Raw genomic sequence first — 72089 nt, 5'->3', positions numbered from 1 at the left:
TTCAATTAATATTGACTAACTTTGTATATTAATCTAAAATTATTTAGTTATAGGAAGTAACATTACCTTGAAGTAGGGATAAAACATTGAATTGGTTAAAATCTTCGAGTGTGTGCGTTCTGAAGGCCGTTTGACGTAATCAGAATGAAGTTTGAGGATTGCATCCAACACCTTGTTGAAATACTTACTTATGGTTCAGTTTGATCTATCAAACATCTCTGTTGTGACACTATACGCTTGTCCTTGACCAACAGTTAGGAGAAAATATGCAAGTTGTTCTTCAATTGATAAGGTCTTTGTGGCTGATAAAAACCCTTTACTAGTAAGTATATCTTCCAATTTGTGAAATACCAGTTGGTTCATCCTGTAAACTTTTCGAAATTTAACTGGTGATTTGTCTAGTGCCTTTTGCAAATACAATGGACCATTCATCCCACAAGAACGTGGTACACGTCTGTTGCAATGGTACAAATAGTATCTTCCCATGGAGATAAACAAAGTTGCGAATGCAACCATAGTTGCAACTTTTTCATCGTCTATCATAGTATCCATGGAAATCCACAAATTCAATCGCCTAAAAGTCATAAACACAAGTAAACATTAATCTTCAATCATAACCTATTTGCAATCACACCTATAAACAACCATATTCATCCACATTCTCACATCGTACATTCAATCACATCCCTTTGCAACTATATTCATTTAATTGTCCACATCCATACTCATCTACCATATTCATCCATGCAATATATAAACACAACAACATATCAAATTTAAATAAAAACCATACTAATAAGTCTTGCAACATCATAATTCAAATATCATACCTAATACATAACAATATTCCAAAAGAATAGTGTATTTATAAAGCATTAAAATTAGTTTTCAAAATAAAATTTAAGCCATTCGACCCGCTCTTCCACTATCATCTCCGTAACCATGACTTTCTTACTTGGCGTATCCAACCATGAAGGAGCGCGAATCTTCAATTCTGCAGGCAAGTCCGGGATTTGCCTGAGGACTTTGACCCAATCTCTTTCAATAGCGTCTTTCATCATGAAATTCTCAAATGTCTTAGCAATTCGATCCATTGTATCAAAGAATCTTCTAGTGTCATCATCGGGCATTTCGGTTCTCTTTCTACAACGACTTGAAGATGATTGCTTACTTCTTTCAGATTGATTACTTAGAGACCCATCCATGCTTAATAATGGCGATGGAGTATCCCTAAATATATCAACATCCTCTGGCTCATCCATCGAGACATGTTCCGATTCACGGATCACCTCATCGCCCTGATCTACAAAGGTTGTACCTCCTGACCCTACCGTTAGTGTTTTCCACAACCGCAGCTAATTTGTCGTACAAGGGGCAGCCTTCATGTCTGTACTTCTCAGCATCTTTATGCTCCTACAAGAATAAAACATCATTTAAACGTCTTGGAATAGAGTTATACTAACGCGAAAAACATAAAAAATATTTTATAGTACATCATGATTTATTGACCTTTATGTAGTCAAGTCATATAGAATTACATGCAGTAACTCGTTGTGTAGTTGCATCCCAACCAAACCCACTAGTGTTGTATCAGAGCCTATAAACACTAACACCTAACCAATACAACCCAAAAGACCGGTCGCATAGGTGCGGAAAGCCAAATACTTAAAACAACTTACAAACACTAACACCCACCCCACCAAATGCAAAGTCACTGCACCAAACAGGATGCGAACGCTCGGGGATTCGAACACGGGTCGTTGTGTGGTCAGCTCTGATACTATGTAAGCACCTAACCAATTTAACCCAAAAGACCGATCATGTTGGTGTGGAAAACCAAATTCTTAACATAACCTACAAACACTAACTTGGTCGAGGAATAAGCTCAGAAGCTCTACAAATGCTATGGACAATGCAAGGGAATACTCGCGGGAATTTATAGTTGAAAAAGTGAGGTTTTCTCTCTTATCTTTTATCATGCAGCCACAATACTCTGAGTCGTGCTTCCCTTGAGAAACAAAGAAGATGCAATGTTCAGACAGACACTCGAGCTACTAAGCTACGCAAACAACCGGATCTCACGTAGAAGTTCTCCGGACAAAGAAAGTGAAACTGATTTGGATAAAATGAAAAAAATTACCATCATTTAAGTGAGATGTCACGTGCTCTTGATATCACATCCATAAATATTTTTGGTTATCTTTTCCTCGGAGTTCTGTTAATCAATTATGTTGTGGGACCTTCCTTTTAACTTTCTCTTTAAAGGACAACATCATATTCTGGCATGATGTTTGCATTTAATTGTCATCGGTATTAGTCAATTTGTTGATTTTTAGTGTTGACCATTCTACTACATGTTACATGGCAAGCTAACCTTCTGTTGAGGAATATTTGAGGCACTCTGAAAGGTCCAATATCGATCTTTTAGTGGCAATCAAATGAATTCAAATTGAAGATGACAAAAAAGTACAGCTTGAAAATGGGAATTCTGGTCATGAGGTATGTTGTGCTAAAGCTATCATCGCTTTTTCATGAATGAATTTAGGGGTTCATCAGTGTATTTGCAATTCATGATAGCAAGGAACAAATAAGATTGTTTTTCCATGTGTGTGCGTTGATTTGAATTGAGTCCAGTTTGGTCTGGGTTGAAGCCAAACCGAGTCTGGGCTGAGTTATCTGAGTCAAGTCTAGTCTGATCCAACTAATGTCTCGACAGAATCTGGTCCAGGTTGAGTTTTGTCTGGTTCAGTTGAGTGATGGTCTTCCAAATTAAATACGCCAAAAGGGTGCGGGATTTAATTTCGAACCTTCATCATCCCGACGACGGTTCCACTGACCGCGCGGGTAGAGTGATATGTTCAACGTCTCCACCCACCATGCTCGGTAACAAGATCTGGGAGCAGTTTGCAGGCGAGATTCGGCTGACGAGGTAGAGGCAATGGAGAAATGCGTAAGTTTTCAGTAACGTAATGATTGGCCGACCTCATACGATCCAATGATCAAACTCGACAGAGGATACGCTTTTCTCCCTCGCTCTTAGGGTTTGTAGATTGTGTTAAGTATTTGGCTTTCCACACCTAAATGACCGATCTTTTGGGTTGTATTGGTTAAGTACTTACATGGTATCAGAGCTGGCCACTCCATGACCCGTGTTCAAATCCCTGCGCGTTCGCATCCTATTTGGCGGGGTGGGTGTTAGTGTTTGTATATTGTGTTAAGTATTTGGCTTTCCACACCTAAATGATCGATCTTTTGGGTTGTATTGGTTAGGTGCTTACAAAGTATCAGACCTGGCCACACCATGACCCGTGTTTGAATCCCCACGCGTTTGCATCCTGTTTGGTGCGGTGACTTTGTATTTGGCGAGGGGGGTGTTAGTGTTTGTAGGTTGTGTTTAGTATTTGGCTTTCCGTACCTAAACGACCGATCTTTTGGGTTGTATTGCTTAGGTGCTTGCATGGTATGACAAAAGGTTGGTCCCGAGTTCGAATCCCGCTCCCTCCGAATTTGTCTCGGGTTTTTTCGGTGAGTTTGTCGAGGGTTTTTCGGTGAGTTTGTCTCGAGTTTTTTTTTGTGAATTTGTCCCGGGTTTTCCCTGTGCAGGGGAGTGTTGAGATATTGAACTTGGGTCAATCCTTGTATAAGATCCGTGCGGTTGCTTTCCTACAAGGTTCGAGCCTTTTAGCGCAACTGGTTTCGACATGGTACCAGAGCTTTCAAACACTAACACCTAACCAATACAACCCTAAAGGCCGGTCTCATAGGTGCAGAAAGCAAAATACTTAACACAACCTACAAACACTAACACCCACCCTGCCAAATGCAAAGTCACCGCACCAAACAGGATGCGAATGTGCTGGGATTCGAACACGGGTCTTGGCGTGGCCAGCTCTTATACCATGTATGCACCTAACCAATATAACCCAAAAGACCGGTCATGTAGGTGCGGAAAGCCAAATATTTAACACAACCTACAAACTCTAACATGGTCGAGGAATAAGCCCAAAAGCTCTACAATTGCTAAGGACAAAGCAACGAAAAACTCGCGGGAATTTACAGTTGAAAAAGTGAGGTTTTCTCTCTTATCTTTCGTCATGCAGCCACAACACTCTGAGACACGCTTCCCTTGAGAAACAAAGAAGATGCAATGTTCAGTCAGACACTCAAGCTACTAATCTATGCAAACAACTGGATCTCACGCAGAAGGTCTCCGGACAAAGAAAGTGAAACTGATTTGGATAAAATGGAAAAAAATACCATCATTGAAGTGAGATGTCACGTGCTCTTGATATCGCATCCAAAAATATTTTTGGTTATCTTTTCCTCGGAGTTCTCTTATTCAGTTATGTTGTGGGACCTTCCTTTTAACTTTCTCTTTGAAGGTCAACATCAGACTCTGGCATGATGTTTGCATTTGACTGTCATCGATATTTGTCAATTTGTTGATTTTTAGTGTTAATCATTCTACTACATGTTACAGGGCAAACTAACCTTTTGTTGAGGAATATTTGAGGCACGCTGAAAGGTCCAGCATCGATCTTTTAGAGGCATTCAAAAGAATTCAAATTGAAGATGAGAAAAAATTACCACTTGAAAATGGCGATTCTGGTCATCAGGTATGCTATGCTAAAGCTATCCTCACTTTTGCATGAATGAATTGAGAGATTCATCAGTGTATTTTCAATTCATGATAGCAAAGAACAAATAAAATTGTTTTTGCATGTGTGTGCGTCGGTTTGAATCGAGTCCGTGTGGTTGTTTTCTTACAAGGTTCGAGCCTTTTAGTGGAACTGGTTTCAACATGGTATCAGAGCCTACAAACACTAACACCTTACCTTAACAACGAAAAAGACCGATCTCATAGGTGCGGAAAGCCAAATACTTAACACAACATACTAAAACTAACACCCACCTCGGCAAATGCTAAGTCACCGCGCCAAATAGGATGCAAACGCGCGGGGATTCAAACGTTGATTGTGATGTGGCTAGCTCTGATACCATATAAGCTCCTAACCAATACAACCCAAAAGACCAGTCAATAAGTGCAGAAGCCAAATACTTAACACAACCTACAAACACTAACACCCACCCGCTAAAATGCAAAGTCACCGTGCCAAACATTATGTGAACGCGCGAGGATTCGAACGTTGGTCGTGGCGTGGCCAACTCAGATACCCTATAAGCCCCTAACAAATACCACCCAAAAGTCCGGTCATTTAGGTGCAAAAAACCAAATACTTAACACAGCATACAAACACTAACATGGTCGAGGAATAAACCCAGAAGCTCTACAAATGCTATGGACAAAGCGAGAAATACTCGCGGGAATTAATAGTTAAAAAAGTGAGGTTTTCTCTCTTATCTTTCGTCATGCAGCCACAATACTCTCATATGCGCTTCCCCTGAGAAACAAAGAAGTTGCAATGTTCAGACAAACACTTGAGCAATTAAGCTATGCAAACAACTGGATCTCATGTAGAAGGTCACTGGACAAAGAAAGTGAAACTGATTTGGAAAAAATAGAAAAAAATACCATCATTTAAGTGAGATGTCACATGTTCTTGAAAGAGTCAGGTCTGATCCAACTCAAGTCTGGACCGAATCTGGTCCAAGTTGAGTCTTGTCTGGTCCGATTGAGTGATGGTCTTCCAAATTAAATCCACCAATAGGGAGCGGGATTTAATTTTGAACCTTCATCATCCCGACGACGGCTCCTCTTACCCGTGCGTGATGAGAGATTTGTTCAAAGTCTCCGCCCACCGCGCTCGGTAACAAGATCCTCGGAAGCGGTTTGCAGATGAGAATCACTCGATGAGGCAAAGGCAATGAAGAAATGCGTGATCTATCAGTAACGTAATGATTGGCCGACCTCATACAATCCAATGATCAAACTCGACAAAGGCTTTGCTTTTCTCCCTCACTGTTAGTGTTTGGAGGTTGTGTTAAGTATTCGGCTTTTCGCACCTAAATTATCGATCTTTTGGGTGGTATTGGTTAGGTGCTTACATGGTATAAGAGCTGACCACGCTACAACCTGCATTTTAATCCCTGCGCGTTTGCATCCTGTTTGGTGCAGTGACTTTGCATTTTGCGGGGTTGGTGTTAGTGTTTGTAGGTTGTGTTAAGTATTTTCTTTTTCACACCTAAATGACCGATCTTTTGGGTTGTATTGGTTAGGTCCTTACATGGTATCAAAGTATTGTTTGAATCCCTAAACCCTAAACCCGTGTTTGAATTCCCGCATGTAACTTCGCATTTGGCGGGGTGGGTGTTAGTGTTTGTAGGTTGTGTTCAGTATTTGGCTTTCCGCACCTAAATGATCGGTCATTTGGGTTGTATTGGTTAGGTGCGTTCATGGTATGAGAGCAGGTTGGTCCCGAGTTCAAATCCCGTTCCCATTGCTTTTATCCAAGCTTTTTTCGGTGAGTTTGTGTCGGATTTTTTCGGTGAGTTTGTCCCGAGTTTTTTCGGTGAATTTGTCTCGGGTTTTTCGGTTACTTTGTCCTCGGGTTTTCCCCGTGCAGGGGAGTATTCAAATATTGAACATCGACTAGTCGTTGTATAAGATCCGTGCGGATGCCTTCTAACAAGGTTCGACCTTTTTAGCACAACTGGTTTCATAGTATCAAAGGCTATAAACAATAACACCTAACCAATACAACCAAAAAGACCGGTTTCATAGGTGAGGAAAACCAAATACTTAAACACAACCTAAAAACACTAACACCCACCCCACCAAATGCAAAGTCACTGCACCAAACAGGACGCAAACGCTCGGGGATTCGAACGTGGGTCGTGGCATGGTCAATTCTGATACCATGTAAGCACCTAACCAATACAACCCAAAAGACCGGTCATGTAGGTGCGAAAAGCCAAATTCTTAACACAACTTACAAACACTAACATGGTCGAGGAATAAGCCCAGAAGCTCTACAAATACTATGCATAAAGCGAAGGAATACTCGTGGGAATTTATAGTTGAAAAAGTGAGGTTTTCTCTCTTATCTTTCATCATGTAGCCACAATACTCTGAGTAGCGCTTCCCTTGAGAAACAAAGAAGATGCAAAGTTTAGACAGACACTCGAGCTACTAAGCAACGCAAAAAACCGGATCTCATGTAGAAGTTCTCCGGACAAAGAAAGTGAAACTGATTTGGATAAAATGGAAAAAAAATGTCATCATTTAAGTGAGATGTCACGTGCTCTTGATATCACATCCAAAAATCTTTTTGGATATCTTTTCCTCAGAGTTATGTTATTCAGTTATGTTGTGGGACCTTCCTTTTAACTTTCTCTTTGAAGGACAACATCAGATTCTCGCATGATGTTTGCATTTGATTGTCATCGGTATTTGTCAATTTGTTAATTTTGAGTGTTGATCATTCTACTACATCTTATAGGGCAAACTAACCTTTTGCTGAGGAATATTTGAGGCATTCTGAAAGGTCCAGTATCAATCTTTTAGAGGTATTCAAATTAATTCAAATTGAATATGAGAAAAAAATACCACTTGAAAATGGGGATTGTGGTCATCAAGTATGATGTGCTAAAGCTCGCATTTGCATGAATGAATTTACGGGTTCATCAGTGTATTTGTAATTCATGATAGCAAAGAATAAATAACATTGCTTTTGCATGTGTGTGCGTCGGCTTGAATCGAGTCCGGTTTGGTCAAGGTTGAAGCCAGACCGAGTCTGGTTCGAGTTATCTGAGTTTTGTCTGGTCTGATCCAACTAAAGTTTGGACCGAATCTGGTCTAGGTTGAGTCTTGTCTGGTCCGGTTGAGTGATGGTCTTCCAAATTAAATCCGCCAAAAGGGAGCGGGATTTAATTTCGAACCTTCATCATCTCGACGACTGTTCCTCTGACCCACCCGGCACGAGATATATGTTCAATGTCTCCGCCCACCGCGCTTGGTATCAAGATCCGGGAGTGATTTGCAAGCAAGATTCGGCCAACGAGGTAGAGGCGATGGAGAAATGCGTAATATGTCAGTAACGTAATGATTGGGCGACCTCATACGATCCAATGATCAAACTCGACAGAGGCTACGCTTTTGTCCCTCTCTATTAGGGTTTGTAGGTTGCGTTAAGTATTTGGCTTTTCGCACCTAAATGACCGATCTTTTGGGTTGAATTGGTTAGGTGCTTACATAGTATCAGAGCTGGCCACACCACGACCTGCGTTCGAATCCATGTGCGTCCGCATCATGTTTGACGCGGTGACTTTGCATTTGGCAGTGTCGGTGTTAGTGTTTGTATATTGTGTTAAGTATTTGGCTTTTCGCACCTAAATGACCGATCTTTTCAGTTGTATTTGTTAGGTGCTTACACGGTATTAGACCTGGCTACACCACGACTCGAGTTCGAATCCCTGTGCATTTACATCCTGTTTGGTGAGTTGACTTTGCACTTAGCGGGGTGGGTGTTAGTGTTTGTAAGTTGTGTTTAGTATTTGGCTTTCCGCACCTAAACGACCGGTCTTTTGGGTTGTATTGCTTAGGTGCTTACATTGTATGACAGCAGATTGGTCCCGAGTTCGAATCTCGCTCCCTCCGAATTTGTCCCGGGTTTTTTCGGTGAGTTTGTCCAAGGTTTTTTCGATGAATTTGTCCCGAGTTTTTCGTTGACTTTATCCACGGGTTTTCCCCGTGCAGAGGAGTGTTAAGATTTTGAACTTGTGTCAGTCCTTGTATAAGATCCGTGCGGTTGCTTTCCTACAAGGTTCGAGCCTTTTAGCGCAACTGGTTTCAATATGGTGTCAGAGCCTACAAACACTAACACCTAACCATTACAACCCAAAAGGCTAGTCTCATAGGTGCGGAAAGCCAAATACTTAACACAACCTACAAACACTAACACCCACCCCGCCAAATTCAAAGTTATCACGCCAAATAGGATGCGAATGCTTGGGGATTCGAACACAGGTCTTGGCGTGGCCAGCTTTGATACCATGTATGCACCTAACCAAACACAACCTACAAACACTAACATGGTCGAGGAAAAAGCCCAGAAACTCTACAAATGCTATGGACAAAGTGAGGGAATATTCACAGGAATTTATAGTTGAAAAAGTGAGGTTTTCTCTCTTATCTTTCGTAATGTAGCCACAATACTCTCAGACGTGCTTCCCCTGATAAACAAAGAGGATGCAATGTTCAGACAGACACTCGAGCTACTAAACTATTCAAACAATCGGATCTCACATAGAAGGTCTCCGAACAAATAAAGTGAAACTGATTTGGATAAAATGGAAAAAAATACCATCATTTAAGTGAAATGTCACCTGTTCTTGATAGAGTCTAGTCTGATCCAACTCATGTCTAGATCGAATCTGGTCCAAGTTAAGTCTTGTCTGGTTCGTTTGAGTGATGGTCTTCCAAATTAAATCTACCAAAAGGGAGCGGGATTTAATTTCGAACCTTCATAATCCCAACGACGATTCCTCTGACCAGCGCGGGACAAGATATATGTTCAACATCTCTGCCCACCGCGCTTGGTAACAAGATCCAGGAGCGGTTTACAGGCGAGATTCGGCCGAAGAGGCAGAGGCAATGGAGAAATGCGTAATTTGTTATTAACGTAATGATTGGCCGACCTCATACAATCTGATTATCAAACTCGACAAAGGCTAAGTATTTGCCTTTCTGCCCCTAAATTATCGGTCTTTTGGGTTGTTTTGGTTAGGTGCTTACATGGTATTAGAGCTGGCCACGCCACGACCTGCGCTCGAATCCTTGCGAGTTCGCATCCTGTTTGGTGCAATGACTTTGCATTTTGCGGGGTGGGTGTTAGTGTTTGTAGGCTGTGTTAAGTATTTTGTTTTTCGCACCTAAATGACCGGTCTTTTGGGTGTTATTGGTTAGGTGCTTACATGGTATCAGAGCTGGCAACACCACGACCCGCGTTGGAATACCTATGCGTTCGCATCCTGTTTGGTGCGGTGCCTTTGCATTTGGCGGGGCGGGTGTTAGTTGATGTGAAATTTAATTACATCGACTTTTATACCTCACAAGCGTACGAACCGTTCATGTAATCTAGCGGGAAGCGAGGGTCATATCCACAGGGAGGACTGAATTTTGTGTAGTCTTCAATCAACTAGCCTAACCAAATATGATGAATTAATCTCAACTAAACACTAATTATATCCTAAATTATCAAGCAATAATCTAATTAACTACTTGCACAACAGGAAACGTCAAATCTGGATTTTACTGTGATTCGTGCCTCTCTCGAGCGCCACGTAACCATGAATCCAAATTCTCAATCCTTACGTCTAGCCCCTCTCGGGCGCCTAGAGTTAATGACAGAGATCGGATTACAATAGAATGCAGAGCATCAATTTCCTATTGTGATGATGCTAAAATTATCAACTCTGGATTTTATCGTGATTCGTGCCTCTCTCAAACGCCAAGTAATCATGAATCCGATTTCTCAATCCTTGCGTCTAGCCCCTCTTGGGCGCATAGAGTGAAAGACAGAAATTGGATTAAAATACCAAAATCCAACCTAAATTATAATCCTACCCTAACTATCTAATTTAATCAAATATCCGAAAAACAAATATTCGATAAACATTAATTCTCAAATCAAATTTAATAAACATTCAAAACCTAAGTTCAAACTATAGGAAAATTAAATTACAAAATACCGGATTACTCCCTTTCTCCTTCCTCTCTCTCGGGCAGCAAATGGCTCGTTTTCTCGGGTGCTGCAATTTTTAGAAATTAATGGTTTCAGGTTGCAAGAGCGAGTGGTCGGAGATAGAAACGATGCCGGCGAAGAAGGATAGAAACCCACGGATGGAGGTGGTGCGGAGGACAATGGAATGGAGCCGAAATCCTCTAACCGGCTCTCTCGAGTCTCAGTCGGAGTCAGAATAGCTTCGGAAATGGTCAAAAATGGGTAATCGACGCCGGAGGAGCCCTTTTGGGTCACCTCTCAGCCTAGGAGCAGAAAATGGCAGCGTCAAACTCGCCGTGATGGGGACTCTCTCGAGCTCTCCTCGGTCTGTTCTCGGTTGCCGGATGGTGGTGGACGACGGTGACGAACGGTGTTCGAAGGGAGCCCTCTCGGGTCTTCCCTCTGAGCTGTCAGCGGCTGGAGGGAGACTCTCTCGAGCTCTCCTCTCCTTTCGCCAGCGACTCCTCTGTTTCTCCCCTGTTTTTGGTCCACGGCCCCCCTCCTTTCAATACGATTTTTGCCCTAAAAAATCACCTCCCCCACTAATGGCATTTCTGTAAAAATCTTCCTCTCCACACAAAATTCTCCTGAAATTCCATAATTAAATTCATAAAATCATTTCAGGAAGAAATAAACCCTAAAAGCAATGAAATATCATTCAGGAGAGAAAAATATGCAATATAAGCAGTGATTAATGCCAAATTCAATAAATGCACGTTTCAAGTGAAAACCGATAAATAACCACCTATAACACACTTATAAGGGTTATTCAATTATAATTAACCTAGTTCTCATATCAGAATTTGACATCTATCACACCCCCAAACCTAAGTCTTTGCTAGTCCCTAGCAAAACAACAATAGAACCAAAATTAAGCCTAGGAAAACAAAATGCCACTTTCGTATGGAACACGATTGCATTTAGCGCATGCAACAAGCCGTTAAACCCCTACTTTCCAGTAGTGGACGAGTTATGTCTCGTGAGGGTTTGTCTGATATTTACCCACAAAATTAATCTAAATAAACAATATAAAAAGAAAACTGAAGAAAATTTACTCCTCATTAGTATATGACTAACACTTAGTATCGTAAAATATCTGAAAATCATTTGAAACCCTGCTCAATTTGAAAATCTGTGTAAAATATAGCACATTATCAATCCAAATACACTCATTGTTACTCCACCTGAACCAATGTGACCCATAAGCAATTACTTCAATAGAACAAAGAGGCAACAAATAACAATAAAATCCTGGTTACATCACAATTAAGAGAAAATAGTAGAGTAAGCTTGTTGTCTGACAATCTCACAAAAGAAGTATACCAATTTCAATCTTAACTTGCAACTTCTTTCAACTTACAATTCATCATCAAAGTTAAGGAAACTCATTGCTTCCAGATTTAAACCATTTTACGCTATTACTAGTGCATTTTTGTTATTACCAGCGTAATTTATTTTTCACTTAATACTTTTGGTACTACCACCATTTTGTATTCGTCTTCACTGCACATGCATTTATTTTTAAGCAACCAACTGATCCAGTGCATGTCCCTAGGTTTGCCCAGGCTGTTTCTGAGGTTATCTATCTTTTGCAAGCAAGAGCATTTCCATTTGCATTTATACATTACAACAAGGAATTTCACTGAGATATAAAGAGGAATGAGTTCAAACAGGCATACAAGACTATTCAGACTAACATAGATTAACACTAGATTTACATGTTCTTTTTTGCAACTAAGTTCCAAGTCTAATGCAATAGTAAGTTATCCCACTGAATTCTCATGGATCACAACAAATGATATCTGATTTCTAATAGGCATATTCTACACAGTTTTACGAAAAATTTTGAAACACATTTGAGCAACTTATTTTAACTCTACTAAAGTTAACCACATACTAAGAGGAGTAATTTGAAAACCACGAACAAAAATCAAAAGAAAATCATTGCTAAGACATAAAAGAGTCGTTTCCCCCCCAAACCTAAACCTGACATTGTCCTCAATGGGGAAAAATTAAAACACCATAACGACTACAAAAAGGAATAATAGCTAAAGAATAGTAAAACTCATGGAAACCACATGCTACATTGGCACACAAGAAGTAAAGCGAAGCCAAAACAATGCAAGGAAAAGAGATATCAGCAAACATCCCCAAACCTAGAGCATGACACATCCTCAAACAAACCAACTAACAATCACTAAAATATTTGATTTATTAGATGATTTATTGCTGGCCTTAACGTCGGTTCTGGTGCCAGTCTTCTTGTCTAGTAGCTACTACTCCAGTCGACTCACAACTTAGCTAGTTATACTCCAGCAGAGTAAGGGTTAAGCTCCCTCAGGGCTTCTAAATCCATTGGTGGGACCATATGTGTTTGGTCATCAACAATAATACCAAAGAGTCAATAAAGACCCCCAGGAATGATACATAGTTTCCTCGAAGACGGTTTACTCGTATCAGCCATACCCGTACCGCTATCCCACATCATACTTTGAAGAAATCTCTATGTGACTGGCCACTGAAGGCAGCAGGAATCACGCGTTGAACACAAGTCCTTGAGTTACTCACCATAAGGTTTTCATTCAATACTTCAAGATTGAGCTGGTCAATCCCAGAACGGTTGTTTGAGTACAGACCTCTCAAACTAGGGACCAAAAGTCTGGTCATCGACTACTGGAACCATTTACGCTCTCAGCCGGCAAGAGAGTAGTCTGAGTCCATGATGGGGCCGGGGGACCTCCAATCAATCAAGACCAGAGTACACTAAAGGTTATCCCAATAAGATTGAATTAACCAAAAATAAAAATTGTAATGTACAAAGGGATAGAAACGTGGGGATTGCCTACAATGTGCTATATTTATAGTCGTAAGCAAGACTCTGACCCGGTCAAGATGAAAAGATAGGTTCCTCCAAGAAAATCACCATCACCTCCTCATGTGTGGGGACATTCTCACGATACGGTTTGAGTCACTAACAATTAACATTGAAGACTGACCCGTTGACCACCTAGATCTCAGCGTCACTGGAAACAAATGCAATCGTGAGTTATAAAGTAAAACATTCTGCCCAATAGTACAAGATTTGCAAAAAATAAATTTATCATGTAAAAGTTTTGTTCGCTTCTTATACAATTTGGCATTCTCATAAGTATTATGACGTATCTCCTCCAACTCATTCAATTGCAATTTCCTCTCCTCACCCACTTGAGCTAAATCAAAATTCAAAGCCTTAATGGCCCAATAAGCTCTATGCTCAAGCTCAACAGGTAGATGACATGCTTTGTCGAACACTAGGCGAAATGAAGACATCCCAATAGGAGTCAAAAGCAAGCTTTTTTTTTCCTAACCTAAGACCATGGAGAACAAAGAAATACACTTAATACGTGCCTCCCCGACAACGGCAACAAAAACTTGATGTGAAATTTAATTACATATTCTTTTATACCTTGCAAGCATACGAATCGTTCATGTAATCTAGCAGGAAGCGAGGGTCATATCCACAGGGAGGACTGAATTTTGTGTATTCTTCAAACAATTAGCCTAACCAAATATGATGAATTAATCTGAACTAAACACTAATTATATCCTAAATTATCAAGCAATAATCTAATTAACTACTTGCACACCTGGAACCGTCAACTCTGGATTTTACTGTGATTCGTGCCTCTCTCGAGCACCACGTAACCACGAATCCGGATTCTCAATCCTTGCGTCTAGCCTCTCTCAGGCGCCTAGAGTTAATGACACAAATCGGATTACAATAAAATGCATATAATCAATTTCCTATTGTGATGATGCTAAAATTATCAACTCTGAATTTTACCGTGATTTGTGCCTCTCTTGAGCGCCAAGTAATCACGAATCCGCTTTCTTAATCCTTGCGTCTAACCCCTCTCGGGCGCATAGAGTGAAAGACAGAAATCGGATTAAAATACCAAAATCCAACCTAAATTACAATCCTACCCTAACTAGATAATTTAATCAAATATCCGGAAAACAAATATTCGATAAATATTAATTCTCAAATCAAATTTAATAAACATTAAAAACCTAAGTTCAAACTATAGGAAAATTAAATTACAAAATGCCGGATTACTCCCTTTCTCCTTCCTCTCGCTCGAGCAGCAAATAGCTTATTCTCACGGGTGTTGCAATTTCTAGAAATTGAAGAAGACTAAAAAGAAAAGGAAGCTAAACTAAACTAATAAAGATGATAAATAAAAAAAAGAGCACATTGTCTCTAAACTAATAAAGATGACAAATAAGAAAAAGAGCACATTGTCTTTATGGGTAGACCAAGTCAACTCGCGAAACCTAGCTCTACTATCATCTTGAATTTATGGAAAATAACACAAGTATAATTATAATCATGTACATTGCAGTTAAATTTAACTATCCATATCTTAGTTACCCCAAATTACAACTATTAAAAGATAAATCCTACAATAATTAAATGACTTTAACAAAGTAGAACTCTAATAATAAAAAAATTTCCCCTTAGTTGAACCTTCATATGATGAGACGTCTTTCTATGAGAGTCATGTAAGACTCTTCAAAAATTATCCTTCAATAGGTAATTTGATGTAAGCACCACTTGGTAACCCCAACTTAGTGGAACTACAATGTGCAAAATACCTTGATAGTAGAGTAGGAATCGAAATAGGAATATGAACCATTATAAAATCTCAATATGTTCTTTATGGACTTGAATACTTATGTATGCATACTTGATTATTTGAACGACTTTGCATATTAAATTACAATTAAGATTGTAAGCACACTAAAAAAAGTAAAACAAAAAAGAAAATAAAAACTAGCAGCAAAGTTAACAAACCTATTCATTTCCCCTAGATTTATTCCTTACCAGATTTAACAAAGAGGAGATGCCATTTCTAAACAATCAAGATCTAACCAAGTTCTATTATTATCAAGGAGACTACGCTTCCACTTTTTAGAACTTCTTTTGAAATCAACCTATTTGATGCCATATAACTAGTAACGAATAATTTGTTTAGAAAATTCAAATTTAAACCTAATTTTTTCATAAAGTATTAAAATACACCCAAGAATAACAAAAGGGATGATATAAAGCCCAATGCTTTTGAGGTATATTAACAATATTATTTTCAACCAAAAACATATAAATGATCGTTTGAGATTCTGACAAGCACATGACATGCCATCAAACTCCTAGATCTTGTGGGCAATGACTGCGGTCATACCAAACCTAAACTATTTTGAGTTTTCACAACCACAATGCAACTTCTGTAACTACAGAAGAAATTTCTGAAATCCTGAACCTATATTTTCAGTTATACATTGTCATAAATTGTCACACTGTATTTTTTGTTTAATGGGAAAAAATATTTCCTATCATAAAATATAGCTTGCAAGGTGCAAGCTAATGATGTGGAGATTTTCAATCTCAACTCTCACGTTGGAGATTAATATCAGTTTATTTTTTTAATCTGAAAGGTTTCATACCTGTATTAATCGCGATACCAGACATTATTTTTCTGAAGTTTAATCTCATTGAGAATTTCCGACCAGCGACTCCGAACCAAGCTTGGCTTGCGTGCGTAAGTCAACGGAATAACCTCATCAATCATTCGCACGCGTCTCGGCAGCCCGCACGTGCCGTGACCGTGGTTGCTTGCGAAAACACAAAAAAATCATGGGTATTCTCCTTGACACAGAGACCTTCGTGCCATTTTCGTAAATTTGAAGCATATTTGCAAAACGAAGTCACCAGCCTAATTCCTCACATAGCAAAAACGTCTTATCAAACTTCCTCCGACCCCTCTTTGACTTCGTTGCGGACATTCCCAACGGAGGTTCCTCAAATATTATTTTGCTTCTCGAATTCTCTGTGGCAGATCTTTAGATACAAACATTCGTAGGTTCATTCTCTGCCGATCTTCGTTCTCTTCTCTTCAAGTCGCGCAGGGTTCCCTTCGGGGTTTCGGCCAGCAAAATGGTAGGGTTTTATGTTGTTTTTGTTTCTCTAAATTTGTTCTGTTGCTTGTCTTCAGCTTAGTTCTGGTTTAAGTCTGGTGTCATATGGGCATAAGGTTCAGTACATGCTTCGTTGGACCAAATTTGCTTCTTGTGGTCCTCAAAATCGATTCTCTTTCAGTTGCTGCGTATGATTGTCTCATTAGAATTGGATACGTACTTAAATTGTTGCAAGATCTGGTATTTCAAGCTATCACTGATTGATGTCTTCTGTTGTGTAATTTATTGCTTGTGTGCATTGGTGATGCAGCCGCTTCGACTTGAAATCAAGGTAATGTTCTGCTTCTGCTCTTAAAGCTGGTCCTACTGTAGTATTAATTGTCATTTTCTTTTACTCGTTCTAACATCGTTCGCGTGAAATATGACAATACGAACTGGGATCAGAGAAAGTTTGCGCAAAGATCAGAAAGAGTGAAATCTGTAGATTTACATCCTACGGAGCCATGGTAATTTAGTTGCTTCTCAAGTATTAATCAAATTGCACATTTGGACTTCTTCACTAATAATCTCGAGAATTATCAGTAGCAATCTGTTCGTTTTCCTATAACGGTAGTGGATCTCAAATTTTATCATTTTGAATTGAAGTCTTCCTGAAGGCAAAATATTCATACAAGTGCAGTTCATGCGCAGAAAGTGACAGTGACTGCAGTTGATCCTCTGATGCTTTAGATTTGTTTCTTCATGCATTTAACTTTTGATCAGGAAATTTTGTTGATGACAGTAACAAATGCACTCAATTTATTTCTTCAGGATCCTTGCAAGTCTTTATTCTGGGACTGTCTGCATATGGAACTATCAGTCACAGGTCAGGACTAAATTTTTTATCTTCAAGTCAGAACTAGTTATAGGATCTGTTAGTCTTGTTTCATCTGCTTTGCTAGAACTACCTTACTTCACATGCCAAATTCTTGGAAGTTTTTCTTTGTTGAACTGACTGAAATATTGATTGTATTTCAGACTATGGCGAAGTCTTTCGAGGTCACCGAATTACCAGGTATTATTTTGGTTGATGCTTATTTTTGTCCTGCTGCAGGCTCTGCTGATGAATTTGCACATAGGTTTGAATGTCTTTCCATTTGGGGTTTGTGGCTGTGTTGACGAAATCACAGTTGGTTGCTAAATGTTGGTTCTTTTTGTCTTAATTCTTAATTCTGCAGTTCGTTCTGCGAAGTTCATAGCTCGCAAGCAGTGGATTGTGGCTGGAGCTGATGATATGTATATTCGTGTTTATAATTATAATACGATGGATAAGGTGAAAGTGTTTGAAGCACACACCGATTACATTAGGTGTGTGGCAGTGCACCCTACCCTTCCATACGTGTTGTCATCATCTGATGACATGACTATAAAGCTTTGGGATTGGGAAAAGGGTTGGATAAACACTCAAGTGTTTGAAGGCCACTCACATTATGTGATGCAAGTGACCTTTAATCCAAAAGACACCAACACTTTTGCAAGTGCCTCCCTTGATCGTACTATAAAGGTGGTTCGTTTTTGCATGTTCTCTATTTGTTTGGCATGCTTGATCTTCATAGTTTTGTATACCTGAAAAATTTTAAAATGCAGATTTGGAATCTTGGGTCTGTAGAACCAAATTTTACTCTAGATGCCCATTTGAAAGGAGTGAATTGTGTTGATTACTTCACAGGCGGTGATAGACCATATCTAATCACTGGTTCTGATGACCATACAGCTAAGGTGCTCCTCATTCTAAATCCTAAATGCTTATTTCAGTATGTTTATTATCCATCATTTTGCTCATTCATTTTTTTTTTTTTTGGGTAACAGGTGTGGGATTACCAAACCAGAAGCTGTGTCCAGACACTAGAAGGTCATACACACAATGTTTCTGCAGTCTGTTTCCACCCTGAATTACCTATTATAATTACAGGTTCAGAAGATGGAACGGCTCGCATTTGGCATGCTACAACTTATAGGTTAGATATTTTCTGTTTTAGTTAAATGTGATTTTTTCATTCTGTTGAGTGTTGACACAGTTTCTTGCTGACACAAAAGCATTCTGAGCTATTTAGTTTACTTTCCTCTTCTGCAAGAGCTGGTTTGCATCTCTAACATGCAAGCTGTGGCTTCTGAAGGGAATAAAAGTTCATTATTGACTTTTTACATTTTAACAGTTTTTTCTGGTCACATTTTTTTCTGCTAATTACATTTTTTTATGTTTGATACTTTTTTTGAGATTGAATTATTACATGTTTCATTTTAAGAAAAGGGTATTACATGTTTCCTATTTTGTATGTCAAGCCCTCTCTCTCTCTCCCCCTGTTTTATTTTAGTTTCACCGACAAAGCTTCTTTGCAAAATGAAGCTGAAAGTCAGTTTTCAAAATGTTTTGTTGTTTCATATGACCCTGGTAACTTCTGTAGAGTCTGCAGAAAATAAAATCAATAGATGCATATTTTAAAATTTTCCACTTCCTTATATTCTGTGCTTGCAATACCTGTTCATTTTTTGTGACTGCTAGGCATGACTCTTGTAGTCTGGCTGCTTGCTTTTTGATCAGGCAAAACTAACTGTATAGATACAGTTTCAAAAATCATCATCTCTAGTGTTTTTGGAGTATCATGACCTGTTTAGAAAGTGAGATGCATTACTTGTTGAATAGTAATATGGAAATATTACTATTTATGATCTGTTTAGAAAGTGAGATGCATCATGATATGCATGACCCTAAGTTTTAAAACGTAAATATTTATATCTGTGCACACATTATTTATTCATAAAAGGCTTTATTTAATTCATTTATATTTTTTTATCCCATCCATTCTTCCTCCTCTCTATGAGTTTGTTAATGTTATGTTATTTATCTTTTTGACATTAAGCCCATGATATAATCACGTTTAATTTTTGTCAGAGCATGTGTGATATTGTAAAAAAAGTAAACTGGTTGGACCTGGCTTCCTTACTGAATCATTAATCTACAGGCTTGAGAATACATTGAATTATGGTCTTGAGCGAGTTTGGGCTCTTGCATATATGAAAGGTTCACGCAGGTAACTCCTTGGAACTTTTGTTTTTTCAAGGTTGTAACAAATATTTTGCAAAAGCTATCTTGAGAAGTCTGTTGGTGAAGATGCATTAACCTTTTTGACGAGCCAATCTGTGCTGTTTGTGTTCATATACAGGATCTGTATTGGATACGATGAAGGGACCATTATGATAAAGATCGGCCGAGAAGAACCAGTAGCTAGTATGGACAGCAGTGGCAAAGTTATCTGGGCGAGGCATAATGAAATTCAAACTGTTAATATTAGGACTGTGGGGGCTGATGTTGAGGTTTGGTCCTTTTGTTCTGCTTGTAGCGTTTTGTTGTTATTGCTGCATTTTGCTTGTAGCGGACATGCGTTTTATGCTGTTATTCATTTCCCAGGTAGCTGATGGGGAAAGGTTGCCTTTGGCAGTGAGGGAGCTTGGGAACTGTGACCTTTATCCTCAAGTAAGTTCTTTCATGTTAAGGGCTGTGAATTTCTCTGACGTTTTCAATGGTTATCTGAAGTTCATTGACTTCTGTGCATCACAGACTTTCCTCTTATTATTCTTAGAACATTTTATTTCATCGAATTTGAGTGGATCATCTTGTGATGTGAACAAAATGTTACTGGGAGTCTGTCCTTGTGCAGTTGGGTCTCTCTCTCTCTACCATTCTCACAAATTCTTGATGTTTTCTCCTTGCCTCAGTTTTTGTCCATTTATATTCTTATATTTTTCTTAGAATTTGCATATTTTTGTCCTTGTCATTCCTTGGATTTTTCATTGAGGATTATTGAAAGATTTTTTAGCATACATTTGCAGTATCTGGTCTTGTTCAAGTCTTCTAATGTCTTAAAATACAGCAAATGTTCCAGTTCAAAAAATAAAATAAAAAGTACAGCAGGTGTTGCTACTGGAACTAGTTTTACCCAGGTCTGGTTCGATGATTGGGTACACAGCTGCATAACCCAATTTGAAACAGAAAAACCTGGTGGGCCATTCTATTTGAAGATGAACGGATTGACCCAGCTAAGTGAAATGTCTCGGTTTTAACTTTGATAAATAGAATTCCTGGGTTATATGATCCTTTTTCTCTTCAATAACATTGAAAAATAGGTGGTTTGGGGAGAAAATAGAAGAGAAAATGAATTTCTAGAAGAGGGATAGCTTTGCTGCCTTGGAATCCGAGCCAGAAAGGCCCTTCCTACTTCTTTATAATCAGGGTTTAAGTGAAAATTTACAAAAGGACAAAAATGCCCCTCAATACTCAAAATTACATATCTCCTAAAATACATGTCTAAATTGAATGAAAATTTAACTAGAGATAAATAAGACATTCTCTATCTAATAGCCATACTATAAGAGAAAAATGTAATATAGAAAATATAAGAATTGACCAAAATACCCCTGAACTTGTATTTTAACACTCCCCCTCAAGCTACGAGCGACTTCAATGCCAAGGAAGTACTTGAGAGAGCCGAAATCCTTTGTCTGAAAATATGTGGCCAAATATTGTTTAACTTATGTAATACCATCAAGATGATCACTAGATAACACAATGTCATCTAAATAGACAACCAAAACTACCATACCAATCTTCCTTTTAAATAAGAACATAGAATGATCACAATGACTCCTATAGAGCTTAATTGTAGTACCACATCACTAAACTTTTCAAACCAGGCCTGTGGACTCTGTTTAAGTCCATAAATAGCCTTTTGCAGCTTACACACCTTTCTGTCTCCCCCTGAGCAACTTACTCATGTAGATCACCATATAAAAAGGCATTCTTAACGTCGAGTTGAAAGAGAGGCCAACCCTTATTAACAGCCACAAATATTAAGATACGTATCGAAGTAAGTCGGGTCACAGGAGAGAATGTCTCAAAGACATCAACTCCAAAGTCTGCGTATACCCTTTCGCTACCAGCTGAGCTTTGTACCGTTCAATAGAACCATCAACATTATATTTGATAGTATAAACCCAACGACACCCTACAATAACTGCTCCTACAGGTGGATCACATAGATGCCATGTTCCCTGAGACACCAAAGCACTCCTCTGATCATCCATAACTTGTTTCCATTCTGGAGAGCACAAGGCTTCCTGCACCGAATGAGGTATATTGGAAGTAAACAATGACATAGGAAAGGACTTGAAGGATGGGGACAAAAAGTCAAGTGACACATTTGGATATCGGATGAGAAGTAAAAAATTGTTTACCTTTTCGTAGACTAATAGGTAGGTCTAAATCAGAGACAACAAGATCTACAGGCAATGAGGAAGCTGGTGGATCATGAGAACATAGCTTTGTAGAGGTAACTGCTAGAGGTAGTGCAGGAGTACGAGAACAACAACTGTAAGCACGAAGAGTCAATGAAGAACTCGATGATGTTGGTACATCCAAAACTGCAACAGGAACAAGATTGTCTGAAGGAGATTCAGGTGATACAGGAAGCTCAGTAGATGATGAAAAATTTGGAGTATGTTCAAAGAAGGTGACAAAGACTGAAACATATGTTTTTCCGTCGAATAGGATCATAACATTTGTACCCTTTTTGTTGACGAGAATATCCTGAAAAAACACATTTGAAAAATCGAGGTGACAACTTATCGATCGAAGTGATTTAGGCGATTTTTTGGCTTATCGTGCGCCGTTAGCGATCTTATTGTGCGCCGATCATTTCGAAATTGCTAATGTGCGCCAAAACCCCAAAATGAGAGAGACAACTCCCCCAACGGTCATCGTCCCTACGGCCGGCAATCGGACCACTCCCTACGACGACCACCACTAAGGCAAGGCTACCACAAGCATTTCCGACACCGGTAGAAGACACGATGATGCTGCGACGAGAAGAAATGGAAGAAATGTTTCTCCATGGCGAGGAAGAAAAACCCACAGACGGTTGGATCCGTCTTGCCACCGTTCCGGTGAGCTTTTTGAGGCTCCGACAGAGGACCACGAAGTTTGCTGGACGATGGTCTCTCGCCGAAAGAAGTGAAATAATCTTTTCCGCTTCAGCTACGGAAAATGCAGAGTTACCGTTGAGAGGGTCGTCCAAAAATCTGGTCCGATGATCTGTATCTCCTCAGCCGACGGATGAAAACTTTCATTCATCTGCGTCCCAGTAGAAGCGATCCACAACTTTAGGCTTCAGTTCCAGAGAGCTACCATGGAAACTGAGAAATCCCGTGAACTCAGGTCACGGGACTCGATTTTCCTCTTCTCAGTGACTACCTTCCATGGTCGCCAGGAATGTTGGGTCACTCACAGAAGAGGAACCTTCGTTTTGGCCAGATTGTTCATACCCGAGGCCACAAACTCAGGTTTGGGCTGGATTGAGCTAGTCGCAGCACTCCAGAGCCTCTACCCAGCGCTAGGCGGCCCCCCCCCCCCCCCCCCCCCCCCAAACTCCTAATAGCACCTCCTCCTCCCCGAAAATTCTTGATTTGCCCCAAAACCATACCTCAGTCCCCCCGGCTCCCACAGAAACATCTGAAATCATCTAAATCCCACCAAACCTTCTCCATGACGGGCGCAAAATTTTGACTCACTCCATTCTCGTCCAAACATCCCCTGGCGTCATCAAATCCAACATTCTTCACTAGCTGATTGACGAACTTCACCCCCCTTGCACTCCCAGAATCTCCTATCTTAGTTCCCAGACTTGGCTTGTTCATTTCGGAACCCAACAGGAGTCTTCTGCGGCTCTTGCCCTCATACCCCACACTAGTTCATGCATCATCGGTGTCTCAGAGTGGCTCCCCTCGACACCCTCTAACTAGTACTGCCAATGGTCACTGTTATAGGGCTTCCTGTCGAGCTATGGCAGAACGTGATTTTCTCGAGAGTCGTGTCTGAGTTTGGCTCTATCATTGCTTTGGACCGACTCACGGAGCACTGGCACCGTCTGGATGAGGCCCGGATCCTCATCAATCCTTTTCACCCATGTGAAGGGCAATATTTCAGATGTATTATGGTGGTTAAAGCGCGATACTGGATCCGTTTCAGCATCGCTGTGATGGATGATTATAGAAATGTGGTCCTCAAAAACACAATCAAACCTCGAAAAATCACACAACTAGTCAATGCTCAGGGAATTGCACCTCTCATCTATGCCCCATCCCAGCAGATGCGATCCCCTCCCCAGGCAGCTTTATAGCTGGAATGGGACCTATTCTCGCTGACCCCCTGGCATTCCCCCCTACTTATTCGACACATCAGTCACCCACCCACTCACCCGCAGTCCCTCACAAATAATACCCTTGGCCCAGATGTTATCCACCCCCTCCGTCTTAACTCCAGAAATAACCTTACCCTCACCTTCCCCCCTCCTCCCCCTCCCTCCCATCGAAACCCCCACAAGCCCTCCTATAAATCGTCCCCGTAGCCCCCACACTCCACAAACTTCCTCTCGGATATTGGAATCTCCCCCTCGCTCACCCCCGAGAAATCCCCACCCTGAAAATTACCTCTCCGACACAAAGTCCGGAAGTAGTGAGCGCGCTCCCCGTGCTCACAAGAAAAACAATTCTCCCCCTCCCGTTGTCACCTACCAGCTCCGAGTTAGAGGTCAGCAGAGACAACTTCTACAGGGAGGACCCAGTGCCACCACTCGATACCCCCACAACCCAGAGACGGGAGATTTCATTATTCCAGAGCCGGGTGAACCAGCTCAAGTGTTTGTGGCAGCTCTCTAGTCAGAACAACACAAATATGACCCAGAAACCTGGGCCCAGATAGTGGAACTTGCCTAAGTAATGGGCACCGTCTTCACGGAGCCTCTCCTGGGAGATAACCACCCATCTGAGAAGTCGAAGAAGATGAGTAATGATCAATTATTATTCTTTCTTGGAATGTCCGTGGAATTGGGTCCTTGCGTCTCCGCGCTTCCATTCGAGACCTCCTTGCCTCTGCCAAGGCAAATGTAGTTGTTCTCTGAGAAACCAAGGTGACTTCTCTTCCCCTTGGACACATCCCCGAGTTGTGGCACCTAAAGGAGCCCGGTTGGGCTTCAGTGGAATCGGCTGGCGGTACCCTACTGATGTGGGCACCAGTACTACTGAGGTACTTGATCGGTGTTGTGGCTCTTACTCCATTGGCATCAAGCTACGAGACAAAGGTTCGGGGAATATTTGGTGCCTAGTTGGTGTCTACGGCCCTACCAGACACCATGAGCGCCACCTATTTTGGGAGGATCTATTGAGTACTTGTCAGATGTGGCCTATTCCTCTAATGCTTGTGGGCGACTTCAATGTCACTGGCTTCTGCCATGAGAAATCCCCGCCGTCCCGGAGAATCACAACCTCCATGAGGCTATTTGCTGATTTCATTGGCAGCTGGGACCTGGATGAGATTACCCTATTTGGGAAGACCTTCACTCGGTCAAATGGCAGGCAACCCCCTATCCTCTCAAAGTTGAACCAATTCTTAGCAAATAATGATTGGCTTCAGCTCTACAACAATGTCTCCGTGCTCAATCGAGTCGTCTTTGATTATTGACCGATTATGGTTGATACCCATTTTGGCAGTTGCCCCCTCACCACCCCTTTCAGATTCAACAATAATTGGATGGCGGACCCTTCTTTTGATCTATTTCTCCAATCCTTCTGGGAGAATATGACCGTTGTTGGCCCAAGCGGGTGGACCTTCCCAATCAAGTTCAAGATGTTGAAACCGCTGCTGTGGTCCTGGGCCTCCGAAAAGAAGGCCTCTTCCTCAGCTGTGAGAACCAATGCCCTTGCTCAGATAGCCGCTCTCGACTCTGAGGAGGAAGTGAGAGGTCTCTCTTCTCCGGAAGTCTATCAGAGGTATGCCCTTCAAGGGCAACTGCAGTCCTTCGCCCACAGCGAGTTAGTACACTGGAAGCAACGTGCAAGATTCAAATGGCTCTCAGAAGGGGATACTAATACTAAATTCTTCCATGTAGTCGCCTCTGCACAAAGAAGGGCCAACCACATTGCCATGCTCAGCGTCAATGGTGAGACCACCTTGGATTGAGCCCTTATTTCTGACTCACTGGTGAATTTTTTTGCAGATTTACACTCTGATCACCAGCCAGTCTGCCCCTTCTTCCAAAGGGTTAACCTCTGGGTTATTCCATCAGTTGCAACTAGTCTCATAAAGCTCCCCTTCTCTAGTAGGGAAATTGAAATTGCAGCCCTTGGTCTTCCTCTTGATCGTATTTCAATTTCCCTACTAGAGAAGGGGAGCTCGATGAGACTAGTTGTTGCTGATGGAATAACCTGGAGGTTAACCCATTAGAAGAAGGGGCGAACTGGCTGGTGAAATTGCAGCCCTTGGTCTTCCTCTGGATCGTGCTTTGAACCTGGATGGATTCAACGAGGAATTTTATCGCCGTTGCTGGCCCTTCATCATAGATGACATTTCTGACATGACCCGCCCCTTTTATCAGCATGGCATCAGATATAGGAGTATTGGAGCTTCCTTCATTGCCCTCATCCCTAAAAAAGATGGGGCAGAGCTCCCATCAGACTTCCGGCCAATCAGTCTCACCACCAGTGCATATAAGGTGATTGCACGCCTCCTTGCTAGTCGACTCAAGGTAGTCCTCCCTATTGCCATTCACCATGGCTAGAGTGCTTTTATGAAGGGAAGAAACATTCGTGATTCAGCCATGGCATGTCATGAACTTAGTCATCATTTCAAGGTCTGCAAGCTCCCTAGATTCATCCTCAAGCTTGACTTCGAAAAGGTATTTGACAGAGAGTTTCTAGACACTCTCCTGGGGAAGTTGGGATTCGGGGAAAAATGGCGATTCTGGATCCAAAGTTGCATCTCTTCTACAAGTTACTCCGTCCTTCTCAACAAAACAATTTGTGGGTATTTTAAGGGAACCAGGGGAATTAGACAGGGAGACCCCCTCTCCCCTTGTTCTTCAACTTGGTATCAGAATATTTATCATCCTTGATCTACTCGGCCAAGAACATGGGATGGCTCCTCCCCACGACAGATTGCACAACCTTTGATATTCCGATTCTCTAGTTTGCGGATGATACTATTTGCTTTGGGGTTGGTACTATGGATTAGATCAGAAAATTATGTGCCGTGCTGGGATTATTTGAATTGGCCTCCGGTCAGAACATAAACTGGGGAAAAACAACTCTTCTTGGCTATCACATTGATTTAGCTGGGTTTCGGGATATGGCAGACTACCTGGGATGCTCTGTGGGAAATATGCCAGCGACATATCTTGGGCTCCCACTTTTTGATTCTCGGCCTTCGGCGTCACTATGGTCCCCCCTCATTGAGAAATTTGAAAAGAGGCTAGCTACTTGGAGGGGTAAACTCTTATCAACAACGGGGCGTCTCACTGTCCTCGTCTTGTCTGGTTGGGCTGCCAAATTATTAGTGATCATTCATGCACTGTCCGACCTCCGTTTGCTCCAAAATTGATGCCATCCGTCGGCGATTTCTATGGAGAGGTTTAAAGGATACCTTCAAATACCATTTGATTAGTTGGAAGGATATTTGCATATCTCATAATAGGGGAGGATTGGGCATCCGGCCTACAAGAGAAATGAACAAAGCTCTTATGCTCAAATGGATTTCAATTTTCAAGCTCCTTCCAGTATTCAGAGATGCAACCGCGTTTCACATGGGCAATGGAAGGACCCGTCTCTTTTGGTCGGACGAATGGTGTGGCCCCCAATCCCTCTAGGAGGACTTTCCGGGGCTGCATAGGGTGCAAACAACCTCTCTTGCTTTGTGGTTGATTCATGGAGTGATCAGTCGTGGAGTCTCCCATTCTGCCGAGGATTAAATGATGAGGAATCATTGGCTTTTTGCTCGCTCCTTACCAGACTCAACAGTACTATTATTTGGGAGCACTCAGTTGATAAGCTGATTTGGAAGCCCAGTAATAATGGCCGATTCACTGTCACTTCGGCTTACTCTCATATCAGAAAGCAAGACTACAACATTCATGAGCACAAGGCGAATCTGGCTTGGAAACTCTCAGCACCAAGCAAAATCAAATTTTTCGTGTGGTCAACCATCAGAGAACAAATTCTTACTTCAGATAACCTTCATAGAAGAGGCTTCACCGCCCCCGATCTTTCTTATCCCCTTTGCGGTGAGTGCGAAGAGACAGTCTAGTATGTCATCTTACACTGTGGATTTTCGTGGCAAGTTTGGATAAAGATTTTTCAAAAAAATGGGCTCCAAGTGGGTCTACATCAGGACTTCTTTGGCACCTTTGAGATGGTTTGAGGATTCTCCTTCCTTGGCTGGGCAAGTTAATACTTTCGGCCAGTCTTGCAAATGTTCTATGGTGCATTTGGCTCGAGTGGAACAATCGGAGATTCAACTCCAAAGCTAGCACCTCGGACAACACTTCTCATGTTGTTGGTCTCATCTTGAACTGGCTTCATGCAAGGAAGGACTTTGCCACTCTATCGGGGGTTTCCTTCGGGAAAATTGGAATTTGATCGCACATATGTGTGGCCCCAGCAGAATTCCGAGTATGGCCATCTGGGATCCTCCTCCTTGCGATTGCATTAAGCTGAATTTTGATGGTAGTGCCATTGGATGTTCTGGGCCGGTTGGAGCAGGTGGTGTGTTCAGAGGTCACAATGGAGACCCTATTCTTTCTTATGTTGGTCCGGTGGGCATTGCCTATTCTAATACTACTGAAGTTAGTGCTTTGCTGTTCGGCCTCCAAATCTTTAGGGATCGTCTCCATGGCAAGTTAATCATTGAAGGCGACTCGAAGACGGTTATTAGTTGGTGTTCCAAAGACAGCTTCCCCCCATGGCGCCTCTGGCCCATCACTGATAGTATTGCTGACATTGCATCTTCTACTCATTGTAATTGGAATCTCATTCCTAGATCAGCCAACTCTTTGGCTGATAAATTGGCAAAATTTGGAACTTCCCAGCAATCTCTCATTGTATGGGAAGGCTTCCCTCCTTTGTAAATTGCTCTTTTGAGCTTTTGTCTTAATTAAAATCAACATCATTTAAAAAAAAAAAAAAAACCTTATCGACCGAAGTTCCAAACATATGATCAAAACAGGTACATCCAAAAATACGAGGAACCACACCAAACAATTTACAATTGGGTTTTAAAACCTAAAGAGGAACTTGACCACTCAAAACAGATGAGGGCATACGATTAACCAAGTAGCACGAAGTTAAAACCGCATCTCCCCAAAAAGATTTAGGAACATCCATATACAATAATAATGTCCTTGTAACCTCAAGGAGATGTTTATTTTTACGTTTAACCACCGCATTTTGTTGTGGTGTATAAGGGTAGGATGTTTGATGGGTAATACCATGGGAAGCACAAAATACTGAAAATTTGTGGTTAAGATATTCCAAACCATTGTCAATACGAAGTACAAGAACACATGCACCAAATTGATTTTTTATATCATTGAAAAAATTGAGCAATACATCAAATACTTCGGACTTCTCCCATAGGAGATACACCCAAGTGACTCTACTGAAATCATCATTAAATGACACAAAATACTTAAAACAAATGGGCTAGGAACCCGACATGGATTAATTCAATACTATTGACCAACAAATGGGCTAGAACCCGACATGGACTAATTCAATACATTCGAGTGGACTAATTCAAACAACTTGGTGCTTTGACTAGAACTAAATGGGAAACTTGAGCGACGATGCTTTCCCGATTGACAAGATTCACAATCAAATGAAATATCCTCTGGCAGAGAAGGAAAAGACTGACACAACTTAGTTGGTGAGGGATGTCCCAAGCGTAGATGTGACAAGTAAGAAGAATCTATAGTAGTGAGAGCTACAACTCGAGAAACGGATACATCATCCAGTATGTAGTGCCCTCCCTTCTCATGTTCTGAACCAATCGTCCTCTTCGTTTGCAAGTCCTGGAAAACACAAGAAGTAGGATAAAACGTTACTCAACAGTTTAAGGATTTAGTTATATGACTCACAGACGAGATTAATTGGAAACTTTGGTACAAATAAAACAAAATCTAAGGATATTTGTGTAGTAGTGCGAACTTTACCCTCCCCTTGAATGGGAGAGGTGGATCCATCAGAGTAACTCGACGATATGAATGAGATGGAGTAATGGACTGAAATAGAGAGGGCATACCTGGCATGTGTGTAGAGGCTCCTAAATCAATGACCCAAGAGGAGAAATGAGACACATTTAGTGCATTCATACTTGTACTAGCCATTGTCGCACTCGTTGAGGAATGCGGAGTTTCGGTAGTCTGAGAAGCAGTAGATGAAGCAGTCAGTTGACCCAGTCATTGTAATAACTGCTGAATTTCCTCATAGGATCTAGTGTGTGAGGAGGCTTCCTTATCTGTGACTATAAAATTGGCCCAGGTAGGTTTACCAATTTTGTCCCAGCATTTCTCAGAAATATGATTAGTCCTACCACAATAGACACATTTTCGATCCCCCCGATTATTTCGGCCATGATCACGGGTTGTGTAAGAGCGACCTCTACCTCTATTATTACCACCATAAAACTGACCATTGGGCTTACTAGTAGAAGATTGAAGGTTAAGAGCAACTGCTTCTGAGAGGGCTCCATCTGACTTATTCTTATTTACAATTGCACCTTCAGCTCGAAGAACTCTGTTAAAAGCTTGCTCAAGAGTTGTCACATCCTCATTGACCAACAACTGGGCTATAATAGCATTATACTCATGCCCCAAACTATCAAAAAATAGAGCTACTTGAATCTGATTTTCTTTCTTACGGATGTCCTCAACAATCGTAGTAAAATGATGGAATGTACTAATCTCCTGTAGTACTCCCCTTATCTCAGTGAAATAATCTGTCTCTAATCTACCTCCACACTTCATATTATAGAACTTCACATATAACTCATAGATCCTTGATAAATTACTTTCATGAGATAAAATAGAAGCCAATGTAGTCCACATAACCATAGCAGTACTACAACTCAAAATCTGATCACTAAATCTGGATTCCATACTATTGACCAACCAGGTCATTACTAAATTATCTTTTGCCACCCAATCTTCAGTAACAAGTACCGGGGGATCATCATTTATATATTTTGCCGTTCTTCTGGCCCTCAAATACATCAAAATTGATCTAGACCAGTTTACATAATTCGATCCATTCAACCGGATCGTATTTATCTGAATAGACCGAGAAAATTTCACATCTGAGCTCTCAGCAGTCATTTGGATAGGAACCCGTGTGCTGGAATCAGCCATTAAATATCACCAAACACCACAATTTAGTACACTAGAGCGTCAATTAACTAAAGGGAAACACTTTCCCCAAATTTCAATATTTGCGTAGTCAAGTGGGCCCCACACCGAATTCAGTTAGGGCAATGCAACACCCAATTCATTCAATTTAGAACCAATAGTGATCAATTCCAGCAATTGAGACCATAAGTCAATGAAAAAATGACCTAATTGTAAGAAATCAAGATGGCGTAGACTATAAGGATGATGATGCAAGCATTAGGTTGACGATGCAGGCGGATTTGAGAAATTTCCTCGAATTGGGATCATCAAACACTTCTAAATCCCAATATTCAGTCAAATAGAAGCAGTAATCATTAGCCAATAGGCTAAGATAGGCAGAAAAAGGGAAAAAATGAAATTTTTAACCTACCGGTCCAGAAATGTGGGAAAAACCTTCAAGGAGATTGCTGAAAATGGAGAGAAGACCCACAAAATCCAAAGAAACTTGCCCAAGACTTGCATTACTGCTCCGATACCATGAAAAATAGGTAATTTAGGGAGAAAAAAGAAGAGAAAATGGATTTCTGGAAGAGGGGCAGCTGTGCTTTCTTGGAATCCGAGCCAGAACGGCCCTTCCTGCTTCTTTATAATCAGGGTTTAAGTGAAAACTTAAAAAAGGACAAAAGTTCCCCTCAATACTCAAAATTACGTATCTCCTAAAATACATGTCTAAATTGAATGAAAATTTAACTACAGATAAAATAAGACATTCTCTATCTAATAGCCATACTGTAAGAGAACAATGTAATATTGAAAATATAAGAAATGACCAAAATAACCTTGAACTTGTATTTTAACAAACATCATCATGATCATCAAATTTAAATCTTTTGTCCAATTCAAGTTGACCACCAGACCTTGGGAATGATATCGGTGTACCTGGATATTTTTGTTTAGGATTGTTTTTTATGACAATGAGAAGCGAAGGTGAATTGGGCAGTACTTGATCATTGGTATTTTTTATATGACTGCTTTATTTATTTAATTAAAGAAAGTGAGAAGAGTGGGAGACTTGGCCCTTTTGCTCAATGGTCTCATAGGGGTTTTTATTCTAGGTTTTGGGTTCAAGTCCCATCATGGGTAAGGGGAGTCTATGCTGGTGTGATCAACACTGAAAAAAAAAAAAAAAAAGACAAAGAGAAGTGGATTCATTAAGAAAAAGCCTCACAAGGGAGAGTACAGTCAAGGGATTACGATCATACAAAGCGGAATGTCTACAACAACACAGAAAAAGCCAAAATATCAAAGGGGAAGAGTTGATACGACAATGATTTGTTACCTGGTAATGGCTTCTATGGCCAATGCAACAGCAAAGCTGTTGGTACTTCTGGGGGTGTTTAACCATGTAATGTCTAATTTATAACGGTTTCTTCAATTTCATCCACATAAATCAGGAACTGGCCCAGGGGACATTGCTCCCTATGGCCCAGCTGATGACTTTGGCCTAGTTCCCTTCTACAGTGAGAAGGGCGGAGAAACAGTTGGCATAGAGTTGAAAGCTCTGAAGGTGATGACTGCGTAAGATGTCTGGCACTAACAGTTTCATTAAGGTTGGAAGTATTTCAAATCAAGCAGTTGTTCCACTGGAAACTATGCCAAATTCTACTTAAACTAATTAATACTTGCACCTGGGAAAGGACAAACTTTAAATTGCTCAAACGGTTTCTGCAGTATAAATGTTTTATGATTTCTATGTAAAAAATTAACGGGTTCCATTTTGTTTGACAATAATTATGTACAGTTCAGTAGGAGGAAAGATGTTAAATCATATTCATGTTGTATCTTAACAATTCTGAAGGGAACAAAACGCTTTTAGAAGTGTTTTTTTTTTTGGTGTTATATTGGGTTCCTTCTTTTCTTTTTTCCGTTCTTTATTTTCTGTAATTTATTTTCATAGGATTTTAACGTCTCCATTCTGTTCTGCTACTATCTGATTTTTCAAATAAATGGTTGACATATTTATTTCTTTCTCAACAATTTTTATTATTATCTTTCCCATTATAATTAAGAGATATTGTTAAGATTCTTCGGGAAAAAAAAATTGTTCATGGGTTAATGTGTTTTTGTAAGAGATAAAACAAATGTATTTTGTAAGAGATCTGACAAATTGTATGAATTATCTGGGCATATTTTCTTCCTAATTGAATGTTTGACTTGAGATTCTTTCTTTTAACCAAAAAATTAAATTGCTTGTGACTTGGGCCTTTGGCTCAGTGGGGGTGGTGAGGGTGGGGTTGGTTTTCTAGGCTGAGGTCTTGGGTTCAAGTCTAACCAGGGGTGAGGGATTTTGAGTGTGTGTAATCAACATTCAGAAGCAAATTAAATTGCTCACATTTTCTAAGGTTTGGGAAATCGGTGTGACACTGTTAAGGCGTGTAATAATTACTTCAAAAATTTTCAGTTGATAAGTTTACATCAATGAGTGAGCTAGATATCTTCATTTTCTGCTTTATAAGTAGTGCAAACGCTAACTGTACATTGTTCAGAATGGCAGTAGTCAAGTGCATCCTAGAAATATTTAGAGGTTGTTCTTATTGTACTTCTCATTTGTGTTTACAGAGCTTAAAGCATAACCCAAATGGGAGGTTTGTTGTTGTGTGTGGTGATGGGGAATACATTATATACACAGCTCTGGCATGGAGAAATAGATCTTTTGGCTCTGCCTTAGAGTTTGTTTGGTCAACTGATGGAGAGTATGCCGTCCGAGAAAGCACGTCAAGGATTAAAATTTTCAGCAAAAATTTCCAGGTTTTGGTCTTCTCTCTGTTGATCTGGTTCACATGGGTTGTGCCTGAAACAATTGTGATCATGTCATTTTCTAGATTTATATGGTTAGGTCTCTGTAACTTTCTTTCAATCTCTCTCCGTCTGTCTGCCTCTCTGCCTTTCTGCCCCCTCTCCTCTTTCTGGTGTGGTTATCTTATAGATTGGATTGGCATCTTCAGGAAAAGAAGAGCATTCGACCTACATTTTCTGCTGAACGCATTTTTGGAGGAACCTTATTGGCCATGTGCTCAAATGATTTTATTTGCTTCTATGATTGGGCTGACTGCAGGCTGATTCGCCGAATTGATGTTAGCGTTAAAGTGAGTTGTGGTTTCTATTCAATAGTTACTTGGTTACTCAATTTTCTTTTGTATAGATGTCAATTAGTATTTGAAATATACTATGGCTTTGGTTTTTTTTTCAGAATCTTTATTGGGCTGATAGCGGTGATCTGGTCTGCATTGCAAGTGACACATCATTTTATATTCTGAAATACAACGTAAGATTACATGCTGCATACTTTCTTTTGTTGTAGCTCATTACATTTTAAGTCTCATAAAGTACAACACAGGTTGTAGGTTTCACATGCAACTTATATATGGGAATATAGGTGTATTTTGTAACTTATATATGGGAATTGTAAGCTTGTTTGAATGACTATTTTTTCAGAGAGACATAGTATCCTCTTATTTAGATAGTGGAAAGCCTGTGGATGAAGGTGTTCAAGATGCCTTTGAACTTCTACATGAAACCAATGAGCGAGTGAGGACTGGAGTATGGGTTGGAGATTGTTTCATTTACAATAATTCCTCTTGGCGACTTAACTACTGTGTTGGTGGGGAGGTACAGAATTTATTTTGTCTCTTGCTTACTAATCTATTTATGATCCACGTCTGGTTCTCATGTGCCCTTTCTGTGTAGGTGACCACCATGTTCCATCTAGACCGTCCAATGTATTTGCTAGGCTATCTTGCAAGTCAAAGCAAGGTGTACCTAATTGACAAAGAATTCAAGTAAGTGCAGTATAAAGCCAGAATCTGAGTACATTGGCATTTTTGTGTTAATTGTTTTGCTAATGATCTTCTTAATCCAGTGTCATGGGATATACTTTACTTCTGAGTTTGATAGAGTACAAAACCCTTGTAATGCGTGGAGATCTGGAGCGTGCTAATGAAATTTTGCCTTTGATTCCAAAGGAGCACCATAATAGGTACTTCTTGTATTTTATCAGTCACTACAGTGTGTTGTAATTAAATGTTATTAGCACATTATTATAATATCAGTTACTTCACGTATTTTGGAATCTGCCATGTGTATTTTTGTACGATTAAATGCTATTAAATTCACAAAACTGTTGATTGAAGGCAAAATAGATTATGTAACAGTAGAATGAAGATGGCTGTAGTGATAATTTTTCCTGACATTTTCTCTAGTTTTGTGTTAGCTGCTTTACTATTTACTATTGACCTTTTTTTTGGGTTAAAATTTGCTCCTGATATTTGAGCTTACTCCTGTCCTCCGGTATTTCTGAAACAAGGAGTTGCCCATCTATAAAATCAGGCAAGATGTGACTGGCATGTTTAAGAACAGAAAATGATGCAGTTTCCCCTTAGTTTCTTAGTGTTAGAAAATACATCCAGGGGTAATTTGGTCATTTTACCACCTCAGTGGTTAATTTTCTGTATGTAATCTCTTTCTGCATATTAAATTATATGAGTGGTTAAATTTTCATGGACATAGGATGCGTAGTTAAGGAGATATAATGAGATTAAGGTTTATTAAGTGTATAGGGGCATTTTTGTAATTTGAAACTTAAAACACCTATTTAAGAAGTCTGAGAATTCTTGCACAGTTCCCAACGAAGCCTTTCAAGATCTTTAGAATTTTTTTCTTATCCTTTGTCCTTTTTCTTCACCCAAATCTGGATTTTTACATGGTATCAAAGCAATAGATCATTGATGGAAGCATTCTATTACACATTCTTGCCAATTTTAGAGGATAACCTGCTGGAAAGAGAAAAACTACAGGGTTTTGATGCTGGTTCATTAACGTTCAGTTTTTTTCTTCTTTTCTCTGCCATAACCTTAAGGTTATTGGTCTTTATGAATTATTGAAGGATTTTCTATACTTTGATTGCCCTAATTGGATTTTTGAGATCTGCGTCACCCAACCCAGTGTTGGATGCTTGCGTCATCACCTAATTGATGATGTCAGCCCTAATTGCTACCACTTTGGTATGGTATTGGTTGAAATAGCTGTGAATTGCTGGTTATTAGATTGTTGAAGTGCGCATATTCTGTTTTTGTGCCCTAACCCTAATTTTGTGAGTGGGACTAACCTTGGTGATAAATCTAGAAATTGTCTGGAAGCTTAAATTGGTTATTTTGTGATCAAATATCAGTATTATGGCTGAGACTGGAGAAGTTTATACCACGACTAGAGAAATTTTTTGGTTTGATGGAAAGGATTCCATCATAATTACTTCGGAAAAATTGACAAGGCCTAATTATCTTAATTTAGCTAAGTCAGTCAAAATGTATCTTAAGGGTAGAAAGAAGTTGAAGTTTATCCGAGATGATCTTCCAGTGCCTCCCGATGAGGATTGCGAGGCAGAGGACAGTCAGGTTATGACCTGGATTGTCAATAGTATTGATTCTACTCTTAGAACTCAGGTGATGAACTATGAGACAACAAAGGCTATGTGGCTATCTCTAAAATCTTTATATGCCCATGAGAGTAATCTCTCTCGAGTTTATGAGTTGTACATAGACTTTTTTGGGTTGAAAAGAGGAAATCGAACTGTTATTGAAAATTATTGTGCATTCCTTGGCATATGGTAGGAGATCAATGAATATCATCTGTTTACTATGGATGAAAATGAGTTGAGAAAACAACAAAATCAACTGCTCGTTGCAAAAAAATTGGATAGCTTAGGTGCTGAATTTGATGTTATTAAAGACCAGGTGTTAGCTTTAGATGAAATTCCTACTCTCGACCACTTTTAATCGGATTATGAGGGCTGAGAAGACTATTGTACCCGGAACAAGTAAAGGAGGTAAGATAATTGAAAGCATTGCTTTTAATGCTTCCAACACTACATCAGTTGCTACAAATTCCTCTAGAGGTAGAGGTAGAGGTAGAAGCCGAGGTAGAGGTGGTCCAGGCAGAGGCAAAGGGCGTGGTGATGGTAAGTAAAAAAGGAAGGGAGTTCATTGTGGCAGAAATAATCATTATTCTGACAAATGTTGGGTTAAGTTTGAAAATCCTACATGGGATAATTCTACAACTCCTGATAGTGGAAGTGGGAGTTTAGATTCTTTTATGTCGGTTACACTGGGTGCTCCAGATGAGATGCAACAATTGATACATCAGCAACAATAGGTTGCTCAATGCATTGCCCAAATCTCTGTTGCTTCAACCTCAACATCTGTAGTTCATGCTTCCATCCCAGTTCCTAGTTTTACCAGTGTTGATTCAGGTATGACAACTTATCTTGTTCACTCGTCACCATTCTGGGTTCTTGATTCAGGAGCCTCCAAACACATTTCAGGTATGTTGTCACTTTTTTCCGATTTAAAAGAGTCTCTGTGTGTCAAACATGTTAATCTTGTAGATGGTTTGACCTCTCCTATTCGAGTAGGCAATGTTACTCCTGTTTCTTTTTTGTCTCCTTAGTCAACGCTTTTTGTTCCCAAGTTTTCTCTAAATGTGTTGTCGGTTAGTCAGCTAGCCAAGTCAATGAGTTGTTCCTTCATATTTTATCCTGCTCATTATGTTTTTTAGGGTCTCGCGATGAGGAAGGCGATTGTGAGAGAGATGTGCTATACTACATGGAGAACCATCGACATAATCGTATTTAGGTGTTACATACCGCAAAACTCTCCTCTACTTCTCCCCGCATGTTTGGATGTGTCTGCTTTTCTCGTGTATTTAGGTCTTCTAGGGATAAGTTGTCTCCTCGAGTAGTTAAGTGTGTACTTTTGGGGTATTCTCACACACATAAGGGGTACAAACGTTTTTGCTCGTCCAGTAGAAAAATATTTGTATTTGCTAATATTACTTTCTTTGAGGATGTACCGTTATTTTCAGCTGTGTCTTTACCTTCTGATCCTGTTGTCTCACCTGAACCGGGAGCCCGTTGGACCCTCACAAGTTGTCACCGTTGAGAAACCATTAAAGGTATATAAACGCCGAAAAGAAGTTTCACCACTAACTCTCTCACCAGACCATCTGTTTTCTCAGTATGTGTCTTTTTGTTCCTTATCTAACTCCTAAATTTTTTTTGCTTTGTCCATTTCTATCTATACTATCCCTTCTTCAGTGCTTGAGGCCTTCTCGTCTCCTCATTGGAAACAAACTATGAATGTTGAAATGGATGTTTTGATAGATAAGGACACTTGGCAACTGTGTTATCTTACCATATAGGGGCAAAAGATTTTGGCTGCCGCTGGGTTTATTGTATCATGTATAATGCAAACGGTTCTATTGAGCTGTATAAAGCTCGATTAGTTGCAAAGGGGTATACTCAAACTTTTGGTATTGATGTGTTTGAAACCTTTTCGCATGTTGCTCGTTTGTCGTCAGTTCTTATTTTACTCTCAGTTGTAGTGAATTAGGGTGGTCTGCTCTGAACCCAGCCAGTCCAGGGTTTCCCTTAGCGCTCTCGTCAAACTTTTAGTTTGAGGTAAGAGTGTAATATGCTGAGAAATGGAAATGGCGGCACGACACAGAGTAACTCCTCCCACACCTACCAAACGGGACATGGAGTAACTATCCTCTGACTACCTATTTGTTTGACCCACCTCTTCGAGTGGGACACCGCACAGTATGGGGCGATGACCAAGAAAGTCTGGAGAAGTAGTAGAAGCAGCAGAGGCAAGAGCGACATTTGGCTGAAGACAATGAGGAAGAAGACAATGACTTTGAAGGCGGCACAAAAGCGAAATGGCAAACTGTCATTTCGCGAACTTCACAACGAAGGATTTTGGTGGAGGACCCTCTTCAAGATATGATTTCCGAAATGGAAAAGCCAAACTAACTTTTCGGATAAGGAAAGAGAAAAGCGGTGAAGCAATCTGTATACTTTCACAAGCTGGCGCAAAAAAATCCGATATCTCCCTCCTGATTTCCGTAGTGGACTCTTTCCTGGTCATTTTTGAAAAGATCCAAACTGGCAAAATCAGACGAAGCTTCGGCCCATCACTCTTCACCGGCAAACTGGAATTCCAACTCCACACCCAATACCACAGTGGCTTCCTAGAATACGTCATTACTCAAAGACGCGACTCGATGATTATGGGTATGATCTTCCTACCGCAAAACTCCAATTCTGGCCTCGGATGGAAACTCTTCCACCAAACCCTCCGACAATTAACCACGCATCAAAAAATCCCCCCCAAACCAGGCATATCGCACCTAAAAAATCCTAAGCTTACAACCCTGCCTGCTCCTCCACTTGATCAAGTGCACCTCAATTCAAACATCTGGCTAACACCACCGCTCCCCCCCTCAGATTCTACACCATGAAACCCATTACCCTATCACACTACCGGCCCAAGCCGCAATCGAGGGAACTCACAAAATGTCCCTGGCAACAGTCATAGAGGTTCCGTCGATAATTCATTCAAGTCAACAAATCTAGAAATGGATCCAAGAAATAAGCATCGGTCTCAAAGCCATTGCTAGAGTTCAAGACAGGCGATGGCTCATTAATTTCAACTCGGAAGATGATCGTTGAAAAATACACTCGTTGAAGACAGAGGAAGGATCCCCGATCCTAAACATGGTTGACTGGAGGCCAGAACTCACAGCTCCCCTCTCAAGGCAATGGGTGATCATTAAAGGAATACCGATTGAAATTCGTTGCAGACATACCCTGGAATGCCTCACTAACATCTTTGGAGAGCTCATCTGGACTAAAAGCCAACCGTTGAACCTCCACCTGGAGAAAATCTTCCTCTAGCCAAAATCACCGGTAAGTGGAGCACATTTTTTTAAGATCTCTTTTGGAAAAACCACAACATGGGTCACCATGGAATTCGGAGGGCTGGAAGTTCTTCCGGCCAAGTTTTTCAACTCGGAAGATTCTCCCCTATGCCAGACTCAACCTGAGTTGACACAACAACAATCGAATCTGACTCGGAGCCATATCCCGGAGTCAAATCAGATTTGGGTCCCGATATCGGACATGTCAGGAACGGTTGTCCCTTCTCAGATTTGAAATTCAAATTCAAAAAAACAAAAAAACAAAATCCTTGGAACCCCACCTTTCAAATGTCACAACAGTCTCTTCATCGCCGTCCTCGAGCAGCCCATCAATCATTCGGGCTGACAAAGCCAAACCCCCAAAAACTAAACTGCCGCCCTCGTCCCCCGTGCCCCCATCTCTCAGGCGAGACTTTCGAAATTCAGCCGCCACCCCGTCACCATCATACACAACCATCCCATCAGTAAATTGTTCTAACACAACTCGTTAACTTACAATTTACTCCACCGCCGTCGCCTTCCCCAACTGACAAGGCGACAGTACACTCTGCCTAAGCCTCGCCTCCCACGTCACTTCCCCAAACTTCATCCCCCAAGACCCATCAAACTCGTCAATCACTCCTGTCACGTCGATACACACCTCTAAACAATCCTACCTCCCCTGCTCCCTTCTGTAGCTTCATTTCCCGAAGTCCAACAACCTCGTCAACTCTACCATTTCCACATCAAATCATTCCATCTACCTCAAACTCTGTGTACCTATCATAAACACTCCATCTAGGCCATAAACACTATTCTTTTTAGAGAAGGTTCTATGAGTCAAATTTCTCACATGAAGGCTTTGCTCAACATTTTCGAATTGACAACTGGTCAAAAGGTAAGCTGGGCTAAAACTTCTATCATTGGATTTAATATCGATCCCTCTGTATTAAATTCAATGGCAAGTTATTTGGGGTGTAAAGTTGCGTCACTCCCTGACACTTATTTGGGTCTTCCACTGACCCCTGCCCTACCAGCAAAAAGCGCCTGGTACCTTGTCATTGAACGCCTCGAAGGCCGTCTTGCATCATGGAATGGAAGATTTTTGTCCATAGTTGGTAAGTTGGTTCTCATTAAATCTTCTTTACATGGCGTACCCTCTTATTTTTTGTCCTTGTGTCATTGTCCTATCTGTTCAAAATAGAATAGAACTCCTTAAAAGGAGATTTTTATGGGATGGGCCAAATGGGGAAAGAAAATATAGTCTTGTAAAATGGGATGATGTTTGTAAACCCATTGTGATGGGTGGTTTCAGGATCCGGGATATTGCAACTACCAACTTTGCTTTATTATTGAAGTGGATTTGGAAATTTAATGTGCAACCAACTTTGTTATGACAGAAAATTGTCGAAGCCAAATCTGGGAAAGTTACTGGTTGGTGGTTTGATGGTGGGAGATATTACAAATTATCCCCCGTGTGGAAGAAGATTGCCCAACTGCTGCCTGTCTTTAAAATCGCTGTCAAATGCTATATTGGTTCTAGTCGCCAAACAAAATTCTAGACAGACTGGTGGGTTGGCCCAAGCAGTTTCAAAGATAGTCATGGATGTATCTACCGCCTGTCAAGAGTACAAGATGCGACCGTTTCTGTGCAACGGCTGGCCTTTGGTAAGTGGAACTTAGATCTAAGATGAGCCTTACAAGATGATGAAGTCTCTCTGTAGTAAGAATAAAAAACTCATTAGACACACTAATCTGGACACCATGCAGGCAAGGTACGTTCTCTACTGCTTCTGCCTACCACTTCTTGATCTCTCTCCAAGCAAATCAATCAGTCCATCCAGCTGCTTTTGCGTGGTCTCTACACATTCCATCTCGTGCGAAGTTTTTCATTTGGACCGCTTGCCAGAAAAAAATATTAACCTCCAACGCATTAATTCGACGTGGAAATAGTGTCTTGGACCCCTTGTGCCCATTCTGTAATTCCTCTCCTGAAACTGTTGTTCATTCCCTTTTGCACTGTGAATATGCCCACTTGGTTTGGATTGAATCTTATGAACAAAATTGGGTTGCAATACTGCCCTTCTCAATCATTACACTCCACAATATTCACTATTACAAGTGCTTGTCTTCCCAAACTTGGGAAAGTATTAATTTCTAGCTGTGTTGGGCACATGGTTTGAAATTTATGGAAAGAGATAAACAACATAAAATTTAATAAAAAATCTCTTCCTTGGAAAATTTTATGTAATAGAATCATTGGGCAAGTGTCCTCTTGGGTACTCTTACGAAAGGAATTTTGTAACTTACAAGGATCAAATTGCGTGGAAACTAGCGTCTTATTGTGGAAATGTCTCTTCCTTCACGACCTCCTATTATGAGAACATGGTCTCGACCACCAGTGGGACACTTCAAATTAAACTTTGACGGAAGTGCGTTTGGATGCCCCGAGCCTACAGGATTTGGTGGAGTGATTTATGATAAAAGTGGGAGTCAGTTTATCATATGCGGGTCCGATTGGTATATCATATTCAACCAGTACTGAGTTACACGAGCTATATAATGGGTTAAAACTCTTCAAGCATAAGATGGAGGGCATTCTCTACGTTGAAGGTGATTCAAAGGTTGTTATCAATTGGTGTACGAAGCCTTCAAAACCTCCTTGGTGGCATTGGGAGTTATATGAGGATATATGTACTTAAATTTCCCAAATGCACTGTAAGTGGAATTATATTCCTAGATCTGCTAATTATTTAACAGATAAACAAACTAAACAAGGCGTTTCCCTCCAATAGCTTGTTGTGGAGGAAAGCCACCTTAGCTAGGTATTGTATTCTCTTCTTTTTGCATGTATTCACACCCTTCTGTCAAAAATAAAATAAAATCAGAGTGGTCTCTACGTCAACCGGATTTTAAAAACGCCTTCTTATATGGTAATCTGGAAGAAGAGGTATACGTGGAGCAACCTCCAGGATATGTTCCTCAAGGGGAGACACATAAAATATGCAGACTTATGAAGGCGATTTATGGGCTAAAGCAGAGTCCATGTGCATGTTTTGAAAAATTCAGCCAGGTTGTGGTATCTATGGGGTTCTCGAGGAGTCATTGTGATCACTCTTTGTTTGTGATGAAGAAGTCTTCTAGAATTGTGATGCTTTTGGTTTATGTAGATGATATTATATTATCTAGGAGTGATATTTCTGGTATAGAGGATACCAAGTCTCATTTGTCTGCACATTTTCAAACTAAAGACTTGTGACCGTTGAAATACTTTTTGGGCATTGAAGTGGCGAAAAGTGAAGGAGGCATTGTGATGACACAATTTAAGTATGCCATAGATATGCTTCAAGAGTATGGTTCGTTGGGAGCCAAGCTAGCTGATACCCCAATGAAAGTGGGACATGATCTCCATGATGTGTAGAGTGATGAATTAAATGAGAGAACACAGTATCGGAGGTTAGTGGGAAAATAATTTATGCAACGGTTACTAGACCTGACATTGTTTTTGCAGTAAGTGTAGTGAGCCAGTTTATGGAACGTCCGTGGAAAGTACACTTAGAAGTTGCACTAGTCTATTAAGTGTAAAATTTTGAGGTATTTGAAAGGAGCACTAGGAAATGGTCTTTGCTTTAGACCAAACAATCATATGAAGATAGAGGCTTTCTTTGATTCAAAACTAAGCAGGGTTCAAATTGGATAGAAAATCAATCTCTGGATATTGTGTCTTCCTAGGAGGAAATTTGGTTTGTTGGCGAAGTAAAAAGTAGAATATTGTAGCCCAGTCTAGTGCAGAAGCTAAATACAGGGCGATGGCTCACACAATGAGCGAGTTTATGTAGGTTAGGTTAGTCTCACAAGAGTTGAGTTTCAACTAAAATGAGTGGATGAACATGTTTTGTGATAATCAGGCTACGATCTTTATTGCAAGTAACCCAGTTTTCCATGAGAAAACTAAACATAGAGAAGTGGATTGCCACTTCATTCGAGATGCGGTGATGAAAAGGGTGGTAGTAACTCCATTTGTTCGGTCTAGAGATTAGTTAGGAGATGTCTTTACCAAGACCCTTGTTAAACTAGAATTTATATCATTCTGCAACAAGCTGGGACTCTTGGATATATACCCTCCAACTTGAGGGAGAGTGTATGAAAATACATCCAGGGGTATTTTAGTCATTTTACCACTTCAGTGGTTATTTTTTTTTATGTAATCTTGTTCTGCATGTTAAATTATATCAATGGTTAAGTTTTCATGTACAGAGGATGTGTAGTTAGGGAGATATATGGAGATAAAGGTTTATTAAGTGTATAGGGGCATTTTGGTAATTTGTCACTCAAAACACCTATTTAAGAAGTTTGGGAATTCGTGCATAGTTCCCAATGAAGCCTTTCAGGCTCTTCAAAAATTTCTTCTCCTCGTTTCTCCTTTTTCTTTCAATTTTCTCATCTTCCATCACCCAGATCTGGATTTTTAATCTTGGTCTATGAAATAATCAAGGGCTTCCTATTAAAAACATTATAAGAGGTTTCATATAGTTGTAGGTTCTTAAATTCATTAGTTATGGCAATTTATATTTTTTTTTTGAGAAGTAAGTGTGAATGTATTACTGAAGAAAAAAAGATTACAACCCTAAAAAGCTAAAGAGACATTTCCTCCACAACAATGGCAATTTATATTTGATTGCAATAGCGAATACATAATTTATTTATGGGACTAGTTGAAGTGCCCTTTCGTTTTGCTTTGAAGGTATCTAATACCAATCAATCTAGTGATTATGTTAGCTTATCCCTTGGTACTACTTCAAAAGCAATACAGAGAAGAAGTTTCTATCCATGGTAAAATTTGCTTTAATTGCTTAAAAAGCCAATGTTTTCATATTGTAACTCGTCTCTGTTTCTTGATTAGAACAAAATGTCAAAAATAAAATCATCAGTGTCAGTATCCAATATTTTGTGAAAACTGGATAATGACTGGCTTCTGTGATGTCCTAGAGTGCTGCATTGGTGAAAAAAGGTTATAGCCTGCTTTGTTCCTAGACGTAGTACTCTCTACCAAGATTCTGTTCATTTTTAGAGGGTAAGGAGGCTGGACTCAAGTCTAGCCATCCTTGGACGCACCTACTTTTTCTTTTTCTTAGAAAAGTCACTCTATTTAGAAGAATGTCATTTACTTCATTTTATGGACAGCAATGCCTGTATCTCCTCTTTATCATTAAAAGTTGATAATTTTTTTTTTTTCAAATGAACATCAAGTCAGGTTTTATGTCATTCAATTCAAATTTGATGGTTAAACTAAAAATAAAGGTGAGTTAGCTTAGATGGACATAGGTCAGTACTCCTTATTTTTTTTTCTTATTTCCATTTCTATAAGATTTACTAGTACAGATCTGGAATGAGAATGTTTGTGCTGACTGACTTCATTTACACATAGTTTAGCTATTTTATGGCATCTATTTAATATGTTGTGGTATCTGGATTTATAAGATTTAGGATTTTTTTTTGATAATGGCATTATGATTCAGTTCTTTTTTTCATGGAATTTCTCTTTTTCTTATATGGTATTAAGCTAATAGTCACTTTTGCTTCTTTTGCCATTTTTTCGGAGATTTGTGAATAGTTACTTTGTTTATTTTATTTTAATTGAGAGTACTGCATGTTGTATTTTTACTCAATTCTTTGCCTTTGTAGGGCTTTTAGCTTAAATGCATCAACCAGCAATGTTGATGTCCACCCTTATCTTGGTTTGAGTAAAAAGTACTAGGAAAAGGAGCAAAGATAATGGTGTTTTTATTCTTTGCCACCATAAATAGGATGAAGAGGATAGGAGGGCCAATAACCAGATTTGAAGCCCCACATGGTGGGTTCACAAGCCATTGCCTTGATCCACTCAGGCACTTCTGCCTATCATCTTCCTTTTATTAGACTATTCATAATTAGTGAATAGATATCCTTCTTAAATCTTCTGTTCATTTTTTTGTGGAATCCTTTTTGTAAAAACAAAACCTAGTGAATTTTATTGTGGATCATCTATTGTAGATGACACCAATTTTTTGAGACATTAGCAGGGTTTTATTTTGTAATTTCTTATTCCATCTTTTTCATGCCTATCTTAGAGCTCTGTATCTCAATTTTGATGCAAGGATGAACTTCTAATCCATCACTCATGCTTGGCAGTGTGGCTCAATTCTTGGAGTCTCGTGGTATGCTGGAAGATGCACTTGAAGTAGCTACAGATTCTAATTACAGATTTGACTTGGCTCTGCAACTTGGCAGACTAGAAGTTGCAAAGGTGTGTCTCCATTATTCTGAAATTGGATGCATGACTACAGAAAAAAAAAACTGAGAATATAACACTATCTTCTGGCAGAGAATTGCAGTGGAAATTCGAAGTGAGTCAAAATGGAAGCAACTGGGAGAACTGGCAATGTCAACTGGGAAGGTATTTTAGTTTCCAACACAACATCTGGTATTATTTTTACAGAACTGGTGTAAATAATTGATGAGTATTAGTTATTATAAAGCGAGTGTCAGTGAAGTGAGTCTTCTCTGATTAGGAGGCTCTATTACTTGTGTAGGAAGCCCCCTATGAGGTTCTCTCTGCTATTGTCTGTGATGATATATGGTGATTTTGAAATCCCAAAATTCACTTATGCAGCACCTGAAATGCCATTGAACGAAAAAAAATAAAAATGATATCTGCCAGTATGTTGACCTTGGTCATATGTATCTGATGCAGTTTGAAATGGCTGAGGAATGTTTAGTTCAGGCCATGGATTTGAGTGGTTTATTGCTTTTGTACTCTGCTCTCGGAGATGCTGAAGGAATATTGCGTCTTGCATCTCAAGCCAAAGAGCAAGGGAAGAACAATGTGGCTTTCCTCTGCTTATTCATTCTTGGCAATTTGGAGGAGTGTCTCCAGTTATTGGTGGAGAGGTAAGTAGAAGATTTTTTTTTTTTTTTAAGGATGCTTAGTAACTATGTTCAATTAGGTTATAACATTTGAGTTGCTTTTCAGCAATCGGATACCTGAGGCTGCTTTAATGGCAAGATCATATCTTCCGAGCAAAGTTTCTGAGATCATGCAAGTTTGGAAAAATGACCTTAATAAGGTTCCAAGTCTTGTTTTTGTTTTCATATGTCTATGGTTGTTTGTTAAGGTAGAGATGAATTTGTGCGAAAGTATGGTAGTGTTGAGAAAGGTCTTGATGTGTAAGGAGTTTGGCCTTTCACTTTTAACATCTTGCCTATCTCTGTGCTAGCTTCTATATACTTTGTGGAGAAAATAGTTATACCTCTTATACTTAAAATCTTGTCATTTCCTTTTGCTGTTAGGTTAACCGTAATGCTGCTGAGTCCTTAGCGGATCCGGAGGAATACCCTAATCTTTTTGAGGATTGGCAGGTTGCCCTTGGGGTTGAGTCCAAACTTTCTGAGACAAGGTACCTTTTGTGGACCCCTCTCCTTTTTCTATCAACAATTTATGTTATTTGGAATGTCAATCAATGACTGGCAAAATCCTCTCTTTTCCTCTCTTTTTTCTATGCACATAAATAACTGTCCATTCATGTTTCAAAATCTATTTGGTTATCTTTTCCTAGGAGTTCTGTTATTTGGTTGTTTTGTGGGACCTTCCTTTTACTTTCTCTTTGAAGGTCAACATCAGATTCTGGCATGATGTTTGCATTTGACTGTCATCAGTATCTGTCAATTTGTTGATTTTTAGTGTTGATCATTCTACTACATGTTACAGAGCAAACTATCCTCCTGCCGAGGAATATTTGAGGTATGCCGAAAGGTCCAGTATCGATCTTGTAGAGGCATTCAAAAGAATTCAAATTGAAGATGAGGAAAGAGTACCACTTGAAAATGGGGATTCTGGTCATGAGGTATGCTGTCCTCAAGCTATGATCACTTTTGCTATGAGTGAATTCAGGGGTTCATCAGTGTATTCGCAATTCATGATAGTAAAGAACAAAAGAGATTGCTTTTGCATGTCTTTATCATCTACCACCTACTTTTTTCTCGGTGTTGCTAGGGGAGGATGACCATCAAGTGACTTTCATTTGGACAAATATTTCGATATATGTGGTTTGGGGAATTTATTTTCTTAAGTTTGCGTGGATTCCTTTCTTAAAACGGAACGAACAGAGAAAGAATCAAATCGATTCTCGAAATGCCTTTCTGCATATTCCTCAGTGTCCCTGCTATCTGCGGGACGTGAGAAGCAGATGAACAATCATCTGCTTGCGAAGTACAAATAATGATCAGAGCATGTGGAACCATCTCGTTATCTTCTTGTCAAGAAAAAATATGGTGGACTAGCTGATCCTTATATCAGTTAATGAAGCTGCCTTTAAACATTTTGGCTTGACCATCTTCTTGCATGTCTTGCTCAGTATCAGATATGGATTTGGATACTAGGAGTCTGACAATAAAAATGTTTATCCTGCTAAGTTTGTAGCGTGCATCTGTTATCGAAGAAATATTGGTTGGCTTGTTCTAATTTGGGGTGGGTTTAGCTGCATACTGTTCTCTTCTTAATTGAACTATGCATTTCGCTTGTGTGCATCAGGATGTACAAGGGTTAGAAGAGAATGGAGAAGAAGAGGCCATTGAGGCGGATGCAGATGGTTCTACTGATGGTGCTGTCCTTGTTAATGGCAGTGAGGCTGATGAAGAGTGGGGTACGAATAATGCAGGAACCCCGTCAGCATAAAAGCAATTGGTTGGGCAAGTGTAAAAATCCAAAATTTTCTCCGGTGATTAATTGTTTTTCTCTAAAATACCCAGTTTTTTTCAACCGCCTTTTTTATTATCTCTTCTTTTAATTTTCTAATATCGGAAATTGCTCTTGGTTTACATATATTATAAAATTTAGTGGTATTGTTAGGAAGAAAAACGTTTTCTGAAGTTTCAAGTATGTCACTTCCTTGGATAATGGTACATTTTCTCATTACTGCATGATATCTAATTCTCCCACCAAATTTCATTTCAGTGCGTGGGGGTGCAAATGACTTGGTCTGCCAAGATATCGCATCCATGTCGATATTATTATTATAAATGTTATTACTGTTTGTCTTTACTTTTATGAGATCTCAAACCTATTACCAACTGTCTCTTTGCATGATTCCTATTTTGGTGTTTGTATGTGAACTCAAGGGTTCCATTTGTAGTTGCATGTTCCAATAAGTAATATTATTAGTTTACCAACATGGGGTTATCAACGTACTAGTATTTTGCTATGTAACAACTAGGCTCTTTTCTGAGTGAAAAGATAGAGGAAAACGAGTGTTTAGCTTTTGAAAGCTGTCTTTTCCCTTGAGAATTTCCAATGATTACCACAGAAAGTTAGCGTTGATTACAATAGAGGTTCAGACTCAAGGACAATGATGTAATTTTCGGTCATTTTAGCTGGTAGCTTGTTGCCTTAATATGTTCAAAGGTTCTTTGTTTCATATGAAGCTGTAAAAGATTTAAATGTAGTAGATTGTGTTGTCCTAAGTCTCATCTAAAATTGTTTGTGGAAAAGTGGTTGGGTTAGGTATCTTACTTTTTCATTACTAGTGTTACCTGTGATGAGTAATGTGCTAATACCTGCATTACAGACGGCATTTAACTGCCCTTTTTTGTTTTTTGTTTTTTTTGGATTGCAGTTCTTACACCACAAGAGTAGGTCCTATCAATGCAAACCTTTTCCGGTATTTATACAGGTAATACTCGTAACCTCTTTAATGAAAAGTGTACTTGATGATGTAGCCATGTTTGCCTTTTGGTTTATTTCTTTCTTTGTAACTGTGCCATTCTTCTATACTTCCAGATGGTTGGGATTATTATACACCGTTTCTTTTCATGTGTGGGGTTTGAGATGTCGGAAGCACCAAATATTTTGGTGAATTGGGTTATCGATCCCTATGTGGGTTCCTTAAGCCTGACTCTTGGTGTATAATGGACAGGTTGATTGTGATATCTGCGTGGTATTAACGGGCGAAGGGCATTAGATACTCTTTTGCCTTTTTACATTGTGTTCAAAGTGGGTACAAAGGATCATAATTTCTTCTGTTTCCAGGTTGTCGGAGGAAGGAAGAAACCAGTGAGCGGTTAGCAAATTTTGCATGTTATGTTCGACAGGACATCAGCTATTAGATGTTTGATTGCTTTCATATAATTTCTTTTAAGAGGTTTTTTTTTTTTCTTATTTTTTATGTTTTCCTTTCATGTTGTTTCATTGTAACATCCTAGTAGGAAGGAAGATATCAGCCCAGTAATTTGTTCCCTCCTTTTTTCTTTATAGAAATGAATAAATTAGTTTCGCAGCTGCTTTGTGGGTTTACTTTGGGTTAGGATGGAATATGCGGGTGGAAAGTGCTCTCTTCAACCATTTGACTTCATTTGCAAGATTTCCGCCAGATCGAAAGGACGAGGGCGAAAATATCATTAGATCCAGATCGTTGAATGCTCTTTTTACCATCATTCTTTCGGATGAGCCAAAAATACTATGATGGTTCCTTTGCTTTATATATTTATTTCATCTCGTCTGTGATTCTGCAATCCCAAAGTATCTTTCTGATCGGATCAAATAAGTTAATTATTTTTTTTCTTTCGTACTCTTTTAAAACCTAAATATCGGAAAGAGGCTTCTGGTGTAGAAGCAAAAAAAGATTTGTTTGTCACGCTGAAACAGACCTCCGATAGATAACATGAAATCGGGAAATAAAAATTACGAACCATCTCTATATAATAAGATAGAACTATTATTTGTTTATTATGGAAATTATGGCAAAATAATAAAAGCAGTAGAAGTTATAGTATATAGTGTATGAGCTGGAGGCATCTCGTTTTGGTGCTGCAGGTGGAGACTGAAGTCCCACTCCTTGAGACTAAATACTCTCGGCATGTGCTATTTTATTTTCGTCATTCACGCTGCTACGCCATAGGAAAATCCCCATCCCTGTCAATCATTGATATGTAAGACACATGCCCCCTGAAACTTGAAAATATTCCTAAAGGGTATCGTGGTATTTGAACCACTAAAAGCAGCCATGTCAGCCAGCCCATTTGGTCGTGAATATTTTAGAGGGCTTCACATGGTTCCAACCCCCAAGTGTTCTTCCTTGTCATTTTTGTTTTTTAATGACACATTCCCAGCATCATTTAAAAAAAGAAATATACACATTTGCGACTGTTGCTCTCTAACTAGTTTCTATCTTTGCGTTAAAACAGGTCTAGTTACCAATGAACCTAACAGTCCTTGTTATGTTCTTTTAGGGGTATGCATTTATAGTGCATAAATAGGGGTGGCTTCGAACAGAGCTGTGTCGCGAGCGGCTCGAGTTCGGTACCAGCTTGGTTTGATTCGTTATCTATCGAACTCGAGCACCGAAATCAGCTCGTTAAAACGATCCGAGCTCGACCGAAGCCAGGTTTGGTTCGTCGGCTCGCGAGTCGACTCGAAGTGAGTCGGATCGGTATCGGGATCGCGAACGAGCGGGGGAGCGGGAGTGGGATCGAGAGCGGGGGGGGATTTTTTCCTCCCCTCGTCACCGCCGACCCCTCCCATCGGCTGTTGTCGCCTCCTCTACCGCCGTCGCAGCTGTTCGCAAGCCATCTCTACCGCCATCGCAGCTGCTCGCCGGCCATCTCTAGCGCCGTCCATTCAATTTCTTCTTCTCCTCGCTGTCGCCTCTGTTTCCGTCGCCGCCGCCTTTTTCCCCCCTCGTCACCGCCGACCCCTCTCATCGGCTGTTGTTGCCGCCTCTACCGTCGTCGCAGCTGTTCGCATGCCGTCTCTAGCGCCGTCGCAGCTGCTCGCCAACCATCTCTACCGTCGTCCGTTTGATTTCTTCCTCTCCTCGCCGTTGCCTCTGTTTCCATCACCGCCGCCTTCGTCGTAGCTGTCATCCCCGACGATATGTAGAGGTCATGCCTAATTTTATGTAAAATGTATGTATAATTTTATATATATTTTATTCGATATATATTTTTTTGAAAAGTTTTAAATGTATATTGAGGCTCGAACTCGGCTCGAACTCATAGGGCTCCAGTTCGATAACAATTTTAGGCCCGAGACGAGGCTTGGTTCGAAATGTTTAAATCAAGTTCGACTCGAACATAAGCAGGTTTGGGCTCAGCTCGGCTCGAACTCGTAGGGCTCCAGTTCGATAACAATTTTAGGCTCGAGACGAGGCTTGGTTCGAAATGTTTAAATCAAGTTTGACTCGAACATAAGCAGGTTTGGGCTTAGCTCGGCTCGATACTGCCCCTGCATACAACTGAAAAAACATATCAAAATGCTGCTGATCCACGGGAAATACTTCTCAAATCTAGAAGACACTCACCTTATTAGTTTCGTTAATTATGGTTTCGTTGTCTGCCTTTTTCTTTTACATTTTCAGATTTTTCGACCCGAAAATATCCAAAATTATGTTTTACCATTTTTTCAAATGAAAAACAAACAAGTAAAAAACCCACAAGATTGAATCTCACTGGTCCTCATCTTAGGTCCTCTCAGCCTTCTCGACGTCCTTCTCTTGGGTCTTCACCATCTCTGACTTCTCGTCCTCTTTCTTATTATCTTCGAACGATGACGCCCGGCTACAAATCGGCGTAGCAAGATACGTGGGCTTCTCGTCTCCAGCCATAATTACCACCACTTTGGCCTCCAAATTGGCGGCCATTTTGAGCGAATCCGGAGGTTTCTCCTCGCCGCTCTCCGGATCCCTCTCCGCGTTTTCCCCATTCTCCATAAACCCAGGCAGCTTCCAGTAGGAGCAAGCTAGCATCAGCAGAGCTAAGGCTATGAGTCCCAACATGGCTGCCTGTCCCCCGAAAGGGTAAGGAACGGCCGAATGCCATGGAGAGTGCGCTCACAAAAGAATCACAATAACAGAATTAAAAAAAAAAAAGTAGCTGAGAAGGTTTGGTCGAAGGAGAAGCCCAGAAGTTTTACAAATGCTATGGACATGAAAGAACAGAGTAGCTCTGATTTCATAAATGAGAAGTTCTCTGAACCTCTTCATTTATAGACAGGAATTACCTATGGATGAGGCAAAATAACAAACAAAAAATCATGCATAATGTTAGCGTAGGTTCGTTATAACACAAAAAACTTATTTTATGCAAGTATCTTATGAGCCCTGAAGTACTAACTGGACCGTGCGGCCAAAGACCCAGTGTCGTTTCAGTTACATTTTTTTAATTTTTCATCATCCGATGAACGCCTCCGTTTTCGTCCATCTTAACAATGGTGGAGCCCCCTAGCTGCACGTAAAAACCAGAGGACCAAAGAGAAAAGACACTTCACATAATCGAAGCAAATACTAGCCCTAATTATCCATTCATACACTTTCGTAGCTCTTTAAGTACTTCCATTTTGCCATGTTTAAGAAATAAATGATCCCTAACTCACCCGTATACTGTTAAAGCCCTTGTCGTAGCTTGTTCACATTTACGGAAAGAAAAAACAGTACGAGCCGGACTCCATGCTCCCTCTTCGTTCCTCCCCACCAACTACAGAGTTTACGGTAAAAGGATCCGAGTAAGCAGAACCACATCGATATTTGACCAAAGATAAAAGGGAAGAATAATATTCTCGAATTCCTTTTTCCACATCGCCGAACCGGACATTCAATAGATGGTCATGAGCGACAAGTCAAATATTCCGCTTCCTTAATTCTCCTTTTTAAAGCTCGGGTTCCGTTATTCATCAAACGCGAATGGACCAGGGCCCAAGCACATGCAGCGAGAGCTAGACTGCTCTCTTGTTACTTGCCACGTGGCACGTCCGCATATTGCTGTAATGGCGCTCCGCATCTTATGTGGTCAACCAGCCCCGCGGGCCCATCCTTCCCTCTCTGTGTAGCGGCGCGCAGGTTCGGTTCCTACACACGCCACTTGACTCTTGACACCATCTACTGGCGCCTATTCTACCCCACGTAAAATTCAGCTGCGAGCCTGCTGTTCCCTTTGTCATCGTCCATTTGGCACCGCGGCCTACGTGGAGTCCGACGGGTCCCACACTGCACATCCGACGGTGAGGATGGTACGGCGTACATGCTGCTCATGATTTAGTAGGATTTATAAACGCATCCTCGCGAGGTAATACTCTCACGGGGACGACGCTGGACGCATCCGTTTTTCAGCTTTCATCAAAGTCCAAACTTTAATTAATTTTAGCCTTTTGATACTAACAAATAAAAACAGATAGTAAAAGCGTGTGCAAGTTCTTGTTACGGGGAAATAAGGAAGAAAGGAGAGGAAAAAGGGGAATAGAAAAGCCGATGATCCAGCCGTGCAGGACGAGACGCGTGGGCTCACCTGAATGGTGGTCTTCCTACTCGACTCGGAGATCCCAGGGAGCGATTCCTTGATGGAACCCGTCACGAGTCGACTCCGTCTAATCGGCAGAGGACCTGTGGTGGTTTTTTTGGGGGAAATTGGAAACATCGCATCATGCGTGTGCAATCTCAGATTGAAATTAATGAATTAATGATGGGATTTGGGAGGAGACACTGACCTTATTAGTTTCGTTAATTATAGCTTCGTTGTCTGCCTTTTGCTTTTACATTTTCAGATTTTTCGACCCGAAAATATCCAAAATTATGTTTTACCGTTTTTTCAAATGAAAGACAGACGAGTAAAAACACCCACAAGATTAAAGAATCTCACTGGTCCTCATCCTTGGTCGTCTCGACGTCCTTCTCTTGGGTTTGACTTCTCGTGCTCTTTCTTATTATCTCGAACGATGACGCCCGGCTACAAATCGGCGTAGCATGATACGTGGGCTTCTGGTCTCCAGCCATAATTACCACCACTTTGGCCTCCAAATTGGGGGCCATTTTGAGCGATTCCCGAGGTTTCTCCTCGCCGCTCTCCGGATCCCTCTCCGCGATTTTCCCCATTCTCCATAAACCCTGGCAGGTTCCACTAGGAGCGAGTTATCACGAGCAAAACGAAGGCTCAGAGTCTTGGAATTATGGTTTTAAATATATTATTTATAAAATAAAATTATCATGATTCATATAGCATGGGGCCTATTTATAGATTTTTTATCATTAGATGTTAAGTACAGAGAATAATGACTAGCACATTCTCCTGTAAAGGTAAATTAAATAGGTGTATTGACTTAGTAGACATATCCCTTGGGAATAAGGAGATGTGTCTTTCTTGAAGGGATGTATCTCTCCTGAGAGTATATATCTCTTCTAAGAGGATATGTCCTTATGAATAGTCATTAGTATCACACCCTTTGAAAATCTATAAATTCCTCCATGATCTTACAAGTAAGGCTAAGGCTATTTGCACACCCAGTCTGGCTGAACAAGAACAAGCTTATCACTTGTAAACGAATTATAAAAGGTTATCTTATTCACTTCAAGTTATATTTATATTATTCAAGATGCTGGTTGAACGGGAGTAAGCTTATCACTTGTAAACGAATTATAAAAGGTTAATCTTATTCACTTCAAGTTATATTTATATTATTCAAGATGAAAGACACGCTCTCTTTATTTTTCTTATTTCAATTCTATGATATATGTATGGTTTTCATGATAATGGAATTATGGAGGATTTAATATCTATTTTCTATGATGTTTATATTATTATTAGACATCAAGTCTAACACTGAGTCCCAACGTGGCTACCAGTCCCTCGTAAAGGTAAGGAACGGGCGAATGTCATAGAGAGTGCTATACAGGAGCCATCGTGCTGTTCAAGTTATCCCTCGTAGGCCTCGTTTTGCTCTCACAAATGAATCACAATAACATAATTGAAAAAAAAAAATCAAAACAGAGAATCAACTTAGGAGGTTTGGTTAAGGAAGAAGCCCTATGGACCAAGCCAGGGAATACTTGTGGGAATTTATAGTTGATAATTTTAGGTTTTTTCTCCTATTTTTTGTCATGCAGCCACAATACTCTGAGACGCGCTTCCCCTGATGCCATGTTCAGATAGACACTTGAGCTACTAAGCTACGCAAACAACCAGACCTCACGCATAAGGTCTCCGAACAAAGAAAAGAAACTGATTTGGATAAAATGGAAAAAAAATACTATCATTTACGTGAAATGTTACATGCTCTTGATATAGCATCCATAAATCTTTTTGGTTATCTTTTCCTTAGAGTTCTGTTATTCAATTATGTTGTGGGACCTTTTAACTTTAGCTGAGTCAGATACCTAGCCAATACAACCCGAAAAAACTAACCGTTTAAGGTGCAGAAAGTTAAGTACCTCACTTAGACCACAAACTCTAACAAGAATGGACGGAACCACTCTGACAAAAGTATGCTGAGCTAAAGCTGTCATCACTTTTGCATAAGGGGGGGTGTTAGTCAACTAGAATCGGGACATGAACTTCAGTCGCACTACTCAGTTCATGTCCTGAGGTCGTTAGTGGAGCGCCGAAGTTCAAGTCATATACATGTCCAAAACATAAATGAGGGAAAGTGTTTTTCGCCCAATTTTGATAATCATGTACATGAAACGAGCGCGTCCCTCTCTTTGCCACACACCCTCTCCGTGAGTCTACTCATTTCCGTTTCCCGCACCCCTTCTCTCCCCAAACTCTCTGCTCCCTCTCTTGTCACACACCCTCTCCGTGAGTCTACTCATTTCCGTTTCCCGCACCCCTTCTCTCCCCAAGCCCAAGCTCTCTGCTCCCTCTCTTGTCTCTACCGTCCCTCTCCGGTCTCCCTCTTGACCTCCGTTATGAGTACGGGAGACCGAGACGCTCTGCGACGGAGGTCGAGAGGGAAAGGATAGGGAGTGAGGCCTTCCTCCCTGGCCACGCTTCTCTTCTCTCTCGGCGTCCCTCTCTCCTCTCCCCCCGGGTCATCCTCCTCGAGCATCTTTTTCAAACGAAGGACAAACAAGTAAAAAACCAAGCGGTGACCACTATTGTTTTATTATCGAAGGAAGGCTACTTTTTTTCTTTTTTCTTTTGTCATTCTTCCATATTTAGAAATAGAAAATGGGTATCATAGTAATTGCAGTTGTTGATGGAAGTCGCATCTTCGCAAATAACACAAAAATCCAGCAAGCTTCGCTTCAACGGCTGCATTTATTTTTAAAATTTTCGTGTGCTCCAATTCTGAAAACTCAAAAGAGAAATAAGTAAAGCTCCGAGAGCTCGCAATTAGTCGGGGCTAAAGGAGGGAGAGAGAACCGGCAGTAGTTTCGGGTCTCTCAACTCGTATTTTTAAGTCTTACAGGTTTGTAAGAATTGACTTAATTGAGAGTACGAATGGGTGAGAAGTGAGAAGTGAGAGTAGAAGTGATAATAATGATGATGGGGGAGAGAAAAGGGAGGACGGGTTTGGTAGTAATGACATTTAACTTATGCTTTTCTGATCTTGGATTGTAGGTTGGGAAGTGCGATGGGGAATAAAGTGAGTCGGTCGACTTGAGTCGGCTGTACCTGGGAAGAAAATTAGGATAAAAAGATAAATAGAGAAAAGCAGGATAATGAGGAGGAGACTGGTGAAGTGTCTGGTGGCCTTCGAGCTGTGCTTTAGCTGGCTCTGATGTTCTTATTTCACTCTCCAAAATCCCCAAAAGACTACATTACTGCCCTCGCCTCACTCTCCCTCCCCCCCCTGCGCCTCCATTTCTCTGTTTTTTTTCTTCTTATCCTCGTCTCTCTTGTTTCTGGAACGGAACTAGTGGTTGCGGAGGAGGGTCTTTTGCTTTTCTGGGGAGGTTTTGTGGCGTTCAGAGTGTGTTTTCTGATAGTCGAATGATGAGATGAAGGAGAGACAGAGACTCCATTTTCAGCGGCATTTTGTCTTGTTTGCTCTTTTTCTTCTCAGCTCTCTGCCGTTGCTGTTGGGCTTCTCCGGGAGGGATCTTACCGATGCGGAGGCGCAACTTATCCGGCAGCGCCAGCTGCTTTACTACAGGGATGATGAGTTTTGGGACCGAGGGGAGAATGTCACTGTCGATCCCTCTCTAAAGTTCGAGAATCCTCGCTTGCGCAACGCCTACATTGCTTTGCAGGCATGGAAGCAGGCTATTCTCTCGGATCCCATGAACCTCACTGGAGATTGGGTCGGACCCAATGTCTGTAAGTATACCGGCGTCTTCTGCTCCCTCTCGCTCGACGACCCCACTGTCAGGACCGTCGCTGGGATCGATCTCAACCATGGAGACATTGCTGGGTACCTGCCGGAGGAGCTGGGTTTACTCATCGATCTCGCGCTCTTTCATATTAATTCCAACCGTTTCTGCGGGACTGTGCCCGACAAGTTTGTCCACCTAAATCTTCTCTTTGAGCTTGATCTGAGTAATAATCGGTTTGCGGGGCGGTTCCCCAGTGTCGTTCTCAAGCTTTCCATGCTCAAGTACTTGGATCTCAGATTTAACGAATTCGAGGGGAAATTGCCCAGGGAGCTGTTTGATAAGGATCTGGACGCCATTTTCATCAACCATAACCTTTTCGCCTTTGATCTGCCTGATAATATCGGTAACTCCCCGGTGTCCGTTATCGTGCTGGCGAATAATCGATTCCACGGCTGTGTTCCGGCGAGTTTGGGCAATATGTCCGATACCCTGAACGAGCTTATCTTTATGAACAATAGGTTCCGGTCGTGCTTCCCACCGGAGATCGGGCTGCTGAAAAATCTGAATGTTCTGGATGTGAGCTTCAACGAACTGCTCGGCCCTCTACCGGACTCCATCACTGGGATGAAGAGCTTGGAGCAGTTGAATGTGGCGCACAATTTACTCTCTGGCAAGATTCCTCAGAGCATCTGTCAGCTGTCCAATTTGCAGAACTTCACGTTTTCGTACAATTTCTTCACCGGAGAGCCGCCGACGTGTCTGAGGGTGCCGGACTTCAACGAGAGGAGGAATTGCTTCTCGGGACGCTCTGAACAAAGATCGGCCAAGCAATGTAAGTCGTTTTTGTCGCGTCCTGTCAACTGCAATTCCTTTAGATGCGCTCCGTTTGTTCCTCCTTTGCCTCCTCCTTCTCCTCCTCCGCCGTTCCCTGTATTTTCACCTCCACCACCACCTGTTTACAGCCCACCTCCGCCTCCTTCCCCTTCTCCACCATCTCCGTCATCCCCTCCTCCATCGCCCTCTCCGCCTCCGCCTTCACCTCGACCCCCATCCCCGCCTCCACCTGTTTACTGTGTACGTTCTCCACCACCCCCTCCAAATTCACAACCGCCCCCTTCACCGCCACTGTCGTCTCCACCACCTCCACCATACTACTACTACTCACCGCCACCTCCTACCTACTCTCCACCACCGCCAAACTCACCTCCCCCGGCCTTCCATTACAGCTCGCCACCACCCTCTCCACCGAATTCACCTTCACCCCCACCCTCCTGCTTTGAGCCACCGCCACCTCCCCCATGCAATGAACCGCCGCCAGAAGCGTCTCCTCCACCACCTGTTCACTATCTTCCTCCACCTTCTTCTTCACCGCCTCCACCGCCACCGGCCGTTGAATACAATTCGCCGCCACCTCCGATCGTGTACACTTCACCTCCACCTCCTTCGCCGCCACCTCCACTACATTCTCCACCTGTTCACTACGCACCGCCACCGTCACCGTCACCGTCACCGTCACTTCCATGTGGAAGTCCACCTCCACCTTCACCGCTGTATCAATACAATTCCCCTCCGCCTCCGCCTCCTTCACCTGTATACGACGGCCCATTGCCACCAATCTTTGGGGTGTCATACGCGTCTCCTCCACCACCTCCCTATTATTGATTCTTTTGAGACTTTGAAAATTTTCCTCATGCTGCTCCCCTATGATCGAAGAGGAAACATTCGATTTATTTTGACTGGTCATATGGCTTCTTGTTACTTCTTTTCCGTCAAATTCATCTGGTTACCCGTTACCCTTCCTCTCTCTTTGCCGGCAATAGTTGTTACCAGATAAACTATGCAACTCTGGAGTGTGTGTCCAGTAGAGCCTTGTACCGATGATGAACTCGTAAGATGATCTGCGGAACGGAGAGAGGCCAGAAGGGAGGAAGAGAGAGGAGCAGAAGGTTCCACATAATTTGTTTCAATTTTGGATATTTCAGTTGTGCATAAAACGGTTGAGTGTAGGTGCGGGGAAGTGTAATGTATAGAATGAGATTCATCAAGGATAAGTGGGAATTATCTCTTTTATTATACGTTGTTCGTTTTCTTTCTCTTTAATTATATGATGATTACTCTTTTGGATCTTAAGAGCACTGTGCTGGGCTTTCTTCTACTTGTTTCCCTGGGCATCTCTTCTAGTAGTGTGTTTATGTTTTATATCTTCTGCTGAGTTTCGGGGACTTTGGTTCAACTCTGCCGGAAGAACCCAGCAGCTTTCTGCATTCACATGTTCCCGGTGTTACGAGTGGCCGTTCCCCTTTTTCTGCTTCACGTATCAAATCTTAATCTTCCAAAGTAGGGTTTTCTTTTTTACCCTCTCACATCAGGTGGAAGCCGGGTGCCACCTTCAGAAAGCGAAAGCACAGCTGAAACCAGGCTTTCAGCCTTTTAAGTCCAAGTTGTCTTCAAACCACGGTTTCAAACCAGGCTGTTGATTGGCCTATATGCAAATGCTTTCAGTTTTCATACATCACTGAGTGGATTTAAGGATCATTGAATTCTGGGACACCTTTTAATTTTACAGATTTACCTTTCGGTGCTTCTATCACCGTCTTTGCAAATTCTCTTTGCCCAACCTGATTGATTCTCTCGTCATCGTTTCCTCGGCTCTTCAACTGGAACTCGGAGCACACCATTTAAACCTAAACTGTGATTATTTATCAAAATGGGTTGATTGTGTCATGGCTCCAGTGGATTTATTAACTCGAAATTGTCTTTATTCGCCAAAAAAGAAAATCAGAAAATTAAGCACGCGGCCGGAGCACCCCATGGAATCTCCCTATCATTCCCTTTCGAAGACAGAACCCTGTACAGTGAAAATTCTGGGCGAAATCATTTCTGGTATAAACGGCAAAAGCAACGAACGAAATATCATACTTTAATTGGCAAAGCAAATCGAATCAGTGTGGGGTTTCCGTCACTATGCGGATCTCGACGACGCAATCTCCGTCTATATACTATTCACTAGATGATCAACCCTCTTCAGTTAAGAATTCCTCGACGGCAAAGTAACATGCGCTGACACCCCCCCCCCCCCCCCCCCTCTTTAAACACAAAAAAAAATACAAAAAACAAAAAAGTGGAGACCGGCAAAAGTTGGCATAGACATAATTAACCACAAAGTGTTCAAAGAAAAACCGAACCGAAATCTGTTCACTGACCACGACGAGAGTGGCGGCAAGAGAAACCCGAACATTGGCATGGTTCTCTGACAGAGGAACGCAAGTGAATCTGCTTTTCATCTTTCTCCTGGCTTTCTGCTTTTGCTTCAAGGAGCAGTCCATCGCCTACCTCTAGTCTTCTTCTCCCATTATTACTTTCACGTTGTCTCTTCAGTCATTCCTCGAATTCAATCTGGAGACCCAAGGGATATACGAAGTAAGCAAAAATTATATCCACCAATCGTCCATTTACTGTGTCAGGCTTGTTTTCAGTATCTTCGATTCCCATCTCTCATGAGAAAGAGGGGATGGGTCAAGCTCACAAAGCCTACATATTTAAGTGTGTTGGAGAAAGAGCCCAAACGCATAAACCAAAGAAGAGTCATACATCCACGAAGTGAAAGATAGGTTCAAGGCCCATAAAATCAAGGAGAAGGCCCACAGGTCTATACAATAATGGTATGATAGTAAATAAAGAGTCATCTTACATTGATATAATTATGTTAAGTTAGTCTATAACCTCTTCTTACTCTTATTTTCTCTCAATGAGGCATCTCATTGATTTTCAGGACTTGTAGAAAAGTTTTCGGAATTCCAAAAACCCATTTTTTTCGTTTGCTCGTATTGTTGTTCTTTTTTTTTTGCCATTGTTGGAACTTCATTTTATTTTTTATATCGTTACTCTAAGATCTCTGTCGGTAGTCATCATTCTGAGATTGATTGCTGTTCAGTGCATTGCCAACAAGCAAATTGACAAAACATTTGCCTTTGACAATGTGTTTGATTCTACTTCCAAATAAAAAGGCTTGTATCGGTCGCCGTCATTGGGTAGCACCAGAGTCGTATCTATCTCTGGCCATTTGCTTCTTCCATAGCCGAAGTCAGTCTGCTGCCTGGATTTTACAAGCCTCCCGGAACTCAAAACTATTTCCGAGCCTATTCTTCCCTCACTAGTAAAAAATTCCGAGAGCTTCACCTTTGGTATTAGCCGAAAAGTATGAAAATCTTTGCTGATTAATCGTTGAAAATTTGATTTTCTGGTTTACCAATCATCTACTGGCAAGATACAATTCTCGGCTGTTTGACTGTGCCATCCTGTTCGCTGCTGGAATTGCTATCGGTTAATTATTTCTGCTATCATCTAGCAATCAAGCAGTGTACTCCGCTTCTTCATAAGAAAAAGCTTGCTGAGTTTTGGTTCTCATGGAGAGACAAAAAAGCTTGCTGAGTTATGTTTCTCGTGGAAAGATGAAAAAACTTGTTGTTGCATTGCTTTTAAAAGCATGGGATCTAATTTCTATTTTAAAATAGTTTAACCAGCTGGCTCAGGTCTGGTGTTATTCCATATTACTACTCGTATATCTCTGCTGATTTATTTCTAGACGAAAACTCCTTCTACTCGGTTGGCTGGTGTTAAATTGGGTCGAAGGCCCTATCCCAAAATGACTAGCCGATTAGGAAACCTCTTCTGTCAACTAATAAATGCAAGATTTTTATACTCTCTAATGTATGTGGGACTATTCTTAACACTCCCCCTCATGTGTAGACACGTGAATAATTTGGGTAGAGGCCCTCACGTGGTGGCACGTGGATAATTTGGGTGAATGCCCACATATGAGAACTTTGCTCTAATACTATGTTAAATTGGGTTGAAGACCCTATCCCAAAATGACTAGCCACTTAAAAAACCTCTACTGTCAACTAATAAATACAAAATCTTTATACTCACTAATGTATGTGGGACTATGTTTAACAGCTGGTTTATCTCCAGATCACACTCCTACAGGACCCAATTCAGTGCTCTTTCATCCATCCTGCACGTCATTCTAAGTTGATTGCATTACTGTCATCCCTATACCTCTCGCATGATAAGTGATCGCTTTACCATCTAAGGTACCATTCTAAGTTCCCGTCATTCTCGTCCATCCAGCTTGGTTGCTATTTCTACAGGATGACGACTTTGCTGTTTCTTCCGAGTTAATCTGACGGATCTTCTATATTTGGAAGTTGTGATTGATAACATCGTCAATCTCGCTGTTCTTCGTTGGCATATCTTCGTGCTGGGTATTGGATCTGGTTGTCTTCAACAATGCTCTTTGCTGGCATCTTCCCATAATCCTGAGCAAATCACTTTGCATTGCTGTCCATTCTTCTCGAGGGTTGGTGTTCCGCTATGTTAGGAAGCGAGGATCGTCGTGAGGAGGAAGATGAATGAAAATTAGATTTCCTAGGCTAGGAAACTGATTTAATTGAGCGCCGGTTCAGCGCCTACCGACCGGAACCTAGTCAACCCAGCAAACCAGAGACCCGAGGATTGTTTACTGGTTATGTTCCTTACCGAGTTAACTCGAGCCAACTCGAGTCCGAGTCAATTGTCTTGGCCCACTTGTTTTCTGCATCGGTTATACGGGTCCGGGTCCTAAGTTTTACATATATTTTTGCCGCGACTTTGCTATATTGGTCTACTATTTGACTCGGTGCAACTTGATTCTATTTCTCTGGCTGAATTATTAATTTGAGGTATTTGCAGCATATTCATTGGTCAACATATTATTTGGTGCAGATACTCGCATCGGATTATTTCATGGGTCCTTGTACAAAGATTTTTATTATTTGGTTTGTATTATATGGGTCCAAGCCCATTTCACCTGCAACTATTGTGTCTCTTTGGATGAGACATTATTATTGAAAAAGGACTTCTTAGTTGTTGATTTTTATCAGCATTAGCTATTCTAATGGATGACGAAAGCCAAGATGGCCCCAAAATATTATCTTTCGATTAATTACCCGTTATCCCTTAATTGACATTTATTACTCCTACCACTTGAGAGTCGATGTTTAGGGTTTAGGCAAGATGATGGAGGAGTTTTATTACACTTCTGAGCATTGTGTATAGACCCACTACCTACAAAAGATAGGAGTGTGCCCTACATCCAGCATGGGTTACGACTGGAGTATAGAGCAATGTCATACGACTTGGAGTGATTTTACTATCACTTATCTTATGTCAACTGAGCCTCATGGAAGAGACCACTAGCGTGAAAGGGAGTGTTGAAAGATATAGAAGACTGTCATTTATAAAAGGAGATTTTATACACCATTTGTAGCAAGCGGGGAGTTCATGATGTTTTCTCACCCCCAGCTTGAGAGGGAGTATTGGAAGATGGGCCCAAACCCACACGACCAAGGAAAATGCACATATCCAAGTGTGTTGGAAGATGGGCCCAAGCCCATATGACCAAGGAAGGTTCACACATCCAAGATGGGAAAGTTGGGCTCAAGGTCCATAAATCAAGAAGAAAGCCCACAAGCCCATCAAATGATGGTAGGATGGTAGACAAAGAGTCATCTAATAGAGATGACATCGATGTAATTAGGTTGAAGTTTTAGAGTTATAATTGCAATATTGTAGGTTGATTAATCTATAAATTGAGTTTAAGGGAAGGGTTGATTTAAGTTCATAACCACTTTTTCTTCTTGTTTTCTTTCAACGAGGCATCTCTCTTTTTATCCGTGAGCTAAATCTATAGAATCTCGAAAATCAACAGTAACTTGGGGGTAATTACCGTCATTATGGACTTTAATTATTTTGCAAGAAGCTTTGCCCCCAACGATACCTGCCTTCTTCTTTCATTTTTTATTTATTTGAAGCAAGATAACAGCATTGATTCGGTGTCGCGGCATTTGTTCACTTTTTGTTCTTTTGATGGTGCTCTAATGAAGATCTTGACTTCGTTGATCAGAGAAACCCATCACGCATAAGATCCAAAATGACGCACTTTAAACCAGTCATCCATCGTCATTTGAAAATAGACCAGGGGGGTTAGTCAACATGACTCGGGACATGATCTTCATGCCCATTACTCAGTTCATGTCTTGTTGTCGTGTACATGATCATCCATGAATTAGGAGTTCATGTCCCAAGAGTAAACGATGGAAAGTGCTTTCCGCCCGATTTTGAGAACCATGTACATTACTCACACACGGGGCTCTCTCTGGCACACCCCTCTCTTGTTACCGCAGCTTTGTCGTCATCCTAAACCCCGAGCTCTCTGCTCCCTTTCTCGTCTCCACCGACCTTCTCCAGTCTGCCTCTCTATGGCCTCTCCCTCTTGACCTCCGTTGTAGGGTACGAGAAACCGAGAGGCTCTGCGACGGAGGTTGAGAGGGAGGGAGGCCTTCCTCCCTCTCCTCTCCTTCTCGACCTTTGTGGTAGAGCACGGGAGGTCGAGCATTTGTTGCAGAGCTTCTCGGCCTCCCTCTCTTCTCCCTCTCGGCTTACCGTTGGAGCGCCGCCGTCGCCGTCGCCCGCTGGCTTGCCCCTGAGGAAGACAACGATGGTTTAATTTTTCCTAAGTAAGGAAAAATTAAACTATCGTCATAAAAATCATTAATTTATAAAAATAATTATTTTTATTTATTTAAAATATTTATTTTATAATTAATATATTAAAATAGTGATTTAATAGTCATAATTAAAATATTTTTAAAATAAATATTTGATAAATTATTTTGGCATAATTATCTGATTGCTATAGTTAATTAAACCAATGTTTTTAAATTTTGTGATAATATATTATTAATTAATAATACATAAAAATATATTATGTACAAATATATAGTGTGTTAAAGTTATGATTAGATCAATTTTTTCTGTTAAATTATTTATTTTTAGGTTAAAGTATATCGTATGTTATTAATAAATTAATAACTCAACGTATTACTTTCGTTTTTGTTATTTATAACGTTATTTATTTATTATTTTTAATTAATCATGTGTATATTTCATTGGCTCATGTAATTACCATATTAATGCACAATAAAATATCTAATTCAATTAATACATATATTAATATATTTAATTATATATTAAATAACTTATTCGTGTAGTAATAATGGTTGTTTTACCTAATTTGGGCTTTAAGGATTATGTTGTAATTAAGTGTACTGTAAGGGTTTATGGATTCTCTTGTTTTTTATGTTTTTCTCATGTTGGGGCACTAACACTGGAAATTGTTTTCTAGTGCACATGAAGTAGTCAATACTAACACCAAGTGCGAAGATAATCTTCATGTACATGACTGACATGATCTTCATGTTGGACATGAACTTGATCTTCACAAATTCATTTGGGGGACTAACCCCCCCAGGTGGGGATACTGTTTCAAAATTCGAAAAGATTTGGTGTTCGGTTGGCCTTCTATTGCTTCATGTTTATGGTCAAGAAGTTATTTGATTCTTCCTGGTAGATTTAATGAAAGTATTTAAAACAATTTCTCTTCAACTTTACTTTTCCATTTTACTGTTTGTAGGAAAAGCTAAATTAGAAATACTTCTGTTCTTGGTTATAGATTTTTTACTCATCTTTAATTTAAAATCATATTAGTTCTCCAATTTCTGATAGAACATAGGATTCTATTAATATTTTTCTAGTGACTATCTGTATAATTTTCAAAAGAGAAGATAGAAAAATCATGTTTATGTATCATCAAATTGGCTCAGACTAAGACTTTGATAATATATGTTGCTTGATCAATTTAGTTTGTTAGGATCTTGGTTCCTAGGTACAACTCCGAGGCTAGAGTTTTAGAGAGGGGGTCCTTAACTTTGGCTTTGAGTGGGGAATTAAGGGACATTAGGTGGGAATTGGGCTTGAGTGGGAGAATAAGAAAGGAAACTCAAATAATTAGGGTAAAATGACACCTTGGGATACTTTGAAGACCGGGAAGGGACTCTTTTTATGAGTTTTGATGATACAATGAAAATGGTAGGAATATCAAATTACCCTCCAAGAGAGTTATGATTGATTAGTGAAGATAGGAACCACTTAGTAAGTATAAACTTTACAAAGTTTGTAGCCTTAAGGGTATTCTTGTCACACATAAGTAAATTTCTCCACAAGTCTTTGATATTTCCCGATATCCATATCTTCTCCAGAGCCTGCAAATAATTTTGTATTTGAATCCATGAGGGTATCTGCTGGTGTACACCCCATCATTATTGTTCCTCTTGTAGATCAAGGAAATATTTCTTTTGAGATAGTATAATCCTATGTTTGGACGGTAACACCTCAATACCCAAAAAGTATTTAAGTAGTCCAATGTTTTTTTATCTTGAACTCTTCACATATCTTCTTTTTTACCTCCTGAATGCCATCAGAATCAATGTTGGTTAAGACATCATTAACATAGACTACCAAAAAGTACTTTCACTTTGGGGGTGTCTTTAATAAATATAGAGTGATGTACTGAACATCGGTCAAATCCCGGCCATAACAGTGCTTGGTTGAACTTATCAAACCACTTACGAGGAAATTGTTTCAGACTATATAGAGATTCCCTCAATCGACATATCGATTCCTCTTCAACTACAAATCCAAGTGGTTGTTGCATATAAATTCCTTTTTTAGTAACCCCATTTAGATTTAATGTTGTGGCCGTTATGGTATTGCATTTTAAGGTTTTAAATTGCTAAATTGACCAATGACACGAGGAAGTTAGTATTTAAAATAATTTCTCTTCAACTTTACTTTCCATTTTACAGTTTGTAGGAAAAGCTAAGTTAGAAATACTTATGGTCTTGATTATAGATTTTTTTATTCATCTTTAATTTAAAATCATATTAGTTCTCCAATTTCTGATAGAACATAGGATTCTATTAATATTTTTCTAGTAACTATGAGTATAATTTTTGAAAGTGAAGATACAAAAATCATGTTTATGTATCATCCAATTGACTCAAATTAAGATTTATACAATATATGTTGTTTGATCAACTTAGTTTGTTACGATCCTGGTTCCTAGGTACAACTTTGAGGCTAGAGTTTTAGAGAGGGGTTCCTTAGCTTTAGCTTTGAGTGGGGAATTAAAGGACATTAAACGGGAATTGGGCTTGAGTGGGAGAATAAGAAAGGAAACTAAAATAATTAAGGTAAAATGACACCTTGGGATACCTTAAAGACTGAGAAGGGACTTTTTACGTGTTTTGATGATAAAATAAAAATGATAGAAGCGTCAAATTAACCTCTAAGAGAGTTATGCTTGATTACTGAAGATAAGTTCCACTTATTAAGTATAAACTTTTACAAAGTTTGTAGCCCTAAGAGCATTCTTGTCACACATAGGTAAGTTTTCCCACAAGTCTTTGATATTTGTCAATATCTTCTCTAGACCCTGCACATAATTTGGTATTTGAATCCATGAGGGTATCTACTGGTCTACACCCCATCATTCTTGTCTCCTACTGTAGATCAACGAAATATTTCTTTTGAGAAAGTATAATACTATGCTTGGACTATAACACCTCAATACCCAGAAAGTATTTAAGTAATCCAAGGTCTTTGATCTTGAACTCTTGACATATCTTCTTTGTGGCCTCCTGAATGCCATCTGAATCACTTCCGGTTAAGATAAAATCATTAACATAAACTGCCAGAAGTATTTTCACTTTGGGAGTGTCTTTAATAAATACGGAGTGATGTACCTATTGGAAGATGGGTCCAAGCCCACACGACCAAAGAAGGCCTACATATCCAAGTGTGTTGGAAGATGGACCCAATCCCATAAGATCAAGGAAGGCCCACACATCCAAGAGATGTGGAAGATGGGCTCAAGGCTCATAGACCAAGGAGAAGGCCCCATGCCCATACAATGATGTCATGATGAGTCCTACACAATAAGAAGTCCTACAGAGCCAAAATTATTATGGAAGCAGGTCTCACATTAGAATTTTAGTTTAAAGGTGTTTTAATTATGTTAGTCTTCTATTTGTGTTGAGTTATTTAATTATTCTAGGACTTACCTTTAAGTGTTAAAGTTTGGGTGTAATTGGGACAAAGGTAGTTTAATTGAAATTGGATTCTACTGCTTTACTCTATTATAAATAAGGGTTTATGTAATCTAATTACAAAACGTCAATGAAGTATTTCTCTTTTTCATAAATTCAACATGGTATCAGAGCAGGTTCTGTGAGTTGACTCGGCCAACCCATAGAGATAATGTGATTTTTTTTTTATCTATTATCGATAGCTGTTTAGGTTCGTATTTATCTTTTTTTTTTTAGTCCCTATACTTGTTGTTTGCTTTGCGTTTTCACTTCTATACTGAGCTTTTCATATTGTATATTATATTTTGATGGAAATATACTCGAGCCTACTTTCCAAGGAAAAATAATTTTTTTGCAATCAGAGTTATCTACAAAGACAAATCGATATTGGAAGCAGCAAAGATCAGATTGCGAAAGAGGTTCGAGTAGCAGCAGAAAGCTTCAACTTCTGAGCTATTTAATGTTATCAAGAATGAGACTTTATATGGACCATTATATATCAAAAGAAATATCTATAAGTTTATTTTCTTACTTATTCAACCAAATCTAGATCTGAGTTTTTTTATACAGAGATATTGATATTGGAAGAGTCAATGGTTATGCTAGCAAAAGGAGAAAGAGTACTTAGTTCGGCCAGATTACAAAGACCAAAATCTATCAAATTATATATCTTAATAAAAGTATATTTTATGAAGGAAAGTTATACTTGGATGAAAGGTATTTAAGTCTATTTCCAGAAGGAGAAAATTTCATATCGATCTGATCTATATTTAAGGATATATTCTCATTGGAAGAAACATAGGTCATGTTCGTATCCTGTTGCATGGAAAAATCCGATTTAAGCCGAATTTTTTGCATCACTTTTTGATTTGTTGATATTGATCAACAATATCAGAAAAATATCTCACTTACCCCTTTTTTTTCGCTCGCCTTTCTCCTACCATCTTTTATTTGACTCTCACATACCCCATTGGGATAACCTTTTGTGTATTGCTTAGTTTGGTTTTCCTTTATATACATATATATACATATGGGTGTTTTAAGTCTATTGTGGTTTTTTTATATGTGCTTGTATGTCTTTTATTGTCTTCTTGTAAATGACAAACATTACCTACTTATCACCCATTTCTACCTTTGAGAGTCAGTGCCCGAGATGGGACACCGGGATGGAGGAGTTTATTACTGCATTTATATTATTTGGTTCAAACTGGATCACTGCCATAACCTCCCAGCTTGAGGAGGAGAAGTAGAAGAAGTGCGAGAAAAAGGTATTTCATTATGTATATTGTGGTAAGTCTTATGTCACAAAAAATATTCAAGAAAGGGCGAGCACAAATGATGAAGCTTTTGCATCTAAGAATAAATTTTTGCAGCAAAAAATATTGAAGACCAAGAATCATGACTCGCAATAATAATTGTGGTAATTATTGGTGATACCTGACTTGGCTCAACTCAATTCTATTTCTCCGTCTAGATTATTATTTTGAGGCCCATTTCAGTTGCAAATATTGTGTCTTTTGGAATGAGATATTATTATTGAAGGGCTTCTTAGTTACTGATTTTTTTTGCTATTCTGATGGATGACGAAAGCCAATATGGCCCTAGAATATTATCTTCCATTACCCTCTTTAATTGGCATTTATTACTCCTACCACTTGAGAGTCGGTGTCCCGGGTTGGGACACGATGATGGAGAAGTTTTATTACACTTCTGAGCACTGCATATAAACCCACTACCTACAGAAGATAAGAGTGTGCCCTACATCCAACATGGGTTATGACTGGAGTATGGAGCGATATCATATGGATTAGAATTATTTTACTCTCACTTACCTTATGCCAGCTGGGCCTCATGGAAGAGACCACCAGCTTGAGGGGGAGTGTTGGAAGATATGGTGGATTGCCATTTTATACAAAAATATCCTATACACTATTTGTAGCAAGCTGGGAATTCATGATGTTCTCTTACCCCCATCTTGAGGGGGAGTGTTGGAAGATATGGAGGATTGCCTATTTATACAAGAAGATCCTATACACTATTTGCAGCAAGTTGGGAATTCATGATGTTCTCTCACCCCTAGCTTGAGGGTAAGTGTTGGAAGATGGGCCCAAACCCACATGACCAAATAGATAGTGGATGCTAAGGCTTCCTTCCGCTTGTCTTGAATAGAGACATCAGTGGAGTTAGGCTAGGCTAGCTTCCATTCTTGAATAAGGCCTCTGAATCTTCCCAAGTAACCATGTAAGTTGTCTACTTGTTTAGTATTAAACATACTTTGGAAGACATCATACAACTTTTCTAGATTGTCTGTGCTAGAGTACAATTTGACACGTGTGACCCAAACTTGTTTGGTTGTGTCTAGGTGGATTACATTGTTGGCTACTTACTCTTCTATGCTTTTTGAGAGCGAACTAACCACCAAGGTGTCATTTTTAACCACTTTTTGTAAGCACTGTCTTCTTCATCAATCAGTAGTCCAAACTTGGTTAGGTGACCTAGTAGGTCTCATGTAATAAGAAACCTTTTAACCGATTTGGACCAGCTCGGGTAATTGGATAACCCTTTCAAAGATATAGTGGTGATCTTGAGGTTATCACTCTTATAACCAATGTGTTCTTCAGGCATTTGAAAAAAAAATTGTTTATGACCTCTTCAAAAAACAATGAGAGAGTAGGAGACCTTACTTATAAACGATGGAGGAAAGATGTCCAAAGGTAATGTCCAAACCTTGGATAATTGAACTAGCCCGAGTTGATGTTGGGCTTAGGTGAGTGTTCCATCCACTAAGTAAGAAAGAGAGGCCGAAGATGACTTCTTCCTTCAAAAAAGTGATAGTCAATTTATTCACCAAATCATGATCTTTAGAAGATCTTTCATAAAATCAGCTACTTTCAAAAAGTATTTCAATTTTTTCTTGCCTTAATTTGTTTAGACAAGGATACCAAATCAAATTCTTTGTAATATTTCAAAAAAAAAAAAAAAACCAAAGATCTCAAGAAGGTAGAATAGAAGATTATGTGGCTGAAAAACAATCTTCTAAAAGAGGTAGTTTCCTCAAATTGGCGCCAACTTAGCAACCAAAAAAGACACCGCTCATTGCCTTTTTTTCTTCAAATATTTTGGCAAGGCAATCTTCCATTGATCTCAATGGGGAAGGGAGGTAAAAGATAACATTCATGCAATAAAAAAAAACTACCAAACCAGTACCTTAGGCTCGTCAAACTAAAAACTGCCATCTTGAGCTTTCTTGGAGAAGAAACTTTCTTCAAAAAGAGTGGTGCCACCTTGGTCTTTCCAAGATAACATCTAGAACTCCTTTTTCTTTGCTTCATTTTTGTA

At 40.2% G+C, this 72089-nt stretch overlaps 3 protein-coding genes across 14 annotated transcripts; 2 read left to right on the top strand and 1 right to left on the bottom strand.

The window, feature by feature from the left end:
• The first annotated feature begins 16437 nt into the window (after positions 1-16437).
• On the top strand, positions 16438-49980 carry LOC137945515 (coatomer subunit beta'-1-like). 12 transcript variants are annotated; one of them, XR_011111010.1, is made up of 27 exons: positions 16438-16659; positions 16948-16968; positions 17082-17143; positions 17448-17502; positions 17655-17691; positions 17855-18180; positions 18264-18395; positions 18486-18634; positions 19640-19708; positions 19841-19991; positions 20086-20151; positions 33500-33688; positions 33886-34026; positions 34131-34205; positions 34376-34549; positions 34628-34719; positions 34800-34916; positions 45842-45956; positions 46035-46106; positions 46404-46600; positions 46683-46776; positions 47000-47106; positions 47418-47553; positions 48240-48426; positions 49321-49377; positions 49485-49620; positions 49734-49980. XR_011111010.1 is itself a non-coding variant. In XM_068791445.1 (26 exons), exons 1-25 carry the CDS (start codon positions 16657-16659, stop codon positions 49338-49340), a joined length of 2712 nt encoding a protein of 903 aa, XP_068647546.1. In that variant the 5' UTR covers positions 16438-16656; the 3' UTR covers positions 49341-49377; positions 49734-49980. The 12 variants fall into 12 exon arrangements, 3 of the variants coding, with proteins under 3 accessions (XP_068647546.1, XP_068647547.1, XP_068647545.1); XR_011111013.1 differs by lacking the exon at positions 49485-49620 and having other exon boundaries at positions 48240-48397; XR_011111007.1 differs by having other exon boundaries at positions 48240-48397; positions 49485-49980.
• A 2181-nt stretch (positions 49981-52161) lies between these two features.
• On the bottom strand, positions 52162-52476 carry LOC137946907 (protein GLUTAMINE DUMPER 3-like). Its single transcript, XM_068793189.1, has one exon. It carries the CDS (start codon positions 52474-52476, stop codon positions 52162-52164), a length of 315 nt encoding a protein of 104 aa, XP_068649290.1.
• A 4683-nt stretch (positions 52477-57159) lies between these two features.
• Positions 57160-59853, top strand: LOC137946419 (leucine-rich repeat extensin-like protein 4). The gene has a single exon (XM_068792698.1). The coding sequence runs from the start codon at positions 57409-57411 to the stop codon at positions 59383-59385; it is 1977 nt and encodes a 658-aa protein (XP_068648799.1). The 5' UTR covers positions 57160-57408; the 3' UTR covers positions 59386-59853.
• The last annotated feature ends 12236 nt before the right edge of the window (positions 59854-72089 follow it).

Source organism: Aristolochia californica, unplaced genomic scaffold, assembly GCF_029961685.1.
Source record: "Aristolochia californica isolate CCGP_79_NKW_82.1479 unplaced genomic scaffold, dmAriCali1.0.hap1 SCAF_12, whole genome shotgun sequence".
In the NCBI taxonomy this organism is placed as follows: Eukaryota; Viridiplantae; Streptophyta; class Magnoliopsida; order Piperales; family Aristolochiaceae; genus Aristolochia; species Aristolochia californica.
The sequence above is the reverse complement of the archived record's forward strand: the minus strand, read 5'-3'. Positions and strand labels throughout refer to the sequence as shown.

What these genes read in the sequence shown, in the direction of transcription:
- LOC137946419 (XM_068792698.1), top strand. Translation starts at nt 57,409, where the DNA reads ATGAAGGAGAGACAGAGACTCCATTTTCAGCGGCATTTTGTCTTGTTT.
- LOC137945515 (XM_068791445.1), top strand. An exon ending in CTAATTGACAAAGAATTCAA is followed by an intron (nt 34,720 to 34,799) that starts GTAAGTGCAGTA and finishes TTCTTAATCCAG; the next exon opens with TGTCATGGGATATACTTTAC. An exon ending in ATGGGGATTCTGGTCATGAG is followed by an intron (nt 47,554 to 48,239) that starts GTATGCTGTCCT and finishes TGTGTGCATCAG; the next exon opens with GATGTACAAGGGTTAGAAGA.
- LOC137946907 (XM_068793189.1), bottom strand. Translation starts at nt 52,476, where the DNA reads ATGTTGGGACTCATAGCCTTAGCTCTGCTGATGCTAGCTTGCTCCTAC.